Source organism: Papaver somniferum, chromosome 4, assembly GCF_003573695.1.
Source record: "Papaver somniferum cultivar HN1 chromosome 4, ASM357369v1, whole genome shotgun sequence".
NCBI lineage: Eukaryota > Viridiplantae > Streptophyta > Magnoliopsida > Ranunculales > Papaveraceae > Papaver > Papaver somniferum.
In genome coordinates, this window is record NC_039361.1 from 26921664 (window position 1) to 26972763 (window position 51100).

Genomic DNA, 51100 nt, shown 5'->3' on the forward strand with positions numbered 1-51100 from the left:
AAAACTCCTTGATGAGATCATCCCAAGACATGATGGATTGAGGCTGTAAAGCATACAGCCAGCCTTAGCCTTATCTTTAAGGGAGAAAGGAAAGAGCCTCAACTTTAGGATTTCGTCGGACATTTGAGTGAAACGCAGAGTTCCACAAATCTCCTCAAATTCTCTCACGTGGTGGTACGGGTTTTCATTTTCAACACCTTTAAAAACTGGAAGCATTTGTATTGTGCTCGATTTCAGCTCATAATGGCCATTGGCTTCGGGTAGCACAATACAAGATGGTTGACTAGTTCTCGTTGGGTACATATAATCCTTGAGTGTACGGGGTTCTCCCATTGTTTCTGATTGATCTGGACTGTCTACCTCAGAACTAAGGATTTCGGTTGGATCGTCCGGGTTAATTCTAACGAGTCTGTTTGTTTGGTCTCTGTAGGTCACAATCATGTCCTCGCAGGTACCTCAACTAACATGTTGGTCAGAGCAGTCGGAAACAATTTTTGAACCACAAAAGGCCCAATATTTTGGTTTAAAATGGGTTTTTTTTTTGATGATTTGGTTTTGAGTGGGTTTTGGTTTCACAATGGGTTTTGGTTTATAAAATGTAGAGCCCAAATTTTTTGGTTTGTAAAGTTAGGAGCCTAATGGATGGGATATAAACTTAAAGTCCAAATTAAAATACAAGCCCATAAAAGAAAAAAAAAATAATAATAATAATAAAAAAAATAATAACAAACAATAATTACAAGCCATAAAAGAAAAGAAAAGAAAAAAAAGAAAATTAAAATTATTACAACCAAAAAAAATAAAAAGAAAACTAAAATAAAATTATTACAAGCCCAAATATAAATACTTAAATACAAGCCCAAATGAATTTAATGAGGCCCAGTTAGGTTAGCTCATGGGTTAGGCTTACCTGAATAGCACAGCCCAGCTGTTCAGTTTTAGTTGCAAAAGCCCAGTTGGGCTTTGGGTCGTCCTAAGTAGCAACTCGTCCAAGCCCAGCAACAGTTGTGGGTTCAGAAGCCCAGCAGTAATGGTGGCACAAGCCCGGCAGCAACAGAGCCCAGCTCAGTTGAACTAGCCCAGTAACACTTGCCAAGCCCAGTTCAGTTGAAGGCTTAGCAACAGCAGCAGATTTTCAACAACACCACAGCAGATTTCAGGCAGCAGCAGCAGTTCAGTGGCAGACTTAGCAACAACTCAACAGGAGTTACAGCAAGCAAAATCAGCAAGCAAGCATAGGAGTTACAGCAAGCAGAGTTCAGTAACAACCCAAAAGAAAGAAAGAGCAATTGCGCCGCAACCGAGTCCCCGGCAGCGGCGCCAAAAACTTGGTAGGACTAGAAATGATCCTAAAAATTCTAACTGCAAGTGCACAGTGTCGGCAAGCAACACAGGGCATGCACAGGTCAGTTCCACAGGGACAAGGGGGTGCAAGTGCTATTTTTCTTATTGTAACCAATTTCTAACTGATTACACTAACCAGGGCAGATTACTAATCATGAGACTTTAAACAAGAACAACAAAAGTGACAGTTGAAGCAAGTTCAACACTGACAGTTGAAGCAACAGCAACTGACAGTGAGGCAAGATGAATAATGGACAGTGAAGCAAGAGCAGATAACAGTTGGGTGATTTTAGCAAATAACAGTTGAAGTTTTTTTTTGAAAGCAAAGAAGTGATTGGATGTTTGATAGAGGGTAACTAGGGCTTGAGAATTCACCACTCAACCCATACTAGCATGTTAGCTATTGCACTTTTTTTTTCAGCTTCTTTAAGTGGATAATTTAACTCCAATCACTAAATCAAGGCAAGCATTAGTTGTCTGCTTAAAGAACAACTAATCAAAACACAATAACAAGCATTTGAGAGTAAGTGAACATACATAGAAGGATTCTAACTACCTAGGATGCTTGACATTCTAGGTGAAAGCAATATGTTGTTCATCAACAAAAATATATCCTACACAGTGATCTTAGCATAAATCAGTAGCAATAAGCACACATCCTAGCATTAAGGCTAAGGGTTTCATCTAAACCCTAGCTAGGATGTTTAGTTCATGAATAGAAGACCTAACATGATACTAGCAGGGTTGGTGTACATGGAAAAATCAACAGTGACAGGACAAAAACCAATTGCAAATGAATTGATAATTTTTCACTCTAATTAACTTGGGTCTCTCCCCCTCTGCTTCACAATGTTACACAGTGTACAATTTATACCAGAACACTAACCCTAATTGTAAATCCCCAAATCAGAAAATTAGGGTTTTTTTTTAAATTACACAAAATTTAACTTACAAACTCCCAAAATCTGCTCGACCCATGCCTCCTCTAGTCCTTGATGCTCTTCCTCTGCTCCTATTGTCCCCTAAGTTCGAGTTATTTTACTCACCCCAAAACCTAGGGTTTCAGAGGTTGTGAGATGAAGAAAATAACTAGGCTAGGGATATGGGGGTGTTGTCGGTGAAGAGATAGTAGTGGCAGTGATGGAACTGGTGGTGGTGACGGAAGTGACAGCGGCAGAGAGGGGAGGTGGTGGAGTTGCAGAGCTCTGCAACTGTCGGGTGAAGGAGATGAAGTTTTGGGGCGATGGGTTGTTTGGGTGGATAATAGGATTCGGTGCTAGGGTGTGAAGCGGGAGCATCTGGTTCGATGTTTGGCGAGCTGAGCCGCTGGATATGGAGATGGTAGGTAGATCGGACGTCTAAGAGAGAAGCAGTTTGTAGCGACCGTTGGATGTGGAACACAACGAAGTCAACGGTGCTAGATTAGGTTAGGTGCTGTAGTGTTGGGCGGAATCATCGGGATTTGATGCACAGGCATAGGAGCGACCGTTGGATTCAACTGCAATCTAATCTGAAGGCTTGGAATTTAGGTACTATGGTGTTTGATATGAACTTCGGATTTTGATGCACAATGATGAGGTGACCGTTGGATGACAAGATGGATCCAATCTGACGGCTCTCATGGAAATGGGTATGGATAAAGGAAATGGATTTGGGTAAGGGTTTTGGGCCTTGGGTATGCCAAGCCCATATCTTCTTTAAGAACAATTCTTCCTTCTTGAGCCCATTCCTAGCTTTTTGGTCTTGTGCGCAACATTCTTCGCGGCTTCCTTGCGTAATTCCTCCCGGCTTTTCACTACTTTTCTGCTCTTTTTGCTCCGCAATTCATCCAGACTTTATTTATTACCTAAAAATATAAAATTAAGTAAGAAAAATATTTATTCTTGAAAACAATGAAAATACAGAATATGGGATAAAATGTAGAATTAATGCACAACATATGAGTTAAATGCCAACAAAAAGGGATAAATATATACAATATTTGGCACTCATCAGATACATAATCATGCATACGAGAGCTCTCTTATATATAAGGAGAAGACGAAACTTTTCCATGACAAGATGATTTCTCGAAAGAGTTTTGTTGTGGGTCAAAAATTTCTTTTATTTTATTCTCTTCTTAAACTATTTCCTGGTAAGCTAAGGTCCAGATGGATTGGACCGTATGTTGTTACTAATGTTTATTCTCATGGCGCAGTTGAAATTTCTAGTATTAAAGATGGAACAAATTTAAAGGTGAACGTGTTGGGACAATTGGACAGCTCTGATACCAATTGCTGCGCCAAAGCCTGCTGAAGCGTTAGGTTTGCACTACTACGAGGTATCTCAATATCGCCAAGAAAACAATCACACACACAAGAAGAACAAGTATTTAACGAGGTTGAATCCTCGGGAAGGAATAAGCAATTTTATATATCACCGTATAGGTTGGAATATACAAAGCCTAAGCAGAGAAGAAGAGAACTTTTTGCTTAGTTCTGGTGAGTTTTCTCTAGTTCTCTCTATGGCTATTTATAAATATCAATAGGGATGGACACATTCCTTAATAAGGATTACTTTCCTACAAGTATAGGGTTTCCTAACTTAACTCTAAGAGACAAACCTCTTAAGTTGCTACACTTAGGACACTAGTAATTGGTTTCCCAAACCAACTAGATTTCCTAATCTAGTCCTTGACCATCCTACCAACAATTCTCCACCTCGCATCATGCATTCATGCATGAGATGATCAATAGATAAAATCACCCCCATCTTCAAACGTCGAATGAACCATCACTGGCTTCCTACGTATCCTCAATAGGAATCAAACACGACCGTAGTTCTCTCAAATGGCCTTCCTAGAAGACCTCCGCCTCCACCAGGTTCCTAAGAACCTCTACCCCAAAAGGGCCTTTCACCAAACCGGAAGGATGTGGATCAATTTCGAACAATATCGAAACTTGATCCCAGATACTACTTTAGTTAACATATCAGTTGGATTATCTTTGGTGTCGATCTTCACAATTAGAATGTCTTCTTCTTCAAGAATTTCTCTCACAAAGTGAAATGGTACGTCTATATGTTTGGTTCTAGCATGATGTAATTAATTCTTAGCCAAATAAATTGCACTTAGACTATCACAATGCGCAGGCAATTGGTCTTGCACAACTCCTAAGTCATCTAGCAAACCTTGTAACCATATAGTCTCCTTAAATGCCCCAGTCACTGCCATATACTCCGCCTCCGTAGTTGAAAGCGCCACATTAGACTGCAAGATTGATCTCCAACTTACTGGTTCCCCTGCTACAGTAAATACATACCCCGTAGTTGAAAGTCTCTTGTCCAAATCACCAGCATAGTCAGAATCCACATACCCAACACACAACTGACTATTACTTCTATCTTTCACAAACTCCAAGCCAACATCAACCATACAGTAAAGATACCTAAAAATTCTTTTCACAGCTTGCCAATGTTCATTACCATGACAATGCATATAATGACTGACCATACTAACAACATGTGAAATGTCCGGCCTTGTACATACATCATATACATCAAGCTACCAACAACCTCAGCATATGGGACTTGGGCCATATACTTTTGCTCTTCTTCAGTAGTGGGAGACATACGTGCATTCAACTTAAAATGAGCAGCAAGGGGAGTACTTACAGATTTAGTTCCTTCGTAGACACCAAACTTCTGTAACACTTTCTTCAAATATGCCTTTTGAGACAAACAAACCTTACCCTTCTCTCTGTTACGTTGAATCTCCATACCAAGAATCTTCTTAGCTTCTCCCAGATCTTTCATCTCAAACTTAGATAATAACTTGTGCTTCAAATTATCAATCTCTTTCTTGTTATTCGATGCTATCAGCATATTATCGACCTACAAGAGCAAATATATGAAAGACCCATCACGTAGCTTCTTAAAGTAAACACAATGGTCATAGTGACTTCTTGTGTATGTTTGGCCTATCATAAACTGGTCAAATCGCTTGTACCATTGTCTTGGAGACTGCTTCAGCCCGTACAACGATCTCTTCAGTTTACATACACAATCTTCTTTTCCAGCAACCTTAAACCCACTCGGCTGAGTCATATAGATCTCCTCTTCTAGATTACCATGTAAGAATGTTGTCTTAACATCTAGATGAACTAGGTCTAAATCATATTGTGCTACCAAGGCCAACAAAATACGGATTGATGAGTGTTTTACCACCGGAGAGAACACCTCATTGTAGTCAATCCCTTCTCTTTGGGCATAACCTTTTGCAACTAACCTTGCCTTGTATTGTACTTGATTCACCGAAGATCCTTCTTTCTTAGCATATACCCACTTGCACCCTATGGCCTTCTTACCGTTCGGAAGCTTCATAAGAATCCATGTGTCATTCTTGTGAAGAGACTCCATCTCGTCCTGCATTGCACCTTCCCATTCTTTATACTATGCACTACGTACAACTTCTAAATAGGAAATATGAGTACCATCTTCAACAACTGGTAATGCGTAAGCAATGTAATCATTCATCCAACCAGGCTTCCTGGTTGATCTTCTCGGTTTGTTGGTTGCTATGGTCTTAGTGACCGTAGCTTCTGTATCTTCTATTGTCTCTTGTTTCTCTTCCTCAACAGTGTCACTATCATTTGGAACTTCAGTAGTTACCTCTCTTCCAGATCCAATGTCTTCAGAAGTATTCTGAATAGATACATACTTAACTGGAATTGATGGAGTTGCATCAATATCCACATGCTGCAAAGGCTCATTAGTGCTGGTGATTTTTTTCTCCACCTGTCGAGAACCCCAAGACTTTACCACAGACATCTCATCAAATGTGACATCTCTACTCATGACTATCTTCTTCTCAACTGGATTCCAAATCTTGAACCCTTTTACTCCACTCTTCATACCCTCAAAGATTCCTTTTACAGCACGGCTATCAAGCTTGTTTTCACTAACATGATACCACGCAGGACAACCAAAGATATGGATTGAGTCATAATCATAAGTTGGTTTACCAAACCACTTCTCCATAGGAGTTTTACCTTCTAATGCAACTGATGGAAACCTATTAATGAGGAAGCATGCATACGTAACCGCCTCATCCCAAAACACCTTACCTAATCCAGAATTAGATAACATACATCTTACCTTCTCCAGCAAAGTACGATTCATGCATTCAACTACCTCATTCTGTTGCGGTGTCTTCTTAACTGTGAAGTGCCTCTTTATCCCCTCATCCTGACATACTTGCAAGAACGGATCACTCTTGTACTCTCCACCATTGTCCGAACGTAGTACTTTGATCTTTTTGCCAGTTTGAGTCTCAGTTTCCTTTTTCCACCTCACAAAGATTTCTAGGACTTCATCCTTATGCCTCATGGTGTACACCCATAGCTCCTAGAATAATCATCAATGAACGACACAAACCAATGTTTCCCTACCAATGATGCATTCTTGGAAGGACCCAAACATCTGAGTGAACATAGTCAAGAACTCCACTAGTATTGTGGATAGATGTGCCAAAGCTTGTTCTTGTTTTTTTCCCCTTAACACAATGCTCACAAAATGCTAACTTGAAGGCAATAGAACCTTTCAACAAGTCTTGTTGAATCAACCTATGCAACGACTTCTCACTTGGATGTGCAAGTCTCATGTGCCATAGCTTCGTTTTCTCGGTAGCTGCACTCTCGACGTGTTCAGAAATAGATACATCCCTTGTTGTTGTACTATCAATTAAGTAACACAAGTTATGATGACGTGTGCCCTTCATGATTACCAACGATCCAGAGATTACCTTTAGAAGACCATTTTCAGCGACTATCTTATCTCCCTTAGCTTCTAAAGTTCCGAGTGAAATCAGATTCTTATTTATGGCAGGTACAAATCTTACCTCCTTCAGCTTTCTAACCATACCATCATGCATCTTGATACGAAGACTACCAATTCCAATCACCCTGCAGGTATGATTGTTTCCCATACGTACTTCTCCATCAAGCTCTTCAAAACTTGAGAACTAGTCCCGATATGGACATATATGATACATTGCTCCAGTATCTAATACCCATGTACTATCTGTAATAGTACAAGCTGATGGTGTCACAGTCAGCGAGAAATCAGAAGCATCGTCTGATTCTTCATTACCTTTAGCAATGTTCACCTCGGTATTACTATTATCTCCTTCTCTTTCCTTACGCTTGGTACAATCCTTAGCCCAATGACCTAAATCATGGCACCAAGCACACTCATCTTTACCCAGACGTGTTCTACTCTTAGAGCGCCCTCTACCTTTACCATAACCACCAGTCTTCTTTGTCATGTCTGTTGAAAGACCTCTTGCAAGATGCACATCATTATTAGCTTCACTTGCAAGGTCTTCACGGTCCATATTCCTGAACTCCTCACTACGCAATGTTGTAGTGACCTCAGCGTATGTCATCTTATCCTTGCCGTGCATTAATGCTTTAATCACGGGTTCATACTTTCCAGGAAGAGAATTTATCAGACACAAAGCTTGTTCCTCGTCGTTGATTTTCTCATCGTAGTTAACCAACTCAACAAGAAGTTTATTATATGAATCTAAGTGCTCAGTTAGGGTTGCACCTTTCTTCATGTTATAACGATACAAATTCCTTTTAATATGTATCCTATTGGCCACGTTCTTCACAAGGTATTCTTTCTCTAGTTTTTCCCAGAGATCCTTAGCTGAAGTCTCGTGCTGATAATTAACTCTTACTGCAGTTGCTAAACACCCTCGTATTGAAGCAAGACGTAATCTATTCATCTTGTTCCAGTGCTTATCAAACATCTCAACTGGCTGATATTCTAGAGCTTCTTCTAGGTCAAGATGAACAAGAGCATCCATTACGTCCGTTCTCTATAAACCAAAGTTATTGGTTCCTGTAAACTTTTCTACCTTGAGTTGTGATCTATGTGAATGAAGTATTTCTTCTTTTGTTTCTTTATCTTTACTTGTGGATTCCGAACGTTCTCCTAAAGGATCTTTCGGATCAACTGGTTTATCCCCGTCAACCATTGTTCTTAAACAACCAAATATAGATAAAAACAGAACCTTTGAGATTAGTATTACCTCAAGCAATTTTCAGAAAAATACCTTCACTTCAACTTCAATCTGAGTACTCGTATCCAAGAGCGTCTCCTTCTCTGATACCAATTGTTGGGACAATTGGATCGCTCTGATACCAATTTTTGCACCAAAGCCTGCGGAAGCGTTAGGTTTGCACTATTACGAGGTATCTCAATATCGCCAATAACACAATCACACACACAAGAAGAACAAGTATTTAACGAGGTTGAATCCTCGGGAAGGAATAAGCAATTTTATATATCACCGTATAGGTTGGAATATACAAAGCCTAAGCAGAAAAGAATATAACTTTTTACTTAGTTCTGGTGTGTTTTCTCTAGTTCTCTCTATGGCTATTTATACATATCAATAGGGTAGGACACATTCCTTAATAAGGATTACTTTCCTACAAGTATAGGGTTTCCTAACTTAACTTTAAGAGACAAACCTCTTAAGTTGCTATATTTAGGACACTAGTAATTGGTTTCCCAAAACTAGATTTCCTAATCTAGTCCTTGACCATCCTACCAACATAACGGCCATAGATTGAAGCCATATTATGAAAGCATTGCATATTTGGATATGGATGTGCAAGGATTCTTCGTGATTATCTCCCTCTGGAGGAGTAGTTGAAAGGAATGCCAAGTCGGGCTGAGGACATTAAATTAAGCTCTAAATGGGAGGCAACCCATCGGTTTTGTATCTCTATCCCTTTAGTTTTTAGTTTTCTTAGTTTTTTCCATCATATCTTGCACTCCCATATTATATTTTACAAGTCCTATATCTTTAATGAAAGTTTTGACGAATTCTCGTCAGAAAATTCTGACTGCATACTTGTCACGAAAATAGCTCTCAAGACTTTATACGGAGTCCGATTTGAGTGGTTGACCCAAACTTTTAAAGAGGACAGATTCATCTTTTTTTTACAAAAATAAAATATGAATTTGGAGTTTGTTAAGTTGGAGCGATAGGCCTGGACATTTGAGTTTCAGTATTTTTACAGAACTTTTTCAGATTGCATATTAGTCAGTCCGGAGGCCATAAAAGTCAGACCATTTATCGAAATACTTTTCCATTTTGAAACCTTATAGAAAAGACGCAGGTGAAAAACTTTCATTTAGAATGTTTTTGCTCATTCCATACCCATTGGTACAGTTTCGAGGTTTTCAGGGCTGTTATGTCAGAAATCAGAATTTTCGGTTTTGAACATTGAGGACAATGTTGAGTTTAAGTGTGGGGGAGCATTTAGTAACATACTTTATGCATATACACATAAAATAATAATACTATTTGATTTCTTGCATTCTTGAGACTTTATGTTTTGGAGTTAATTATGAGCAACTTAGGATGACACTCTAAACCTTTCTAAGGTTGAAACAGTTCTTACGGCTATAGATTGAGTTCCACGTTATCATTCCACAATCCTTAAATCCTTAAACTAAACTATGGTAGTCGTTTGAAAGATTCATCCTCGCAATTAATCATTACTGAATCACTTTCTTTTTATTTTTGCAGTTATATGTTTCTCTAAAGTGATTTGGTGGGATCCTGATACTGCCGTGGATGTTGTAGCAAGGTAATCATTGTTTGAGTATATAAAATACCCATAGACAATTGTCTAACACTCATAAAGAGTGAGCCGAAAAAAAGAAAAAAGAAAAAAAAGAGAGAAAAGAAAAGAAAAAATATATATATAAGACTCCTCTTCATTTATCGACACTTGGATAGAAATACGTGTGAAATGTTGTCCCTGTCTCCGTCGCCTAAACAAGCGTGGAACGCAGGATCCAAGGCAACTATCACGTATTTTCTGAAAAGGAACATGCTCTTAGAGTATCTAATCATGTGGTCGATAAAAATAAAAACCTATCATCATTATATAGCAAGTCAAAAAGACTATTGATGAGGTTCTTGAAACTTGGGTGGCAGTATGCGTGAAACGTTGTCCCTGTCTCCGTCGCCTAAACAAGCGTGGAACACAGGATCCAAGGCAACCATCACATACTTGTTGAAAAGGAAACATGCGCTTAGAGTATCTAATCATGTAGTCAAGTTAAATGGGTGCTTCTCTTAACTTTTGTGCTATAAATAAGAATCCTTTAACGACATTCATACAAGTATATATTGTGGGTAACATCTTTCACTTAAGTCAACATTTGCACACTTCACTTTTCTATTTCCATTATCTTATCTATCCATGTGATTTCAGTATGCGAGTGTTGTGGCAAACGTTGCAACAAGTACGATGACTATCTTAGTAGAGTTTTTCAATCAGGTTGAATGTATCACGTAAGTAATTGCTTGTGTGTGATGATTGGAATGTATGTGGGATGTTTGCAGCTAAATAACATATGCAAGCTAATTATTTGGCTTTTTGATTTGTTTCTATCCTTAGTGGTTCTTCCAAGGAGATAAATTGGAGTAGGTTTTGTGGGTATACCTCTTGTAAACTCTCACGAGACTATAACTCGTCCACTAGGGACACATAGGGGTTTAAAGGCTTGTTATACATACTAAGTGTAACTGTATTCTCAACGAGATGGAGTTGTTGCATTTAGGATTAGTTTTATTTAGTTTGCTCGAGGACTAGCAAAAACTAAGTTTGGGGGAATTTTATAAGTGCATAATTCATATGATTTTAGTGTCCATTCCATACTTGTTTTAGCTATTATTCTTGCATATTTTCGTATTATTACTCTTGTTTGCTCTTATTTGCCTCTATTAGGTGAATCATCCAAAAAGGATCTACAAATTATTGAAAAGATCTAGGAAGATAAGTATTCCAAGTATCCAAGTGCCCAAGTTCAAGAGAAGTGAAAGAAGTGCGACGAAAAGGAGCAAAACGCTCAAAATCAAGAGAAGGGCCAAATACCGATCTTAACTCATTCAAATTAAGGATTTCTCATCATCATCTTCAAGATAATTGAAAGATAAAAATAATGCAAAAATAATGAGGTCATTCCGAGTTCGGATGAGAAGTCGTGGCCAAAACAGTTTTTATTGAATACCGAAGACAGTAAAGTACGCATACCGGGTACGCATACTTAATTCCGAAAATTTCTGTTGGAATTTGAGGTTCGCATACCAGGTACGCATACTTTACTAGTAGGAAAACGTGTATTCATACTTGGAAGTCCTAAGATCACGTTTGGAGTCGTTATTTCGTATTTTTGGGTCGGGTGCTTGAACCAAACTAAATACGTGAAGGCCAAGCTATGTAAACGTATAAAAGGAGGTATTAGGTCATGAATGAAATATCATCAAGGGATCACTAAATTGTGAAGATTGGATAGAAGAAATCACACGGAGCCAAAACTAGGGTTTCGGAGCGATTCATCAATCGTAACGATATCTCTAAACTTTTATCATATGTATATTATGGATGTTTCTACATCCATGAGTAGCTAAACACCTATTGATTGAGGATGAATTCTAAGTTGTAAACAAGATTTGAGTTATTATATTAATCTACTTTGAAGTTCTTCATATGCTTATCGTTTGTTTATACTATAGTGAATATTTATGATTGATTGATAGATTGTTTAGGTGGCCAACTAAATTGATTTGTTGATTCAATCTATTGCTAGTATTAAGTTAGGAGATAAGTAATCGTCGAATAACTTGTACACAAGTAGAAAACACAAAACCTTGTAGAGGGATTCTGTGGAGCGATTGTGTGTATAAACAACACTAAAAAGTGGACCTTGATCTAAGAGTCTAACTAGTAGGATCAATCTATAAATTCACAAAAGATAAAGCATTCGATTGGATTACACCTTGAGTGATCTATTACTTGGTGGTTCGTTGAATAGAATCTGGTAGGCGAGAACTTTCGTATCCAGTGATATAAGGAATTTAGGGGATAACACTGATCTAGTGTTATTCCACGGTTTGTGATAATCTATGATTAACGACGAGTAGGAAAATATAATAACTCATTGATGGTTTATTAACGAAGAAGGATTCCTCGATCATCTCTCTCTATTGATTACAATACAACTTTATTTGCTTTGATTATTTATTTTGTTCACAATCTAAAAACAAAACCCCCCCTTTGTGACACTTCAACAACTAAAACTCACTGCTCTTCGTGGGAACGATCCTTACTTCCATTATATTACCAGTTAATTGTGTGGAAACAAGATTATTAATTTGGTGAGCCTACGACACCCATCAACTTCCAACAAAACTTTTTTATTCTAGGAATACAATGAATTTTCCAAAGAGATTTCTAAAATCTTATCAAAATTATTTGTATATTTGTTTGAGAGGAAGTGATACACTTATTTAGTGCTGCATTCCCTAGAAACAATAAATTTCCATCTCATTCTATTAGGAAAATCAATATTCTGGGTGATAGATTTAATTTTACTATGCATGGAAGGATATACTTCTCAACTATGCTATCAATTAATTAATCCACAATTTAGGGGATATTATTGTCTACTTATAAGTAATTCAATATTCTTCCCAAATCACATGTCAATTTTAGTCTTATACTATTGGATCTATCGCAGTACTAAATGCCTAAATACATATATCTCTGTAATAACAGTTTGGTCCTTTGAGGTGTTGCATTCAAATCAATTCTCTTCTTCACAGTTTTCTTAGTTATGTTATTGGATCAAGTTTAGGAAAAGTTGACAGCTGATAAGTATACTAGATACATAAGGAGCCAAGTTCAACAGTTGGATCAAGTTTATGATAGTGTTGTCAATCACCAAGTGGTATGGTGGTTGGCATGCTGCCTCCTACTGCGGAGATAAGGGTTCGAATCTCGTAATTGCTCAAATCCACTCCAATTTAAGGAGTTTGGATGTAGTCTAGGGACCACTAGTCTAGGGCATCAAAAAAAAAGGGGGGGATATTATTGTCTATAAGATATGTTTAAGTTCAGAATCGTGGTTGGGAAGCCAAAAATCAGACAAGATACTCACTTGAGAGCCACAATTAACCTGCCATTCATAATTAAAACCAATAATAGCTAACCTTTCTTTATACTACTCCAAATCCAGGAAATGTTGTATTTTCTCGATGGAGCAGAGAATTTGACCTAGGAAAGTATTTATGATGTAAGATTTGGACCCAAAATTGATAAGGGTTATTTAACAATCTCTATGCTAACCTAGTAATCATAAAGAGGTTTTGCTTATGGGGATTTCTAATTCCTATACCCTCAGACTCAAAACTAGTGCAAATACTGACCCAAGCTTTTGTGTAGATTCCTTTAGCAGTATTTTTCTTGCCCCACCATAACTCCCTCTGCATTTTCTCAACACTGTCCAAAACAGTTTTTGGGAAAGAAAACCATTACATCTATAGCTAGAGTAAGCACTAAGAATAAATTTAATTACGAATAGTTCTACCCGCATGAGAGAGAAGTTTAGCCTTCCATCCCTGAAGAGCAACATGACACTTTTAAGAAGCGGTTCAAAACTAGTAGTTTGATTTCTATTAAAGAAAAGAGGTGTGCCCGAATATTTATCATTTTTAGAAATCTGCTAACTTTTAGAATTTTACTGATGATTATAAAATGTTTATTATGAAGTTTAGTAGATAAATAAATTCTAGATTTTTGAAGATTAATAACTTGATCAGACACAACACCATTAAATTTCCCGCTTCATGTATTCCTGCTTTAAAGAACATAAAACAATCATCTGCGAAAATAGATGAGAAGTAAGAGGGTTGTCTTGGAAACTTTAATTCCCGATCTTTTATCCAATTCAGATTTAAATAGAAATCTAGATAAAAATTCCATACAAATAATAAATAGATAGGGAGACAAAGGATCTCCCTGTCTCATGCCTCTCTCAACAGTAAAAAACTTGACTAGGAATCCCAAGCACATAAAAGGTAATAGTAGTAACACATTGCATAATAAGTTGACATCAATCATTATTAAATCCAAAAGCAGACAAATCTTTTTTCTATCAAATGCTTTTGAAAGATCAAGTTTTAAAGCAAAATAACCTTTTCTGTTTTTCAAAGATTTCATGATATGCAGAATTTCAAGCGCAATAATTATGTTATCAGTTATTTGACGACCTAAGTAAATGCCAATTAATTTTGAGAAATTATCTATTTTAGATAAAGTTTAAGTCTATTAACCAGAATTTTCGAAATCCGCTTATAAACTGTATTAGTTAGACTAATAGGTTTGAAATCACTCGAGTTAGAAGGATTGTGCGGGACACACTTTTATTGGCCACCATAGTTACTGGTCCACCTGCATTAAACATTCACTCCGATTAATCATATCTAATTATATTAAGCTGCCTAAATCATGATGTTCTCCCGTAGATTTGAACTGTCCAGATTAACCTACAAATTCCCGAACCAACAAAAAAGTATGCCTAAAATCCAACGTGCGAGAACTTTTTTTCTCCTCCAACTGATTTAAACAGCGAGTGCAGAGAAAGTCGAATCGTTTTTTTAAGGAATCGGAGGTGGATGTCTTGCATACATCCTGCTTTTTAACTTGCCACTTTCTCAAAGTCTCTAAAGTGAGTCTGAGATTTTGGGTAAGTGGTTTCTGACTAAGTCCCCCTCTCCCTCTTTCTCTGAAATCTCTCCTGAAATCCTCAAATCATCACACCGCCATGAACAGAGGAAGATTAGCAGGAGAAGGATTCAGAGGAGGAAGAAGAAGAGAAGCTACAGCTGAAGAATCTCATTCTCAACTACCACCACCACAACCACAGCCACAGCCACCATCTTCAACAACAAATTCAGGTGGTCAATTCCTTTTAAATTTACTTCAAAAACCCAATCAATCTCAACAACAACAGCAAAACCCTAGTTTTACTTCATCTAATCATCATCATCATCACCACCCACAGCAGCAGCAGCAGCAACATCAACATCAGAATCAACAGCAGCAGCATCTTGATCCTGTTGTTGCAGCACTTGGACGTAGTATTCCATACCCACCACCATGGAATCTTCAATCCAATGGTGCAATCGATCCATCATCTCAATTTCTTCCTCCTCCTGGGTTTTCTCCTCCAAATCCATGGTCTTTACAAGGTCTACAACCTCCACCTGCTTCATCTTCTTCTTCTACACATTTCCCTGGTCCAGTTTTTCCTGATGAACTTTTCAGATTAGGGCTTATGAGTAATCATACTAATGTTACTCCAAACCCTAGTTTTCAGCAACATCAACAGCAGCAGCAACAGAAGCAAGATAGTATAATGTTTGGTTCTCTAGCTTGTGATGTTCAGAAGGATAATGGAGTTGCTGATTTGAATGGAAGCTCAAATTTTAATGAAATTCGGTCTAATTTTGGAACGAATTGGGAATTAGATCCTAGGAATTCTAATCAAGCTCATGCAGGGAACCAACATTTGTTTCATGATCAGAGAAGAGGTGGTGGTGGTGGAGATGGAATGGGTGGGAGGCAACTACAGAAGCAGCAGCAACAATTTCAGAGATCCACAATAGGAGAAGCAAGAAGAGATCCACCTGGTTTCGGACACAAGGGAGATAATCGTCATGTTGAGTTCAATCATGGTGCTTTTCCGGATGACATTACTAGGAAAAAACAATCAAATGGACACGGTGGATTTCAAGGGAATTTGCAGCGGCTTAGTGGACAATTTGATCATCCAGGTCCTCCACCAGGAAGTAACTTGCATTCTGTTCCAGCATCAGCTATTGAAGAATCTCAAGCCAAATTGCATCAAATTGGTGAAGGAAATGGTAATCCAGGGATTGCAAAAAAGGAAATTAGGAATAGGGATCAACGAGATATTCGCCGAGGGATAAATGATTTGGCTGAACAGTTTAAAGGTTCCGTGGCTCTTGGGAATAGAAATGAGAACAATAATGGCATTAGGCAGCATAATAATCAACATGATAAGGTAAAGTTTTCAATTTTATGGTTTATTACCTTGCTTTTTCTCTTTATAGACTGAAATGAAGTCCCTTCAGCAGCATATATCTTTTCTTCTTAGGTTTGGTAGTGTTTTTGTGGTAAAATGTGAATCACTCAGTGTATACTGTAGATTGATTTGTTTGGCTCTTACAAAATTTCCATTTAGGTAATTAGTTGTACAATGCAGAACATGTTGTAGAATTAACATCTGGGAAGGTTGCTTATGGTCAGCGTAGATGTTTAAAATTTGTGAAGAAAGATTCCAACAGACTGTGTGGAAGCAACTTTCACGAAATGTTCAGGCTTGTGTCTGAGTTGTTCGTACTGAAACAAGTTAATATTTTCTTCTTACATAGACAAGTTAAGATATCCTAATTTTAAATAGGATCTGAAGGGCAGCATCTGGAGCTAAAATAGAATTTTGTTCTCATAATGCACGGGGAAGCATCATTGAACTTGATCCACCATAGGTTCTGTAGTCATTGTCACTCAATCACTTAATGAATAATGATATAAGTTTTCTCTGTGGTTTTAGTGGTTCCTTGAGCCCATGGTGTGAATCAAAAAATCTGAAGCTATATATATATATATATATATATGTATACATAAGCATCCAGTGTGTGCCGAAGAACTATAATAGACTGCTAGTGAGACACTTGATTTTTATGTTTTTCTTGTTCATGCAGTGTTTTAGTGTAGTGTGAGTATTTTTCAGTGCTGGGACAGTGTACTGGTTGTAAGTCTTATAAATTTTACACATACCATCAAGTCTTATGTTGCTTGGTTATGTGTTTTTCTTATTAATTAAATTTCACTTGTTAATTATCAGAACTCCAGAGGACTTTGGGCTCAACAGCGGATGAGAAATTATAGGGAATGTCGAAGTGATATCGATAAACTGAACACACCTTTACTTGAAATATACGAATCTCTAGTACCACCCGAGGACGAAAAAGCAAAGCAGAGGCATCTAATAGCATCATTAGAGAAACTAGTGAATAGTGAATGGCCTGGAGCTCAGTTGTATCTTTATGGATCATGTGCAAATTCATTTGGAGTTTCCAAAAGTGACATTGATGTGTGCCTTGCAATTGAGGAACCTGATGTTAACAAGAAAGAGCTTATAGAAAAATTGGCAGAGATGTTTGAGGCGAATAATCTTGAGAATGTGAAGGTGAGCTGGTCGACTTTCTTCGTTGGTTATGATATGCCATTTATAATTTAACACCCATTATTCGTGGAACATTTAATTGACGAGGCTTTACATCTTGATGACAACAGGCTCTGACACGTGCTAGAGTCCCTATTGTTAAGCTTATGGACCCTGAGAGTGGTATCTCTTGTGACATATGCGTAAACAATGTTCTCGCTGTTGTCAACACAAAGCTCCTTCGAGATTATGCACAAATTGATGGTAGACTGCGACAATTGGCTTTTCTTGTGAAGCACTGGGCTAAGTCACGAGGAGTCAATGAAACATACCGAGGAACCCTATCCAGCTATGCGTGAGTCACAACTGACATATTTTATTTATGTATACCCTGTTCTGCGAATTGTGAACTAAGAATATACCCGTGTTTGTAGTTCCCTATGTTGAAATGTTAAAACTAGTGTTGATTGTTTCAATTTTTTTTATCTTTTTTTGCAGTTATGTTCTTATGTGTATCCACTTTTTACAGCGTCGGAGGCCTGCTATACTCCCATGCTTGCAGGTATATTTTGTTGTAATACTTGCGGCTTCAGTCGCTTTATTTGTTAGCCATCTGATTAGTTTTTAACTGAAGCTGTATATACACTCTAGCTATCGTTTTCTGCTTCCCTTGTAAACCCTTTCCCATTATCGTGCCAGGAAATGGAGCCTACATATATCGTTAACGTTGATGATATTCAATGTGCTTTCTTTGATAAAGTTGAGAACCTTCGTGATTTTGGAGCTGGTAATAATGAAAGTATAGCGTATCTGTTGTGGGCATTCTTTGATTATTGGGCACATCGTCATGATTATGCAAATTCCGTCATCTCTGTTCGCACTGGGAGCATCATTAGGTGAGTGTTTACTTTCTGTTTTGTTACACATGCTTATGCAAGAAAATGGTAGACCACTCCTCTTGGACCTTGGATTGTTTCAGATGTGAGCCATTACAAGTGTGCTGCCTTTATCTATTATCCCCGCACTGTTTGCTTTATCCAAATGATATGTACTTTCAACATGAATGGAAACAATCCTAGGTTTTATGTCGACTACATAAGCCTAATAAAAAGCTCTTCATGTCCACACTTATACCATCTCAACCTGACCATGACAAGTCCTCATAACCTCTTTAGACCCTGATATAAATGTGTTAAATGTACTTCAGAATGGAGACTTCAAACGAATTTTTTTGATTACAAAACCCCAATTATCTTTCATCATAATATATGTTGGTAGGTATTCAAACTGTTCTACTTTAATTTGGTCTGCAATTCTACTTCTTGCTAATATTCAGCATGGTTTTCTTAAATATACAGCAAACGTGCCAAGGACTGGACAAGGCGAATAGGAAATGATCGTCATCTGATATGCATCGAGGATCCCTTTGAGACATCCCATGATCTGGGTCGAATTGTCGACAAGTTCACCATAAAAACTCTGCGAGAGGAATTTGATCGGGCAGCTGATGTTATGCAATATGATCCAGATCCATGTGTAACCCTCTTTGAGCCTTATGTTCCTGAATCTGATAATCCTTGATATTATTGGCATTGGTAAGCTGTAATTATCTTTTTAGTCAGCATTGTAAAGCCCCCTTATTTAGTAGTTTGGGAGTAGTTCTACTTCTGCCTTTACGTTTTGGTTTGGTCCTGTTTCCTTCCACAGTAAATATATTAGTAATGAGGGGTGTCACGTCGGTCTTCTTCCCTATTCAAGTGTATTGCTTCAGAGAGTGTCAGGGTTTTGCAAGACTTTTCTGTTGCTCTCTCTTTTATATGCGTGTATTATTATTAGTTTGGGTCAGTTTCTTTCTCCATTACGAGGATTTTGGTGGCATTTTTCTACAGCATATTGTTAGACTTCTTAATGATGAAGTCACTACAATGCATAGAGATTTTGCAGCCAGATTTTTCAAATTAGGCAGTTGATGGGTACATTCAGTTCTGTAGAGCTCATTTATCTTGCAAAGAAGGGAAATGCAGTTGCACACACTCTAACTTTCTTCTCTAGCTAACTTATTACTGTGGTTAATTACTCCCCTCTTGTATTGCTCAGCACACACTCTAGCTAACTTTTTCCTGTTTTTTGTTGTATCAAAAAAATAAAAAAAATCGAAAGATCTGAGGGGCCGAATCAGATGCCGAGTCAGATATTTGTCTGAGAAAAATCTGACTCATGGATCCTTGCGCTTTCTCTCAACTAACACAGAGATCTTGGTGCTGGAAGGGTTCAAACAAAGGAAATTGAGCACAATTCATTTGTAATGATTTTGGATTGCAAAAATTACGAAAAGAGACGCTCTTTAAAAATATGATCTGAAGAAATAAAGCTGCAGAAAATGAATCACAAAGTATATTCAAAGAATTTTAATTTTTACATCAAAATTGATAACAACTCATGAATAAAAAGGAAAAAATGTTGTGTTTTTAATTAGAAACAATGGTTTCAAAGCAATTCAATCCATCCAACTCCAGAGCAAATCTTCTTGTATTTGTTTTCTTTTTCTCTTCTTCTTGTTTTTTCTGAACCTGCTGCTTCTCTGGTGTTGTTGAGCTTGCTTTGTGATCCACTGCTGTAGTAGTATTCTTCTTAGTCTCCATAGATGATGGTGAAGATCTGATCTTTTGGTGTAAGAACTCAGAACAAGCTGCATCAAAAGAACTGAAAATTGAATTCATGATTGATTGATTGACCGAATTCTTAATTCTATCTCTTTTCTGGCTTTTGGATCAAGACGGAAAACTTATAGAAAATATATCTTTGATGAGAAAGAAACTGAGTACAGAGTTTGGGTTTGGTATCGACTAGAAGAAAGGAATTAGGATTTATAGGGATAGTAGTTGCGTGGGAGAACGCGTCAACTTTAATTGAGTCTATCTAGAGGGCGCTGGAAGCTACGGTCTAATGCGGAAACTAAACGCAGTCAAGGCAATTTTACTAGTCTCTCTCTGGTCTTGCTTCAACGGAAACTGGTTTCCTACTTTCTTCCCTTTTTCCAACACGTTTTCCAACTTTCCAAGTTTTGTCAGTGTCTTTATTTTTCCTGTTTCTTTCTGAATTGCTGGGAATTGGAATCTGACTCGATAGTTATCTTGTAGTACCGTTATAAGATTTTTTACAGTTATCTTGTTGTACCGTTGCAGGAATTTTTGAATTGAACGAGAATCCATCCATCTTGTAGTACCGTTCTAAGAATTTTTGAATTCAATCCATCCAAATATGTGTCCGACAAGTCACGAAAGGATTTTTTGTCGTACTCAATTATCCATCCAAATATGTGTCTGGTTTTTTTCTTTTTTGAAAATAACCAGATATATAGAACAGAGAAGAAACTAATCTGTAGATTCAGACTCATTTGGGATCAACTCTTGTAGAGTTGTCCGTCCGATGACTGAATCTGTGTGATTAATTACTTACGAAACAAATACAAAGTTTGAGTTCATATTACATTGCTCATAGACCTCGAATGAGACGATGAAAAGAAAGAAAAACCATATGATCTCACACTTGATTCGGACCAAGTCGTATGCCGAGTCAAATTTCGAAATTGTCACTGTCAAAGTAGTCGAAATCGTATTCCTCGGCCGATTAATCGGCAAGTACTCGTTAACTGCTGTATGGGAGATGCGACTTTCGGTCCTAAGCAATTTCCGATCTATACCAATTTAATCTTCCCATTTTACCGATTTATAACAATTTTCAGAAAAACGGGTTATCGCTTAAATTACGGGTATATTGGTAACTTACAGGGAGGTAGTCAATTGAGATTTCAAATGACTTCCGGAGAGTTTCCAAATCTACTGTTAGTCCATAAAGAATTTTGGAGAGTCTTATAATGTCCCATGTTTTTGGTTAGAGACTCTTTTTGAGTCATTTAAATTTCCTGGAACTCCATGTTATTGGATTAGGATTTCGTAAGAATCACTCCAGCACCCCTGTTGTTCGAAGGAGAATTAAAAGTCATTGATTTGTAATTTTCAGAGATTTGGGGAGACTTTTTTATGAAAATAGGCATGGTAGAAATCTCTCCTCAAAAGGTGATATTTTGGGAGACTTGGGAATTCAAGAAATATTTATTTTTGAGTGTAGGACCAAATTTTTCTCTCTCTTTTTTGTTTGAGTTGATGACCAAGGGACGAGCCATTCGCGCAGTAAAACAACCGACCTCATCTGAATATATTGGACATCTATTCGCTCTCTTCTATTTTCCCCTCGTGTATATCGACCGAGCTTTCTCTTTGCCACTTTTGGAAAATTGACACTAAAATAGGGTGAAGAAAAGAATGTTGTCTATGGGTTCAAGGCTCTAATAATATATTCTTTTCGACAATTATTCGATCCTTCCCAATTAGATTGGTGAGTACAAATAGGTCAATGAATATTGCCGTCAGGATACTTGAAGCCCTACAACAATGTTGGATTTAAAGCTTGTACAATCTTGACCCAACCAAGAACACACAGGTTTTGATTCTGATGATGCTTGTTAGAGAGAAAACAGAGAGAGTTTTTATGTGATTTGAATGGAAAACAAGGACGCTATTTATAGAGAGTTTAACATCTATTGAAGATGACTCTTCATCTTCAACATGCATCTTTTCAGAGCGAGTAGACATCTCTTCCAACAATGGTGTCTGTTGGGAAAAATAAAGTTTTTGTTCGGTTTTCAAACTGTCATTAGAAACCCTAAATTAAGGGTTTGTTGAAAATATCCAACAACCATTTCAAAGGACATCCCCTCAGATGAAACAACGAAAACATGTTAACCAGTGATGAGATAACATAGCAAATAAAAAATGTGGTATAACTGAAAACTTAGGCATAAGACAACAATGAGATTTATTCTGGCAACACACAAATATTTTACTAGGTATTGATTGTACTTTTATTAACATTATAACGTGCATAATAAAAAAATTGGTAGATGTTTTAAATTTTTGGTTAGATATCATACATTTTTTGTCTCCATAAATCACATAGACTCTTTACAAATCCCGTTTTTTTGTCTCTATAAGTCACAAAGACTCTCTAAAATACTCTCTGAGAATTACTAGAATTCTCTAGATTCTCAGAGAGTTTCCGGGAGTCACTAAAATAAAAAATCTATGGAAGTCTATAGAAATCTCATTGACTACCTCCATGTTATTTGTGCCCGAAATCGATTTCCGTCTTAGGCTTTTTTATTCACTTCTTTTTATACGCAGTCATCTCCTCTATAGTTTCTACGGCGATCTGAATCCTTAATTCTTATGATTTAAAGAAGAATAAGATAAGGAAGTGGGCTGGACTTTTGCCAGTTATGAGCGCGGCCCAATCAGCTGCTAACAATTCCATCACATGACCAGACTTGGCCACGACCTATTTAAGTTATTTTGATGCGTTTTTGGCACCTTGGCAACTTGTTTTCGACCAGGATTTGGCTCACGGGCATATCAACGCTTGGGTACTGTATAAGAGACTCTTCTAATATTTGGGTACTATATAAGAGATTTTTCTAATATTTTTGGGATATTTTTTAATCTTTTACCAAGCCTTTGGAGAGAAGAACACAAGAGAAGAAAATCTAGGATTTTAGAGCGATTTCATCACCGTAACTATTTCTTTTCCATTTTATCATATGTATCTCATGGGTTTTACTAATCCCATAAGTATCTAAACTTCTTAGTGATTGGGGATGAATTCTAAATTCTAGACATGATTTGAGCTATTATATTGAATCTATTTCGAAATTCTTCACATGATTATTGTTTGTTTATACTACAAAGATTGTTTACGACTGATTGATAGATTGTTTAGGTGGCTAACTGAAGTAATTTGTTGATTCAATCTAATGCTAGTAATGATTTAGGAGATAAGTAATATTCGAATAACTCTTACACAAGTAGATAACACAAGACCTTGCAGAGAGATTCTGTGTAGCGTTTGTGTGTATAAACAACACTAGAAAGTGGACCTTGAGATAAGAGTCTAACTACTAGGATTAATCTATAATTAAAAAAAAATAAAGCATTCGATCAAATTACACCATGAGTGAGATACTATTAGGTTGTTTAGACGAGTAGAATCTGGTATTGGAGGCAGTGGTATAAGGAATTTAGGGGATATCGCTGAGCTAGATGCTATTCCACGGTTGGTAATAATCTGTGATTAATTGTATGAATGGATGGATATAATAACTCGATCATATCTCTCTCTATCGCTTGCAATCTTAATTACTTTTCATTGCTTTATTGTTTATTTAGCTCTAAAGTCTAAAAAAAAATCCCCCATTGTCACATTTTGACAACTAAATCTCCCTGCTCTTCGTGGGAACAAATATTATTTACTGCTATATTATTCATTAGTAAAATAGAAGATATGTTAATTAATTTGTGGATCTACGGCACGCATCATTTAGCAACTATTGACACAAGTGAAAAGTTTTGAAACTGGTTTTAGATACTAACAAGTCTCTTATGAGCAATTAAATATGTTAATTAACAATATTATTTTTCTTATACATGTTTGTTCCATTTTTTTATGTTTGAGCGGCCTTAAGCGTGTTGTTTCTTTCACTTTTTTCATCTCCTGCCAAGAAATGTTTTTACTCATATGATTTTGTTTGTCGATCAGAAATTCATTTATATGTAATAGATGAACCCTTCTTTATATCTTATCATCCACATGGAGATTCATATTTGTTACTCGTGAGCAAGAGCAGAGGAAACCATATAAAAAGTGCAAGCCTGAATATTTTTCTTTTAGACACTTTCCTTTTGAAATTATGATTTCCATTCATAATTTCGGTTACTTAACAATGGATCCTTTATAAGGCCCTCTTTAATTTCTATCGTTACTGTCAAAGTAGTCGAAATTGCTTTTCTCGGTCGATCAATGGGCGAGTACTCGCTAACCACTATATAGGTTATATAATTTTCGGTCCCAAGCCATTTCCAATATTAAGCGACTGGTTTATAACTTTTTTTAGGAAAACAAGTTGACGAGTAAATTGTATTTGGGTTATCATAAAATCCAAAAAATCGATTTCTTTCTTAGGGTTTTTGATTTTCACTTTCTCATACGCAGTCATCTACTCCGTAGTCCTCATAGCGTTGAAGAATAAGAAGATAAAGATTAAGGTCTGGTTGGTTTATCACTTTAATTAGAACTTTTGCTAAGTGGAGGAGTATGAAGTATGGACTTTTTTCGAGTAGATTTTTCAAGTTATACAGTCACTCTGCTTCACAATCACTCTAATCTTTAATTCTTAGTTCTTAATTTGAGAATAATGCAGATTATACAATCACTCTACTTCACAGGGTGTCGTATGCAGTGGTTTCTTCATCGACAATGCGCGTCTACTAAAATCATCTCGGTAACACGAGAAATATCGCATGACAATGGCAGAAATTAAAATCCTCTTAAGTCACAAAAGGTAACTTGTAAGGTATGTGATAAATCAATGTCTGGAGGAATCAATAGGTTCAAAAAGTACCTACTACATATAAAAGAGGATGTTACATCATGTTCCGAAATGACAATATAAATTATGAAGAAAGTCAAGGAACAAATAGACTTAAAGAAGCAGATGAAAACATTGCTTCATTTCAGGAACATTTTGATGCTTTGTATGATTCCTGTGACTTAGATGCAAAAGAAGGATCCGAAGATGATACTGAAGTATAAGAGGTTGAAAGGGTTAGAGAAGTCGTTAATGTTACAAGGAATATCAAAAAACCTCCTACTGGTTTGGGAATGAAAAAATATGTCGCACAAGTGATGTCAGATATCCTTCGGATTCAATCTTTACAACTGAAGTGAGCAAGACACAACAAGCTACAATTGACAGAAACATTGAAGCAAAAAAGACTTCGCAGGAGGATGCATTAAAGGAAAATATCTGCTTGGATGACTGTGAATTTCATCTCCTTCAATACTGTGCGTGCTCCAAGCTTTCAAGAGATGATCATTTCAATTGGAGAATATAGACGAGATGCGTAATTTCAGTCAAAGTTTAATTATCTTGTTATACTTATAGTCTTGTACAAAAGTGTGTTTGATTTTTTTTGTAATTAATTACAGCTATGCCAGCACCAAATTACCATCATATTCATACAACATTGTTCAATTACCAATTTGCAGAAGCAAAGAAGTTTGTTGATGGATTTAAAGTGCACTGGAAGAGATTTGGGTGTTTAGTTATACCAGATGGACGATGCATACTAGATTAGTCTACTAATTGTTCTATTGCTAGTATTGAGTTAGGAGATAAGTAATCGTTAAATAATTCCTACACAAGTAGAAATCACGAGACCTTGAAGAGGGATTCTTTGGAGCAATTGCGCGTGAATACAACATCAACAAGTGACTTTGAGCTAAGAGTTTAACTACTGCGATCAACCTAATTCACAAAGTCTAAAGCGTTCGATTGGATTACATCTCGAGTGAGCTACTACTTGGTGGTTCGGTTGAATAAAATCTAATATTGGTTTTGTATCTGTGATAAAAGGATTTCTTGGGATAGCACTGAGCTAGTTGTTATTCTATGGTTGGTGATGACTTAATCTGACGAAAGATGGATAAGTATATTAATTCTGTTAACGCTTGGTAACGACGAAGGACTCCTTGATTGTTTTTTTCTTTTCTTATTTGAATTTTTTCTTTTACTTTATTTTGTTGATTCAAATAACCTATCAATTACACACCTCTCTGTGGGAACGATCCTTACAACTATTATGTTACTAGTTAATTAGTGGGGAATATTTTGATTAATTTGTTGCACTTACGACACACATCTTGTAGATATCTTAGAAAATTAACAAGTGATGACACAAATAAACGGAAGTTAACTGACTTTATTTCTCACTATTATCCAAATGCAAGTATTTCTTTTTGCGGTTGATATTGGTCATGCTACTTTTATCATTTCTTAACTTACAAATATATTTTTCTCAATTGACTTAGTTGATGATGTTTATTCAGCTTCTGTTTCCATATATGAGGTTACCGCTAAATGAGTTATCTTGGGAGGGAGAAATTTATGATTATTTTCTGGTTGTTAGATTTTTGGATATGCAAGGTATTATACGTCATATGAAGAAGAATGTTCGAATATTGGATAAATTATAAATCAGATATTGTTATTGCCGCAGTCTAGAGAGGTGACGAGTACTAATGCCGCTGACTTGCTTGACATAATATTTGATCCATCTCATGAACATGTAACTGAGCTTTAGCATAATCAAATCAAAACTTTACATAATGTTAGTACTACTTTTTCTTCTGGTATTTTGATAACGATGTTCTATAGTTGAAAAAGGATACCAATGGAATGATGACTTTGATTTATTGGATTATAGATAAACATAAAGTAGATTTATTTTAAAGAAATTTTCGCTCATATGAATAGTTAATATTGAAGTTTAGTTTGATAAGAAGAAACAACCATCCTTCGAATTCAAAATTCACGTACACACTCATGTATCGAGTATTAATGAAGAATATGTATCATTTTGATTTTTCTAATAGCGGCAACAAAATGAAATTCAGACTGATCCTCAATATGGACTTGTACTAAATATTTTTCTGAATGAAATTAAAATACAATACTTCACATGTTAATAGTTTACGTGATTTTTTTCTTCTTCTAGAAGTTTGTATATGAATTTAGTTTTTACTTTTGCAATTTTAACCAAATGTTTACAATCCCAGTATACGTGCTTAGACCAAATTTGCAATTAGCTAGATTCCCTCTTTTTCTCTGAGAGAGAGTATTCGAAGGTTGGATTTTCCTTATACGAAGGTTAAAACCCTCACGACCCTGTCCTGTAAGAAAATTTTTGGGGTGTAGTAATACCGATTCTCTTTAGAAATTCTTCACACAAATCTTCTAGCAGAATACGAGGCTCTCTTTAGAAGATACACCACCACGATTGATACGATTCGATATTTTGTTTCCATAAAACACCGGTTTGATTTCCCTTTAGATGTAAATCAAGGTTTTGGAAATATTGTGTTTATTTTGATAAAAACAATTACTAGGTCAAAGTAATATCAAAACAAACCTGTATATTAGAGATTATTATATTGTTCAATAAAAGGAAGAGAAACCTAATAACTCTACAACAAGAACAACTAGAATAAATCTAGAGATATCTTGTTTAAAACTTCTCAAGGATTTTTACGAGATGCCTCAAAAGAAGTTTTTCTTTCTAGCCTCCGATTTCGACTAACAAGTGTTGGTATACAATCGGAAACTGAAATCTATCAAAACCTAGGCTTTATGATCAACAACTCTTGAATGGTTTTATATCAGAAGAGAAAACCTTAGAATAAACAAGAGGTGAAAAACCTAGATTACAAGTTGTATGATCAATCACGAAGATTAAATCCAACTTGGCTTTGTGATCCCTAATACAAAGACTTTTATCTCACTCTTGTTCACGAAATACAGAAGACGTGGAAAACAACCTGCAGAGCTTACGCCAATTTTCCAAAGGGATGAAAAACGTGTAAACTCGCGAACTCCTTATTTATAATGAACAATAACTTGGAAGCTAAGCAAAGCTATTTTCATTTTACAAGACTCTCCTAAATATGGGAGTCTTTCTAAAGTTAAAACTCTTGCCAAAATAATTAAACAAATAACTTATTTAGCAAAAATTATATTTATATGAATAAATCACATTTTAACTTAGGAAGGAATCACAAGCACTTTAATATGGTAATCAAAAGTGTTTGGACCAATAGCTAACTTGCCTAGATAAGGAAACATCACCAACTTGACCAAAAATCCTTTTTAGTCACGTATTGGGCCCAAGTTCGCGGACCACTCCAAAGCCCATGGAATGTTTCCTACTAATGAACTTAAATCACTCATAACTTGATCGTTATAACTCGGAATTGAGTGATTCTTGGCTCATTGGATTCAGAAGCTCATTCACTATAACATGAGATCCTTTATAGGGATAAAGGTTATTATCACCAAAGTCATGAATCAAATAACCTCAAGTATATATACATAAATGTACATTTACCGTCATAGGAATTGTTCTATAGAGTGAGCATTTATCTCGATAGATTAGAAAGGTAGAATTGAACAAGAATACAAATGAAATCAATCATATACCTTTGTTGATGAAGTAATTATTGATGTCTTCTTGTAGCCTTCAATCTTCATTCTTCATCCTTTAAGGATAGCTTCGATTAAACTTCTTAGACCTAAACTAGTCCGAAACTATCTTTAGTATGCTAAATCAAGAATGCATTTTGGAAACTAAAATTGACAACTAACTTGACATACCAATGCTAGTGGGTTCAACCGAGCAATGCTCTAACAATCTCCCCATTTTTCAATTTTAGTGACAAAACCATTTTACATATGGATTGTACTTGACAAAACCAAAAATCTACATGCTTGATTTCTTTGGTTCTTCAACTGTGAGTGTGCTAATCCTCTACTTGTTGAAGATCCATCATAGTATTATTACACAGTATCAAAGTTTCATTGTATCACAACTTTTACAATAATACTACGGCGATATGTATCACTCCCCCTTAGTCAATACTCCATCTCGATCATGGAAACCACTCCCCCTTACACAATGATCTGAAAACCATATGTATTTGTAGTGTGAACTACATATTAATTTCTCCCCCTTTTTGTCAATAAAATTGGCAAAGGTACAAGAACGGGATCATAATGAAATTTCCACAAGAGACATTTCATAGACTAAAAGAAAAATACATACCAACTTAATTTAGATGCAATCATAAAGCCGAAGATAAATGCATTCATCAAGGAGTTTTAAGATACAAGATAACCCCTATAAAATTACACAGCTGCACACCCCACAAGATATTACCATTAATCACAAGTTCAAAAGAACTCTCCTCCATTTGATGTCATTCCCGAAAGAACAAAAAGAGCGACCTTACTCCAGAGAGAATGATTTATAATGGATCTTAGAAATCCTACAAGGAGATATGATTTAAGAACCAATCATTGAAAGTCTCTCATGAGATCATGTTACTAAAATGTTTAGAACTATCTCATGGTAACAATACACAATATGTGATCATGAAGATCAAGTATTGTGATTGTCTTTTCTAACATACAAACTTGTATAAACAAGACTTGATATGCTTTGAAGGAAGAATAAACTATTCCACAAGGATTTACACCAAGAATGGTTACCACAAGAGTATGAAAAAGTTTCTTTGACAATAAAAACCAACATCCATGGCTTTGATAATTGCTTCTAACATGTTGAATTTAAGAATTTCAATCACAAATCAAGTTAGGTAATTAAGACTCATACATGTGGTATCTAGCCATATGATCACTTCCATATTATCCATATTCTTCTTTACCATAACTAGTTCAATTGACTTAAATGAACTAGTTAGAGAGTTGTTCAATTGCTATGAGATCTTATGTAACTACACAAGACACAATTGAAACAAAGATGATACGATTCACTTGAATCGTCTCATGAACTTATAGCCACGTTTTGCATACTGCATTCCTTAGTATTTTAAGTTTATGTTCAGAGCACATCTTTAGATCATAACCCACTCAAGTTCGCAAACAAGTTCGCGGAATTAAGATAACCAGCAGAGTTTTCCAAACTCAGCAGAAAATCTCGGCAAAGAAGTTCGCGGACTAAACACGCAAACGAGTTTTTGGAAATCCCAGCAGAAATTCTCGGTAAGATAACTTTCGTGGGTTCGCGGACTTGGCAAAGCCAATTTCTTCGGTTTCTCTCAATCAACAAAGTTCAAAAACATCGGATTAAGGAATACATGGTTATGTAATCTAAACTCTCATTCCAATCATTAAGACATTCTCAGAGGACGTTATATAGACGTTATTCACAGACCGTTTCACGTCAGAGCAATTCTCAAAGTAATTGAAACTTTTCATGACTTTCGTCACTAGGTAAAGATAAAATTGATCGAAGCGAAAGCTTACCAACACATATTTCGAGGAATATATAAGCGAGTTAAACTCAGCTCGAAACAATAAATTTTTCCACATATTCAGAATTTTCCCAACTTAATACGTGCGCCCCAATTTTTTTTGCAATCCTCACCGCATTTAGTAGGGCTCCTTGGTGAGGATGAACTTTCAACACAATCAGGTTGTGTTGAGGTGAACAAAATCTTTCTCACGACAGGTATTCGAAACAAAATCATGCATAGAGTCTAGGAATTTAACAACTTCCTTGAAACTTTCAATAAATGTTCCATACCTTTATAAGATGTTATCCCTTGTCAAACTCTTGTCTGGAAGATCTTTCTTAATAGTACTCGTTGCTTTATTAATTTTCTTTGGTACCCATTTCGGAGTAACCCCAATATAATTATAATACTTCTTAGGGGAAATACTGAAGGAACTGATATTATGAGACTCAGTTTTTCTCTAGTTTGGAACATCAGATCTTGTCTTCTTAACATAATTATATATGGTTTTATCTCGTTTAATAAATCTGCAATTCCTTTGCAAGTGACATGGTTTTCCACAATAAAAACAATGTTTAGTATAATGGAAATAATTATGTTTAGTTTTACCTGAATGTGTATGTGCTTGCTTTGGAGCTTGACAGAATTTTCTCTTTTCTTCAACGACAGTTTGTAGAGATACTTTCCTTTTGTCAACCGTGGAAGGTTTTGGTTGAGAAGAATTTTTAGCTTTGACAAATTTTACCTCTTTGAAAATACGAGGAGTGTCCATTCCTTTATAGTCTAATCCTCGTGTATCACGATGAATTCTACATGCTCCAATATCGAGGTTAATTTGTCTGAGCTACTATTTCTAGACAAACTCTGTTTTAAGCTCGAGTTTTCTTCTTCCAACCTTTTGACCTTCTCAAGCGCAAAAACTAGATCATTCTTGGATGATTTACATTGAACTTTGAGATCTTCTCGTTCCGAATCCAATTACACGTTCATCTTCACGTTCTCCAAGTTATCTAGCTTTGCTTGAAGAATAATTTCCCGATCTTGACCTTCGGCAATTTCTTCTTTAAGCTTTCGTATTTCGTTGAGATAATCTCTTGCACCACTAGAATCAAGTTGGTCTTGCAAGTCTTTTTTCCGACTACGAAGTCTGTCATATTTAACTTTCTCACTGAAAATGGTGCTATCATCTTCCGAAAGTTTCCAATGACATTCTTTAAGAAGATTATTAGCAACTGGATCAGCATCGAACACTTGTTCGTCAGAATCAGAATCAGTATCCGAAAGAATTATTTCAGAAGCTAATGCAACCTCGCCTGTGAGCTTTTGAGGATTATAAAATTCAGGACCATCATCAAGAGTAGGAAAATCTGCTGCATATGTTGATTGTCTACGACTCCATCTAGGACATACTGAAGAAAGATGCCCGAAACCACGACAGTTATAGCATTTTACATCATCAATGGAAGATTTTGTAACTTTAGAAAAACTCTTTTCCCTGTCTCTCAAGATTTTTCTAAATTGTTGTGGAGTAACATCCTTAGTATCTGGCGAACCAGATTTATCCTTAGGGGATTCAGAATTGTTTGCAGCTTTAAGAGAAATCACCTCTTTTCTTGCGTGCTCATTATCAAAGATCTTTAACTTTCCAACAAGAGTATTTTTGGAGAGTGTAGAAAGATCGTTTGCTTCTTCAATGGCATGTTTCTTAGACTCGTATCTTGATGGTAAAGACCTGAGAATTTTGCACACAATATCTTTCTCTGGAATAGTTCTTCCTAATGCAAACCAGGCATTAACTATTTGAGAAAGTCTTTGGTCAAACACATCAAAGGTTTTATCATCGGACATGTGAAGGTTTTCCCAGTCAGATGCTAGGTATTGAATCCTCGCTTCTTTTTCTGCGACATTCCCTTCAAATACGGTTTCTAAGATATCCCAAGCATCTTTAGACTTATTACACGTAGTCACGTGGTGCTGAAGATCTGGGATAATGGCATGGATAATAGCATTCAAACCGTCGGAATTTTGCTTTGCAGCAAGTATCTCAACAGGTCTATATTCACCAATAGTTTTGGGAACGTTTACATTTCCTACTGCCACAACGCGAGCATCATAGCCATTAACGACATATACCCATGATTGAAAATCACGTGCTTGAAGAAAAGCTCGTATAACAATTTTCCACCATAAGTAGTTCGTGCCATTGAAGACTGGAGGTACATTTATAGAGATATCACCTCTGTCCATAGAATCAGATTGCTACAAACACAGACTTATGAGGTCTTAGCGTGTTTGCCTGCTCTGATACCAATTGAAAAAGCGGGGGTCTAACGACACCATCCAATATTTTGTTTGGCAATCTGAATAGCCAAACTCCAATATACTTTCAAGAGAATCAACTAGACAGTTAGACTCAATCTATAAAAAGTATATCAAAGAGTTTTATATCTCTATCTCTTGATTCAATCCGCAATCAGCAAATAGGGATTTGCGAGCCCGATTGAATATAAGAGGATTAACTTGAACGGTACCAAAAACGAATGTTCAAGTGTCAATCAATTCACTCAACAACCCTAAGGTCGGATACAAGAACTGATTGATCTTAACGTACAACATGTGATATTTCTATTATATAAATAAAATATAATGCGGAAAAGAAATAACACAGACATCAGATTTTGTTAACGAGGAAACCGCAAATGCAGAAAAACCCCGGGACCTAGTCCAGAATAAACACACACTGATTATAAGATGTTACACCAAATTCATACTACCTATTCGGACTAGATATGATACATTCTTCATCACTTGTAGAACTCCTAGCAGAATACCGATTCTCTTTAGAAATTCTTCACACAAATTTTCTAGCAGAACCCGAGGCTCTCTTTAGAAGATACACCACCACGATTGATACGATTCGATATATTGTTTGCACAAAACACCGGTTTGATTTCCCTTTAGATGTAAATCAAGGTTTTGGAAATCTTGTGTTTATTTTGATAAAAACAATTACTAGGTAAAAGTAATATCAAAACAAACCTGTAGATTAGGGATTATTATACTCTTCAATAAAAGGAAGAGAAACCTAATAACTCTACAACAAGAAAAACTAGAATAAATCTAGAGATATATTGTTTAAAACTTCTCAAGGATTTTTACGAGATGCCTCAAAAGAAGTTTTTCTTTCTAGCCTCCGATTTCGACTAACAAGTGTTGGTATACAATCGGAAACTGAAATCTATCAAAACCTAGGCTTTATGATCAACAACTCCTGAATGCTTTTATATCGGAAGAGAAAACCTTAGAATAGACAAGAGGTGAAAAACCTAGATTACAAGTTATATGATCAATCACGAAGATTAAATCCAACTTGTCTTTGTGATCCCTAATACAAAGACTTTTATCTCACTCTTGTTCACGAAGAACAGAAGACGTGGAAAACAACCTGCAGAGCTTACGCCAATTTTCCAAAGGGATGAAAAACGTGTAAACTCGCGAACTCCTTATTTATAATGAACAATAGCTTGGAAGCTAAGCAAAGCTATTTTCCTTTGACAAGACTCTCCTAAATATGGGAGTCTTTCTAAAGTTAAAACTCTTGCCAAAATAATTATATAAATAACTTATTTAGCAAAAATTATATTTATGTGAATAAATCACATTTTAACTTAGGCAAGAATCACAAGCACTTTAATATGGTAATCAAAAGTGTTTGGACCAATAGCTAACTTGCCTAGATAAGGAAACATCACCAACTTGACCAAAAATCCCTTTTAGTCACGTATTGGGACCAAGTTCGCGGACCACTCCAAAGCCCATGGAATGTTTCCTACTAATGAACTTAAATCACTCATAACTTTATCGTTATAACTCGGAATTGAGTGATTCTTGGCTCATTGGATTCACAAGCTCATTCACTATGACATGATATCCTTTATAGGGATAAAGGTTATTATCACCAAAGTCATGAATCAAATAACCTCAAGTATATATACATAAATGTACATTTACCATCATAGGAATTGTTCCATAGAGTGAGCATTTATCTCGATAGATTAGAAAGGTAGAATTGAACAAGAATACAAATGAAATCAATCACATACCTTTGTTGATGAAGTACTTGTTGATGTCTTCTTGTAGCCTTCAATCTTCATTCTTCATCCTTTAAGGATAGCTTCGATTAAACTTCTTAGACCTAAACTAGTCCGAAACTCTCTTTAGTATGCTAAATCAAGAATGCATTTTGGCAACTAAAGTTGACAACTAACTTGACATACCAACGCTAGTGGGTTTAACCGAGCAATGCTCTAACACTAATATTTGCTTACTTTCTTTCAAATTATTGTCTGTTACGTTTGTTTTCTTTTATTTGTATTTCATTAGGTGAATCATCCAAAAGAAGTGAATCTGAACTTATTTGTGCAATCAAAGAAATTAGCTATAAGTGGAGAAGGACCAAAGACCAATTTGAACTCTTTCAAATCCAAGAGTTCTTGCTATCATCTCGAAGAGGACAAAAAAATGAAGCCAACGACGAAAAAATTGAGTCATTCTAACATCATATGAGAAAGTTATAAGTGATTGAAGCGTGTCAAAATTGCGAGAGGTGTTGAAGCACGGAATTTATAAGGGCGCCTGCCTGAATTACTCAAGGCAGACATGGAACATGAACTGCACTTGTCCGTTTTTTAAGCCTAGCAGTTGAATTATGATGTTAAAGGCACCTCTACTTGTTAGAGCATTGCTCGGTCGAACTCGCATGCGTTGCTATCTCAAGCATGTTTGTCAATGTTAGTAATCATAACTATAAGTCTTGATTTCTCTTCTATTATAGCCAAGTCTCGGACTAGGATAGAAAGTGTAGTTGAGCTCAAGGACTTCACGGCGATTCATCATACAAGTAGAAGAACTACTCAAGGAACCGGTGGAACTTCTCGACAAAAAGGTATGTGAAGACTTGAACTTATCTGTCACTCAAAAGTCTATCTACTCTATATTCTACTTCTTGAGACAAAAAGTCGTATGATATATCTATATAGACTTAGATTATACACATTTGGTATTTCGAGCCGATTATACCTCGCCTATCTATATCTCTAAATATGTGTTGGTAAGCTTTTCGCTTCGACCAAGTTTATCTTTACCTAGTGACGAAAGTCATGATATGTTTCAATCATCTTGAAAATTGCTTTTGACGAGAAATGGTGTAACAACTATATAACGTCCTCTAAGAATGTTTCAATGATTGGAATGAGAGTTTAGATTACATAACCAATGATGGATATAAGCATTGTTGTGGTAACACATTTATGTATAAGTCCTATTCCTTGAACCAAAGTTTGCGAACTTTGTTGATCAAGAGAAACCGGAAGAATGGCTTGTTGCCAAGTCCGCGAACTGCCGAACTTCTCATCCCGAGAAATTCTGCTGGAGTTGACAAACTAGTTACGTGAGTACCAGTCCGCGAACCCAGTCTGCGAACTGGCGGAAGGTCTCTTGCCGAGATTTTCTGCTGGAGTTTGTAAACTCTGCCGGTTGGTTAAGTCCGCGAACCTAGTATGCAAACTTAAGAAGGTTATATATCTGAAGATGATTTCTGAACTTAAACTTTAAAAAGACTAAGGAATGCAGTTTGCAAACCGTGGCTATAAAAGTTCATGAACCGATTCATGTGAATCAAATAATCTTTGCTTCAATTGTGTCTTGTGTAGTTACATAAGATTTCCTTGCAATTGAACAACTCTCTAACTAGTTCATTTGAGTCATTTGAACTAGTTATGGTGAAGAAGAACATGGTTGATATGAAATGCGCATATGTCTAACCTTTTGGTTAACTATTGTTGAACCAACAATTTACACGTTTGGGTACGGTTAACAAACCTAGAAGCGTGCAGTTCATTTGTGTATAACAAGATAAGTTTTCGATCTAACGGTTGAGAAATATTAGCTTGAATCTAAATCAGGTTTTCATCTAACGGTGAATATTGATTGCTTTGTTACCAAGGCAAAACCCTGATTTGAAAGACTATATAAAGGAGACATCTAGTATTGTGCAAAACTAATCCCCACACCTTACGGGTGATACTAGTTTGCGTACTAGAGTCGATTCTCCTTTAACCTTTGGTTTTCTTCTTCTAAAACCAGGTTAACGACTTAAAGACTTCATTGGGATTGTGAACCCATACCGATACTACTTTTATCGTAGTTGTGTGATCCGATCTTGCATCTTCTATCGTACGAGTACAATCAGATTGATTGGCTTGAGATTTGATATCTCCGATAGGCAAGATATAAAAAGTAATCACAAACATCTTCGTCTCATTGTTTATGATTCCACGACATCTTGTTTCGCTACCATACGATTAATATTATTGTGAGGTGATTGATTAATCTAGGTTGTTCTTCGGGAATATAAGACCGGATAATCAATTGGTTCCTGTTCACCTTGATTATTATGAAAAGAAGGAACAAAAACTTTAGGGTTTTTCTATGGGAGACAGATTGATCCTTTGATATACTTGTCTGTGTGAGACAGATTTGTTTATTGTCAAAGCCTGCGATTTTGGGTCGTAGCAACTCTTAGTTGTGGGTGAGATCAGCTAAGGGAATCAAGTGTGCAGTATCCTGCTGGGATCAGAGGCGTAGGGAGTACTAGTGTAGGCTAGTGTCTACAGTCCAGTCCGAAGTTAGCTTGGAGTAGGCTAGTGTCTGTAGCGGCTTAATACAGTGTGTGTTCAATCTGGACTAGGTCCCGGGGTTTTTCTGCATTTGCGGTTTCCTCGTTAACAAAATTTCTGGTGTCTGTGTTATTTCAATTTCCCCATTATATTGTTTTATCTTTATAATTGAAATAATACAGGTTGTGCGTTAGATCAATCAATTGGAGAATCCGACCTAACAGTTGTTTGATTGATATTGATTGACACTTAGATATTGGTATTTGGTACCATCCAAGTTATTCCTTGTATTTGATTAGTGCTCGCAGTTTCTGTTTGAGGAAATCAAATCAAGAGAGAGATATAAACTCGTTGATATACTTTTAATTGATTTAGTCTTGTTGATTCTCTTAAAAGTATATTCGAGTTTTCCATACAGATTACTAAGCGATATATTGGGTGTTGTTGTTAGACCCCCGCTTTTTCACTATTATTGTTCAGGGAACCCACAAGTTTTATTAGCACCAGGCATTTCTACTAGGGAACTTCTTCTTCTTCCTATTATTATCACGATTGGTTCAGAAAGTTTCTTCTTCCATTCAAACCCAAAAAAACTGAAAAAACGAGGGTACCCAAATACACCACAATCTTTGAATTATCCACCTATAAGTCCTCTTACCGAAAGTGATTGTCTATGGACAAAGTCGAGACAATACAACAAATTGGTATTCACACTTTGTGTGATCGTTTATGGATACGAGATCGAGACAATACAAAAATCAAAGTGTGATTACTTGATAATAGGTTTAGACTTAACCAAACTCTATAGGATCACTATCAAGTAAAGCGGAGTTAATGTTTGTGTAATTTAATTTAATTTAAATTATAATAACAATAATTATAATTGCGGAAAGGAAAAGGAAATGACACATCAATATTTTGTTAACGAGGAAACCGCAAATGTAGAAAAACCCCGGGACCTAGTCCAGAATTGAATAATCTCAGAATTAACCCGATATACAAAATCTAAACCAACTTCATGTAGTTGAGACCAAGCAACTAAACCTAATTCACTTAGTTTCTTCAGTATCCCTGCGCTTCCGACATTCAATAAGTGCACGAATTGGAACAATTCCTTTGGATCGTATTCCAAACAGTAAAGGAACAACAAATCTGTTTGGTAACAACTCTATTGATTCTTTCCAGATAAAGATATATCAAGTCATATGCAAAGGCTCTTCGTTTAAACTAATAAAATCATTTGCCTGGTTAGATCAATCCAATCTCTATTACCTAAGGAATCGAATAAATCCGATTCTGGTTGGATCCCAGCCGATCAAGGTTTGTGCTACACAAAGATATGAGAAACCAATAAGAAATCTTCCCCGTCTTCAAATCTTCTTTAATCTTCAATTAAACCTGCACAACACCACTTGAATCTCTTGTGATCAATCACGCACAGAACGGAGTCTGTTAACAATGTATTATCACAAGATGTCTTTAGATCTACACAAAATTCTAAAGATATCATCGACACTTCGATCTAGTTTGAGTGAATCTTATATCAGAAGAGAAGATTCTCAAGAATAAACAAAAAAGGTGCAATCAAAGTTCAACAACCGTTAGTCAATCAAATCAATCGAAAACTAATAAACTGCAATTATCTAGTTTCCCACCAACAATACTCGTAGAGCTTCTTGATCCCACAGAAGTCTTTAAACGAGCGGTCGTAAGAGATTTCGCGTAATTAGGGTACTTTCCTCTCCGGATCGACGACTCCACCAGAAACAACAAAAAGATGAAGTTTGCCTGGCTCTTATGATAGTTTGCTAGAAATGCAAACTTAGGTATTTATAGACCAAGGATGTTTGGACACCAAAGAATTCCCAAAACCAAAAGTATTCTCAAGATATGTAATAAATGCCCAATCGTTTTCATAATTCCAGGAAATGCTTTGTTCAATATTTTCCGAAATCTCTCTATAGAAAATCTCCAATTAGTAAATGCACATTACTAATTTTTATTCTCTAGAGATATGCATTTAATTGCTGGTAATTAAATTATATAAAACTAACAATCTTAATTAAAAGATTCTTATTTTATTTCGGACTGAGATCACCTTGAGTAATTACGGAATAACTTTGAACAATAAAAGATAAGAGTTATTGTTCGTGTTCAAAGTATGTTGACATCTTTTCTTTGTAAATCATCTTTCATATTCCAATCTTGGAATCGATTATATCACACTTCCAAACAAGTTTAGAATTGGTTCATCTGTATTCCAAGACAACTATGTGATTGATCAAATATCAAATCACACTCATGGGTTTAATCGATTATACCAATCACTAGTATCGGTTATACCTTAATATGAAACACTTGTGATCGGTCACACAAGTTACCAGGACCGGTTACATCAGTTACCAGGATCGGTTACGTCATACTCATGGTATTGCTTGTGATCGGTCACACTAGTCACTAGGATCGGTTACACCAATTACCAGGATCGGTTACACAACTCTTTTATGATCGGTCACACCAATTACTAGGGTCGGTCACACCAATTACATATATCGATCATACCATCTCAGGTGATTACTTAGGATCGGTTACACTAATTAGTCAAAACTAGTCATACCAAATCATAAGTCAGGCATTGTGATTAGTTATACCAAGATATATAAAAAGTTATGATCGGTTCTACAATCTCACACATATTGGTAATCCAAATATATGCAATGAATAACAATACCAATAAGTCTAGCGATTTCCCTTTCGATTCATAAAAAAAGATCATGAATGTACTTCCTTTAAACAAATGTAAAACATTGTTTCCTAGGATGAAATCTTCACCTTTATCCATACACACAATCACAATAGCATTCGTACAATTATGTCAATGTCATATCTACGAAGTTCAAAAGATAAGTGTTATACTTCGTAGTCTAATTCCTTAATATTATGATCATATGATCATGTCTCACTACTAGAGTAAAACATTCATTCACAGCTTCGCAGTTATGTTTTCAATATAGCATGACTTGAAAGATACGTTAGGAATGAAACCGTTCAAGTCAATAATACTAACCTCAAGAGGAAGGATGATGTCGTCGTTGTAGCACGTTACTTCTTCACGTTCTTCAGGTCTTCGAGTAATACTTGTATGTCTCATATTCCTAGAATTTCTAGTCTAACATATACGAAGTTGTCTCTAGTACATAATCAAGCGACTCTTAGATGAGTTTTGATTCACTAAAATATGACAACCAAACTTGACATACCAACGTTTGGAGGGTTCAACGAAGCTATGCTCTAACAGAAACTGGTTCTGCGAAGATGGTTTCTACAAAGCAGAAGATGGACATGGGTTGTCCAGGATGTTGGAATTAAAACTCAAAACTACATTGATAAAAATTATGCTTATTGTACAATAAAAAACTAACCTTTATATAGACTGAACTCAAAATCCTAAAATACTCGCATTATCCCACTGCTAACAAAATCCTAAGTTGTAGGATTTAAGTCACACATTTAATTTTTTTTAGTATTTTCCTAAAGAGTAGGACACTTAACAAATAATTATTCAAATTTCAAAATATTCAAAAATAAAATAGAATTATCTTAAATATAATATTTGAATTATAATTCCAACACCCTCCCGTAACTTAAATATTCTTCTTAAAATTCTATCATCTATCATCATCATTAATTAGAGAACATCAAGCATCAGTATCACATTGTTAGAAAATTAACCTCAGCATCATTTCAACTAACCCAACATATTATGCAAATTAATAATCTGCATCTTCATCATCATCATAGCATAACATTTTTCTTCATTACAAATAATCTTTTTTTATTTTTCTTCCAAAATAAATTTTTGCGCACACAATAAACAAAAATATGAACCCTTTGTTTTCATAGCAATTTTCCTTCTCAAAATCAATCTTTCATTTTAACTAGATAAATCAAATCATTTTTTTTAAAACAAATTTTCTTGTAACTCTCCCTCAACCAATTCTCTTCCCAGCTTTGATACCATGTTGGCTTTCATGGGTCAAGAGAGGAACAAGAGAGAGATTTGCACAAAACTCACATAAACAATTACATTGTTAAAATTGTGTCATCTTTCATTAACATTACTGATGCCTTATATATGCTTATAAAAGAGATAACTCCACTAACCCATAAAACTCCTAAATTTTAAGCACTAATTATCGATTTCATTTCACCTCGAAATAAGAAATTTTATTGATACTTGGTACCAACAAAAAAAGTAAATAAAGAACGATAAATTGTAAAATCACGTCAATTACTTCCTAAATATTAGGTCCTACATCCCACATGTTAAAGAAAAAATCAATAACAAATCGAACAAACTATATTTTCACTTGACTGACAAATTCTTACTACATATTTTGAGTTATTACTTCCAACATATATCCTCCATTAATTCAAAATATATCTTCTTAATAATCAAATCATTACCATCATAAATGGGAAAACATAATCATCTTCAAAATAAACAACATCCTTAATTGTTTGTCACCATCTTCATCATCAGCTTCATCATCATCATTTATCATCATCATAAAATCATTGTAGTTACGATGATCAACATCCTCTTCATTATTAGCAGACTAGCGTGCCGCATCATTTCAACTAACCTTTATGCAAATCATATTTTCATCTTCATAATTTTTCTTTTCAAGCAGATTTTTTTAATCAATTTAGCTTTGAGTTTTATATTTATTCTAATCTCTCTATCACTGCTCTTTGCTCCACGATGGGTTTTACAACATGGTATCAGAGTTGGGGTTGAGAGTTGAGTTGAGGGAGAGGGTTAAAAAAAATCTCAGGAATGGATACTAGTTTTAGAACGTATAATTAAGATTTCTTTTATCACCTTTCTCACATTTTTCTCAAAATAAATCCTAGTTCCAAAATCTCAAACCTGACTTAAGCAAATTTAATAAGACACAAGATAAACGCTGCCATCATGGATCTACCTGACATTTGATTAATCCAATTGCTTTTATTACAATAACTTAGATATACTTATTCTAAAAATTCTCGTCTCATCAATCTCTTCAAGTGAAAATAATGTAAGATCTAAGATCAAACTCTAATGATTGACATAAAAAAATAAAATCGTTCAATCATAGAAAAAGAAGAACAGAGTCGAACAAAAAGCCTCATTCAATGTAGAATTTTTTTCAAGATCTTGGACGACTGATCAATCACTCCATAACCTTATGAGAACTGCTAATCATTATATGATCATCATTTTTCAAGAACTTGAATAAATGATGGATCACTCGTAGAACTCCTAATATATATATAATTTGTCTCTCTAATATTTCCATAAATCGGAAATTGATGATCAGTAGAATAGTCAACTTAGATCGCAAATCCTCACTTCGGTAGGAAAAAGAAAAGAAAATTGTGGGCGAGAAAAAGAGAGAAAGGAAAGCCTATATGGGCTTAGGGTAAATCGGATACTGATAAAACATCTCCACTGTCTTTATACAATCATCTCCTTGTCCACGGATCCTTCCTCTCCAAATATTTCTCTGCAACATCTTCCATACTTAATCCTTTTCTAGATTGAATGAATCCTTCAGCTATCCAAAGACGATATACATAATGTGGATGTTTTAACTTATGTATCTTCCGAAAACAGACCAACGTATAGGGAGCATGGCTTCAAGTAGAATGGAAAACCATAATAACTCAGAGCTAAGACGCTATAGCATAAGTGGGAACTATACAGGTCCACAATTTAATTCCTAAGTGAGAATTTTTTGCACCTTTAGCCATGTACCCAATGTCTTGGGTTTGTACGATAACATGCCTCCTAGGACGATGATCGCTAACGCTAACCGTCGACACTTCTCTACCATCTCCTTACCAGGGTCCTGAAGGGCACCTTGAAGTTCCTGTATTGCTACCATCTAAACCTTCTCCCATTAAGAAAGTTCTACTTACAAAGATATCCCAACTCTCAATGTAGGATCAGAATCTCGCAATGACAATGTGTCAGCGAAATTATCAATGACACAACACAACAACCTCGCAGAAAATTTCAGAAATGATAAAATAAATGACGTCAACTAAGATCACGAGAAAGATATGATAGTCCTGCGAAAATTAGAGAGTTTGCGAAATTAACATTTGTAAGGTTGCGAGAATGTCGCAGACCATACCCGAAAATAAAGGACAGATTAGCTGTCATCCACTATGTATTTTCTTATAAATAGTTGTTCGAGTTGTAAAGAAAGGGAGAGATCTTTTTTGAGTAAGAAACAAGTAAATAGGAGAGAGAAAGTTCAGAGCAGAGATCATTCTTGATTTCTTTATCTTTTCTTGTAAGAACATTCAAAGATTAATCAATAAAATTAAGAGTGTAAACCTAAAAATGAGTTGATTAACAATGAAATCATATGAGGGGTGTAGTGTAGGATTTCCTGCAACTACATAATGGCGCTAGAAACAGGGACTGAAGATCGAAAGTTGAAGATTGTTGTTGAGAATATTCAAATCAAGAAAGTGATTAAATAAATCAGTGAATCGTTAGAAGAAAGATGAATAGAATTAATGAAGATGACAAAAGATTGGAGTGTAATATGATAACAAAAACGATGATTAATGAATTCCATGAAAACATCAAAGGAAGAATACATAAACGAAATTTTGAAGGAAGGAAAGTTATGGCGGTAGAAAAGACATCACCCTTGAAAGATTGGGAAAAGCAAAAAATTACATTCATGGCGGAGAAATACCAAAAGAAAATTTGAACCACCATCTCCATTGGTTGTCACAGTGCCTATTACGCGAAAAAGAAGGAGACAACAAAAATCCACAGGAGAATGGATATTGAACAGAACTTTAATCGATACAGGAAGTTCAGTGGATATAATATTTTATCACATTCCGGGGAATGGGATTTAAAGATGAAGAAATGTCCAGTTCAACATATTTTGTTCACGGCTTTGGAAAATCCACAACAAAACCTAAAGGAGAGATAGTGGTACGAATTCCACTTGGAGAAATCGAAACACATGTAACGTTGTGCGTGGTGGATATGGAATCGCCATATAATATGTTATTAGGAAGACCATGGATACATGCGATAAAAGTTGTGGTATCAACGTTGCATCAATGTATTAAATTCCCACACCAAATGGAATAGGTGAAATCAGAGGAGATGTTGACAATGCGAAATTATGTCATCAAATTGAAGTAAAGCATTATGAAGGACAAGCAAAAAAGAAACAATTTCGCAGAAAGTTGGCAAAGGAAGCAAAGAAAGAAGAAGAATTTAGAGTATATATGATAAGGGCAAAAGAAGGCAAAGGAATACCCAGCGAAATTTCGGAAGAAGGAGAAGGACCTATGAAAAAATAAAAGAACCAACACCAATGGGAGAACCTAAACCCAGTTACACTGCCGCAGAACCAACAAAAGAAATAAACGTTGGGACTATAGAAGAACCTCTAATATTGAGAATTGGAACCAAAATGGTATGGAAGAAGAAGAAAGAACTGTTAACTTGTTGCGAGAATATAAAGATGTTTTCGCAGGAAATGGATGAGATACCGGGAATAGATCCATCAATTGCATGCCACAAGTTGGAGATTAACAAAAATGTGAGACCATTTAAACAGAGAATAAGAAAAATTGCAACAACTTACCATTCCCAAAAGAAAAGAATACAAAAATGCTTGAGGCGGGAATCATAAGAGAAGCTAAATACCCAGAATGGATAGCGAATATGGTCATTGTCCCAAAGAAAAACAAAGGAATCAATTTCACTGATTTAAACAAAGCTTGCCCCAAAGATAGTTTTCCGTTACCAGATATTCCTCAAATGGTGGAATCCGCAGCGGGAAATAGGGTATCATCTTTAGATGGGTACAAAGGGTATAACCAAATCCCTCTCGCTGAAGAAGATCAAGAACATACTGCTTTCTTTGCCCCTAGAGGTTTATATTGTTACACGAAAATGCCATTTGGTTTGCGAAACGCGGGAGCGACATACCAAAGAATGGTAGAGAAGGTGTTCGCAAAATGGATACACAAAACATTAGAAGTATACGTGGATGACATGTTAGTAAAGAGTAAAGAAGCTAAAGACCATGTACAAGACCTGAGGGAGATTTTTGAACAAATGCGGCAGTATAACATTAAATTGAATCCTGAGAAGTGTACTATTGGAGTTGCATCGGGAAAATTTTGGCTACATTGTATCAAAAAGGAATACAGGTTGATCCAGAAAAAGTGCAAGCAGTTCGTGACATGCCAACACCAGCAACAATAAAAGATGTACAGAAGTTGAATGGGCTTCTAGCTTCGCTGGGAGATTCATTTCGCGATCATCAGACAAATGCAAATATTTTTTCGATATACTCAAGAAGGGTGCGAAATTTAAATGGACTGATGAATGTGAAAAAGCTTTTCAAGGAATCAAAGAACATCTTATGAATACAACTATTTTACAAAAAGCAGAATCAGGAGAAGAATTATTGATCTATCTTGCGACGACGTCGCATGCATTAAGTGTGTGTTATTGCGAGTAGACGCAGGAGTGGAGAAACCCATTTATTACATTAGCAAAACTTTTAATACTGCCGAGAAGAATTACTCAAAGATTGAAAATTAATCTTAGCATTAGTTTATGCATCATTTAAGCTCCGCATATACTTTCAAGCACACAAGATAAAGGTATTAACAAAAGTACCAATTGAATCAGTGATGAAGAATTCTAAAAGATCAGGAAGAGTGGAGAGATGGAATGCACAAGTAGGCCACTTTGATATTAAATATGAAATTTTGTCTTCACCAAAATCACAAGTTGTTGCAGATTTCTTGGCAGAATTTCCTTTAGAAGAAGATGAAGCAGTAAGAAATGATGGATGTAGAAGAAGAACATGGAGATCCAAAAGATTTATTAACAGAACCAAATAGATGGGAGATATTGGTAGATGGATCATCAAATGGAGAAGGAAATGGAGTTGGAATTGTTTTAATTTCGCCAGAAGGAATAAAATGGCTTTTTCATTCAGATTGGAATTTGCATCCACTAATAATGAAACAAATATGAAGCTGTGATACATGCCTTAAAATTCGCAATAGAAATGAAACTAGAAAATGCCAGGATCACTAGTGATTCGCAGCTAGTTATTCGCCAAATAAAGGAGAGTATACTACAAATGAACCATCCTTGAAGAAATACAAGAAGCTGGTTGAAGAATTGTCAGCGAAAATCCCAAAAATAAAATGGAGGCACATTTCAAGAAAGGATAACAGACTCGCAGACGCTTTTGCTTTCATCTCAAGCATGATGACAGATCCAACTGCGAGATGCATAAAAATACAAACACTTCTGTCACCATCAATCAATAAAAGAAGAAGTGGACGTGATGATAATAGACAATGAAGAAGAAGAACAAATGAACAATATCGCAGACTGGAGAATGGAACTTCATGCATATTTGGCGAAAGGAGAAACACCAAGAAATAGATTGGAAACACACAAGTTAAAAAGCCGTGCAACGAATTATGAATTAAGAGATGGGTTGCTATACCGAAAATCCTTTAATGGACCATCACTCAGATGTTTGACACGAGAGGAAGGAGAAAAGGTGCTAAAAATGTTACATAGTGGGGATGCTGGCAATCATAGTGGAGGAAGATCTTTGGCACATAGAGCAAAAATGCAAGGTTATTACTGGCCATACATGCATGAAGATGCAAAACAAATATCAAGACGTTGCGAAGATTGTCAGCGGCATGGAAAGAAAATACATGCACCTGGAGCACCATTGTCATCTTCAACCAGTGTGTGGCCTTTTGGAAAGTGGGGCTTAGATATTGTGGGGCCATTTTTACCAGGATCTGGACAAAGAAGATACTTAATAGTCGCAACAGATTATTTCACAAAATGGACAGAAGTGAAGGCAGTACACATATTCGCGACAAAGATATCTTTACATTCATATTCGAAAATATCATTTGCAGATTCGGAATTCCTGCACAGTTGGTATCTGATAATGGGAAACAATTTGAAGGACAGAATATAGAAATGCTACTTAATGCATTCAAGATAAAATGTGGAAAGTCTCCTTTGTATCCACAAGCTAATGGGCAAGGAAGCAACAAACAAACAATTGCAGATATATTAAAGAAGAAATTGGAAGGACATCACAGAGCATGGTGCGAACAAGTACATAATGCAGTATGGGCTTATAATACAACTAGAAGAGAAGCTACTGGAATGTCACCTTTTTGTTTAACATACGGAGTTGAAGCGGTGTTACCAACAGAAGTTGTTATTCCGAGAACAAAAAGAGAAGCTTGAGAGAAAAATCTTAGTGCGGGCTTGATTTTAAATAAACTTGATGAATTAGAAGAAAGAAGAGAAAAAGCTTTACAACATATGGAGAATTATCAGCGAATATTAGCCAAAGAATATAATAAACGTGTCAAAATACGCGAATTTCAACCAGGAGATTTAGTTCTGCGAGAAACACCAATATATCAGCGAGAAAATGGTGGAAAATTAGCGAAAAAATGGGATGGACCTTACATCATTAAGGAGATAGTTGGAACAAGAGCTTATAGATTAATGGATCCAGAAGGAAGAGATGTTGGTCATAGATTAGACAGACCATGGAACAGGTTGTACTTAAAAAGATATTATCCGTAAGAAGCTTTGAGAAGTTATGAATTCTGAAAGAATCATTGCAGGATTACTCATATCAAAACAAGATCATGATGTGCGAAATTTTTGCAGAGATAATCACAGAACAATGACATAAAAGAAAGGGGAGAACCTTTATGGCATACACCCTAGTTCGCGAATAAAATTTCGCAAGAGGAAAATATAAGACCTAAAGTATGTCATATTAGGGGGTACCTGTTACATGGCTCAGGGAAAGGCTACACCACCACCAGAACCTGAGTCATGGAGATTTGGGGTCAATAAAGCCCATCCGGAAGAGGCACCTTGGATTCTCAGCTTAAGCATATGACTTGGGTTGGGCGACTAAGGCAATAAGGACTCTCCCAAGGAGTGCAGATCTGATCAAGGCGCCGAGGTACACGGTTGAGTCAAGAGTGCCAGGGACGTTTGAAGCGTACCTTGCCATTCTTGACAAGTCTTGACTTATACTGCACTCGGCCCGAAGAAAACCCCACTTAGCGTGCAGTCTCGTAACCATAAACCCAATAGGTAAAAGGGATAAGAGGCTGCGAAAACAACTGGTTGTTGTTAAGACTGGATGGGAGGAGCTAACCTTGTATGGTAGAAGTACGCCTCCTTGAAGGGGCAACCAGGGGGAAGATAAGGGAGGCACCCTCCATTAGGGAGCTGATAAGTGTCTTAAGACGCAAATGTCATGAGGCTTTCTATTCGCAAGAATATTAAAGCTTGTCATATTTGTGCAACAATCCTGAAGAGGCAATAATACAAAAGAAAAAGATAAGACGAGATCAATGAGTTTTCGCATGAAAGTGCGAAGACGTCCTGCGATTTCGTCGCAAGACGACAATGTCATGGGGCTTTATTTTCGCAAGAATATTTAGGCCTGTCATATTGTCGCAACATTCCTGAAGAGGCCATAATACAAAAGAAAAAGTTAAGGCAAGATCAATGGGTTTTTGCATGAAAGTGCAAAGACGTCCTGCGATTTTTTCGCAATGACAAGAGGTGGCATAGTAAGACCTTTAATTAGGAAGGCAAAATAAGACCACATGATAAAACAAAATATTTATAAGTATTTGTAACAGATTATTTTTTGCAAGAAAGATAATGAGAGGAAAGTATGGGAATCAATACACAAGAAGCATTATCTTTCTCATCAACAAAATATTAAAAGGAAAAGCTGATTCCAAAGTTGGTTGAAAAATGTAACTCGCAAAAGTGATAAAAATAAGACAGTTCAAGAAGACAAAGCTAAATAAGAAGCTCAAGCTTCAGTATTAATTTCAGTAGCAGGAGATAACAGAAATTCTTCGCCAATATTCTCGCAAGCCTTTCCTTCATTTCGGTTTTGATCTTCGCCTTGACTAGCATCTTGATTAACACTAGAAGATGCTTCTTTAGAAGGAACCTCTTCTTCATCTTCTAAGAAATTATCCTCTGCACCGCTTTCGTAATCATAATCACTATCAGCAGGACGAGGAACTTCATCATCATCTACTTCTAAAGGATCAATTGATGTAGGAGGAAGAGAGTTGGACAATAAAATGTCATTTACAAGGACTTCAGCCCGGAGATGAACTTGGCGAAGAAGTGCTCTCTGATGATTCCTATCTTGAATATCCTTAAAATAAGCAAGATAATCAAGTCTTATTTCTGCTCGGTCGCGAGAACCAGTAAGGGTAGAGACGAGCAATGCATTTTCTTTGCGAATTTTGGCATATTTAGCCTCCAAAACAGAAATGGAAGAGTGAAGATTCTTCTCAGACTCTGCGAAAGATAGAATACAAAATTTTATTAAGATAAGGAATTCAGAGAGATATGACAAAGAAAAACTAATTAAGGCAGTCAAACTATTATGAATACCTTCCTTTTGCGAAATAAGGTGTTGAATCAAGGACAGACAACTATTCTCCCAACGGTCCATTGTGTCATCAAATTTATCTCCGACTAAACCTTTAAGTCGAGACTGAAGATTTTTCTCTTTAGAAATAAGAAAGGCATTTTTCTTCGAAAGAGAAGAATAAGATTCTTCTAATTTGGAATATTGTTCTTTAAGCTGATTCGCCTTTACACATAAAGCTATTCTACCTTGAACGAGTGTATCTCTTTCAGCGATAGATGACTCTGTTACTTCGTTAAGTTCATTTCTCAAAGAGCGAAGAGATTGCTCTTGGTCATCACATACTTTTTGAAGAATACTAAGTTGTTATGAAGATATCGCCATCTTGTTTAAATAAGTTTTCTTCTCTTGGAACAAGGTTTTATTCTCATCTGATAAAGTTTTCATCCCTAAATTAGCTTTAGTTAAAGAATAAGAAAGACGAGATACTTCATTACTTAATAAATCTTGTCTTTGAATTAATTGGGTATTTTCATTGGTAAGATTATTTATATGATCAAGAGAATATGAATAGAGGTTATCTAATTGGTTATATTGATCCATCAAGATTTCTTTATCAACACGGGCATCTTCAACAACAGATTCAAATTGATATCTCTCCATTATTCTTTTATGGTTTAAGGTTTAACATGCGAAAGAGGGATTTCAAAGATAATTAAATATGGGAAGGATAAAACCATTAAAAAGGAAAATTAAAGACACAGATAAGAAAATTATACCTCTCAGTTCATCATTCTTCTTGCGAAGATTATCACGATCCAGTAAAACATTCTGAAGCTTCTGATTTTCGAGACGAAGAGCATTACATTCTTTTTCCAAAGCTGTCTGCGAAGCAGCTCTTTCAGAACCCAAATGCTTGCTCAGAATTTTGCAAACATTAGACTTGATAGGATCAATAGAAGACTTCTTGACATCATCCAGAACTTCAGATAAAACTTTGAAGGCAATATCTATCCCTTCCACGGTTTCTTTCGAAATAGGAAGAGACTTAGGTAAAGATTTGGTAGAGATAGAAGATTGAGAAACATTCTCAATGGGAAGAGAAGAGGTTTCATTCACAGCAGGATCAACAAGGGGAGTTTCAATCATTGAGAGGTCAGCTGAAGAAATGAAGTCTGAGGCAGCTTTTTCGCGAATTGGAGATAAAGATTTATCTTGCGAAGATGTCGCAGAAGATTTAGAAGATATGAGTAAGTGGAAGGGAACAGAAGTTGGAACAGTTTTAAGGTGGCGGGATTTCTTGATTGGTTTATTAACATCTTTATCACCCTGCGAATTACAATCCAGATAAGAAACAGAGGCAATAATATTGTTATTATAAAAGGATAGTGTTTCTTACTACCTTCTCATTCACAAACTTTCTTTTATGCGCAACAACCTTATGCTGCGACTTGGGAATGTTAGGGTTTTGAACTG

The 51100-nt window shown here is 36.0% G+C and overlaps 1 protein-coding gene across 1 annotated transcript; it reads left to right on the forward strand.

Annotated features, from left to right (window-relative positions):
• The first annotated feature begins 14850 nt into the window (after positions 1-14850).
• On the forward strand, positions 14851-19287 carry LOC113275005 (UTP:RNA uridylyltransferase 1-like). Its single transcript, XM_026524434.1, has 6 exons — positions 14851-16278; positions 17122-17466; positions 17574-17797; positions 17941-18004; positions 18142-18338; positions 18801-19287. Exons 1-6 carry the CDS (start codon positions 15016-15018, stop codon positions 19021-19023), a joined length of 2316 nt encoding a protein of 771 aa, XP_026380219.1. The 5' UTR covers positions 14851-15015; the 3' UTR covers positions 19024-19287.
• Positions 19288-51100: the final 31813 nt, after the last annotated feature.

Bases quoted from the DNA above. Each gene is read 5' to 3' on its own strand.
- LOC113275005 (XM_026524434.1), top strand. From the start codon at position 15,016: ATGAACAGAGGAAGATTAGCAGGAGAAGGATTCAGAGGAGGAAGAAGA. The intron at 18,005-18,141 runs GTATATTTTGTT...TTATCGTGCCAG, and splicing joins CTATACTCCCATGCTTGCAG to GAAATGGAGCCTACATATAT. The intron at 18,339-18,800 runs GTGAGTGTTTAC...TTAAATATACAG, and splicing joins CGCACTGGGAGCATCATTAG to CAAACGTGCCAAGGACTGGA.